The 69,794-nt window shown below is 46.6% G+C and overlaps 1 long non-coding RNA gene and 4 pseudogenes across 1 annotated transcript; 1 reads left to right on the forward strand and 4 right to left on the reverse strand.

Annotated features, from left to right (window-relative positions):
- Positions 1-1,503: 1,503 nt before the first annotated feature.
- Positions 1,504-3,412, forward strand: LOC114808798. The gene is made up of 2 exons (XR_003756568.1): positions 1,504-1,616; positions 2,686-3,412. It is a non-coding gene; the product is annotated as an uncharacterized LOC114808798 (long non-coding RNA).
- ORNANAV1R-PS3465 (vomeronasal 1 receptor ornAnaV1R-ps3465 pseudogene) lies at positions 26,639-27,529 on the reverse strand (annotated as a pseudogene).
- ORNANAV1R-PS3510 lies at positions 37,481-38,329 on the reverse strand (annotated as a pseudogene).
- ORNANAV1R-PS4117 (vomeronasal 1 receptor ornAnaV1R-ps4117 pseudogene) lies at positions 39,273-39,797 on the reverse strand (annotated as a pseudogene).
- Positions 48,707-49,304, reverse strand: ORNANAV1R-PS4119 (vomeronasal 1 receptor ornAnaV1R-ps4119 pseudogene; annotated as a pseudogene).

The raw sequence follows: 69,794 nt of genomic DNA on the forward strand, positions 1-69,794 counted from the left end.
ATTATTATTATGGGACTCACAGTCTAATTAACCTATCTGCCCCAATGCTTAGAATAGTGTTTAACATGGGAAATACTTAAGAAATACTGTAAAAAAGGATATGTGACTTGTCCAAGGTCACAGAGCAGGCAAGAGGCAAAGCCAGGATCAGAACCCAGATCTTCTGACTCCCAGTCCCATGCTTTTTCCACTAGGCCACTCTGCTTCTCAGTGAAGGATGATGTGTTGGTCCAGAACTCCCAGAAATCGTGACTCCCCAGGGGTGGGGCGTAAGGGGGATTCTGCTCCATGAATCTTTCACTGGTCCATACTGGGCCAGACAGAAGCTACCTTGGAGGCCCTGGGAGCTTCCCTACAGCTCCCATGGAGCTCAAACTGTCTCTGACCTCCTAAGGTCTTACCACCTGGGGCAGAATTACAAAGGCGAGATTAGATTGAGCGTAGAGGCATACATGAAGGGACAGGATGGAGACAGAGGAAGGAGGAGAGTCATCAAATGAAGTGGGGGGAAGGAAGCATGAATAGAAAGGAGAGGACAAATGATTTTAGGTGTGTGTGTGTGCTTATAATGTGTATAAATGTAATGAGCTGCTATATCTCAGGTAGCTCTCTTAACTGGTTTCAGGAAGTTAGAGGATTAAATCTACATCTCCTCCCCGGACCTCTCTCCCTCTCTCCAGGCTCACATCTCCTGCCTTCAAGACAGCTCTTCTTGGATGTCCGTCCATTGCCTCAAACTTAGCATGTCCAAAACAGAGCTCCTTGTCTTCCTACCCAAACCCTGTCCTCTCCCGGACTTTCCTGTCACTGTAGATGGCACCACCATCCTTCCGTTTCACAAATCCATAACCTCAGCTCCCCCCTCTCGTTCAACCCACATATTCAATCCGTCACCAAATCCTTTCGGTCTCACCTTCGCAAAGTCACTAAAATCTGCCCTTTCCTCTCCATCCAAACTGCTACCACATTAGTAAAATCACTCATCCTATCCTTCCTAGATTATTGGATCAGCTTCCTTGTTGAACACCCAACCTCCTGCCTCTCCCCACTCCAGTCCATACTTCACTCCGCTGCCCGAATTATCTCTGTACATATACGTTCAGGACATGTCACACCCCTCCTCAAAATCCTCCAGCAGTTGCCTAACCACCTCCATGTCAGACAAAAACTCCTCACCATTGGCTTTAAAGCTTTCCATCACCCTGCCCCCTCCTACCTCATCTCCCTTCTCACCTTCTACAACCCAGGCCACACACTTGGTTCCTCTGGTGCTAACCTTCTCATTGTGCCTCGATCTCCCCATTTCACCGTCGACCCCTGATCCATGTCCCACCTCTTGCTTGGAACACCTTTCCTCCTCAAATTCACCAATGACTCTCCCCCTGTTCAAAGCCTTACATCTCCTTCAAGAGGTCTTCTCAGTTAAAGCCCCACTTTTCCTCATCTCCCACTCCCTTCTGCCTCACCCTGGCTTGCTCCTTTTGCTCTTCCCCCAGCTCTCCACCCCACAACACTTATGTGTATGTCTGTAATTTTATTTATTTATATCGATGTTGGTTTATTTGTACTGATGGCTGACTTACCCCCAACACCCCCAGGCTGTAAACTCGTTATGGGTAGGTATTGTCACTCTTTACTGCTGTGTCGTATTTTCCCAAGTGGTTAGTACAGTGCTCTGCATACAGTAAGCACTTAATAAATAGGAATGAATGAATGAATGAATTATGAGAAAATGTATTTAAGTAGAGTTTTCCAAAGGATATGATATTTGCCAGATCCAAAATGATGACCCCCAAAATGCTGTTAAAAATGAGAGAGAGTTAACAAGAGCAGTGCAAATATGTATCAAAGGCTATAAATTAGATGTTTTTGTTCATTCATTCATCTTTTGTAAATATACATATTAAACTACTTAGTTTTCCAAGGGTTTCTTTCACACACTGTATTCAGCAAAAAGACTCCTTTCACTAGCTAAATTGGAAGTCTGCCATCATTTGTCCCTAATAAAGCTATCATTAAGGTTGGTATTCATTTCTGCATTTCGCCTTAGACATACTGCTGCAGAATATTTAACTGAAACGGCTCACTTCCTCTCCTCTCAAACTCTAATGTACTTTGACTGCCTTTAGAAAAGTGAATAAAGTTCATTTTAAATAGAGCTTTACCTAAAGCACAGTAATGTTATCACGGAAGAGGACTAAAATAATTAATCAGTGGTATTGATTGAACACAGAGCACTATACTGAACCCTTGAAAGACTAAATAAAATACAACAGAGTCGATATATATTATCCCTGTTCACAATGAGCTGATAGTCTAGTGTGTTACAAGTGAAATAGCTGCATATATGTGAATAGATGTGTTTGTATGCGTGTGGGCGTAGAAGAATGTGGGTGGATTGTGAATGTCTGCATATTTGACTGCTTCTATATGTGGCAGTGTGAATGTTGGCCTGGGAGAGGTGATGGATGGGGGAGGATTAAGTTTATGGGTATGTATAGGTCTTTGTGTGTTTATATACTTGTCTATATAGTAGGTTGTGTGTGTTTGTGTGTGTGTGTGTGTGTTCGATTTTCTCATTTCAGTGGCAGCTGGAGGTTGGAAAGCAAGCTAGAAATCTGTTTGGATTAATTTGAATTCATAAATATGGAATTTTGATGATTTTTTTCTGTGTGTTTTTTACAGCCAACCGATGAAATGCCACACATATAGAATTTGTAAAGGTGATCAGTTGAATTCAGATTGTGAAAGTGTAGCAGAAAAACAGATGGAGTCTAATGTCAGCTCAAGCATGGGAGACTTTCCCCTGAAAGACTCCACACCACCTGCTTCTCCTATACAACCTAGCATCACCTACGGAGAAGCCCAATATTCGACTTATGGCACCAGCTCTGGTGAAACCCCCATGACAAGTCCTCGACCCCAGTCGGTTTATGAGTCCTCACCCGGCAGCCACGTCAGTGTGCTAAAACCTGATGATATTGGAGACCGGCAGGGGGACAGTGGTGTAAATGAAGGCAGACGAGTGGAAGATGGAAATTCCCCATCTTGGAAAATGGGGCAGGGCAATTCTGAGTAGGAAAATTAAAGGAACATTTCTCACAGCTGCTCACCATCATCTGCCGAAGCAGCTGAGTCTGACAAGCAGCAATGGAGAGGAGCACAAACCACCTAGAAAATATGATCATGTACCATGTCTTTCACCTCTTCCTTCCTCTTCCCATCCAGGAGGACTGATGGGGCTGTTTGACCTAATTGTAGATATGAACCTCCTCCTAGTCATTTTATCCACCTGTCCCAGGATGTGTGGACATTTCTTGGATGTCTGCCCCTGCGACTGGCTGAGGAGAAAGGCTCTTCCCCAACCAGAAGGCCCCAGGCTTACATTCCTTGTCAAGAGTTTTGCATTTTCTGAAAGAGCTCATTTTAAAAATTAAAAAAAAGTCTTTCTATGATACTTGCTCCCCTTTGTTTCAAAATGTGTTTTGTGCTGACTCAGTGCAGATGGGAGGCTATTTCCATAATGCCAAAAATCCCTTTATTTCCAATCAGCCCCCATCACTCCTTACAACTACCTCCCCAACTCATCTTGGCAGCTTCTCTTTCAGTAGTTTTGAGGTGCTCCCAGAGACCCATCCTTCCAGAAGTGCGTCTCCTCCTCTTCAACTGAAGCAAAATATTTCTTACTATCTAAATATCCTTTCAGGGACTGTTCCCCATGACACAAGAGATGAATTTCCCATTACCCATGTGGAAATAACCCAGGTTTTCAAGGGTAATTTACCCACATTGGGTAAATCACCCAGGACATATCCTTAAATATCAACCCCCCTTAAACAAAAATGGCCCCTGGCCGGTCCATAAATTCATATTTTTTTTATTGTGACGCTGTCTATTCAGAAGGATCTCATTAGGAAATCCTACAATGGGATCCAGCACTAGAGAAAAAAGACCCAATCAATTAATCATATTTATTGAGCGCTTACTGTATGCAGAGCACTGTACTAAGCGCTTGGGAGAGTACAATATAACAGAGTTGGTAGACATGTCCCCTGCCCACGATGAGCTTACAGTCTAAGGCAGAAGACAGATGTTAATATAAATTCATTCCATCGTATTTATTGAGCACTCACCGTGTTCAGAGGGCTGTGTACATTTCAGGTATGTGCATGAGGGAGAGGTAAATAAAGGGTGCAAATTCAAATGCATGGGTGACACAGAAGGGAATGGGAGAAGAAGAAATGAGGGCTTAATCAGAGAAGGCCTCTTAGAGGAGTCACGCCATCCAAAATGTTTTGAAGGTGAAGAGAGCGATCATCTGTGGGATTGAAGAGGAAGGCCACTCCAGACCAGAGGCAGGACGTGAGAGAGAGGTAAGCAGAGAGAAGGACGAACAGGCTTTCAGCGGAGTGAACTGTGCAGGCTGAGCTCTAGTGGGAAAGCAGCAAGTAGGGTAAGAGCGGTCACGGTGATTGAATTCTTTAAAGCTGATGATAGGGAGTTTCTGGATGGGCAACCCTTGGTGGTTCTGGAGGAGGGGGGGAAACATGGACTAAACGTTTTGTAGAAAAATGATCTTGGCAGCAGAGTGAAGCGTGGCCTGGAGTGGGAAGAGACAGGAAGGCAGGGAGATCAGAAAGGAGGCTGAGTGGGGAATCAAGTGCTTGAGTCCTGCCCCATGTTCTTTGTCGCCCTTTTCTTGGCCCTCATCTTCCTGCCTCCCTGCTCTTTGAAGGGCGGAGGAAGCAGGGGCAGTTCAACTTTCTGAATACTCTCCACCCTGCTCTCTGCCTCCCAGCTTTCTGCCCATCTCGGTCTCTGCCTTCCTGCTTCTTATCCCCTTGCTTTCTCCCCACTACACTCTGCTCCCCTCCTCTATTCCCCACTGCTCTTTGCTCATCTGCTGTCTTGCCCTCCTCTCTCTGCCGCCATCGCTCTTCTCCCAGGTCGCTGTCTACCCTCCAGGTGTGGGCTCCAAAGCTTTCTGCCCCTCTGTTCCCCCCATCCCGTCCTCTGCCACCCTGTTCTCTCGGCCTGCCTACCCCCGCCCCTTAAATGCTACATCCCTTAGCCCGATACCCCTCATCGACTGTCCTACAGCTCTCTGCCCCCCAGCTCTCTGATGCCCAGAGTGGCTTAGTGGAAAGAGGACGGGCTTGGGAGTCAGAGGTCATGGGTTCTAAGGCCAGCGCTGCCACTTGTCAGCTGGATGACTTTGGGCAAGTCACTTAACAGGTTTGTGCCTCAGTTACCTCATCTGTAAAATGGGGATTAAGACTGTGAGTCCCACATGAGACAATCTGATTACCTTGTATCTATCTACCTCTGTGCTTAGAACAGAGCTTGGCATATAGTAAATTCTTAACAAATACCATAATTATTATCATTATTATTAATAATAATCCTTTTTTTCAGATGAGGTAACTGAAGCACAGGGAAGTTAAGTGACTTGTCCAAGGTCACCCAGCAGGCAAGTGTTCGAGCCAAAATTAGAACCCAGGTCCTTCTGACTCCCGGGCCCATGGGCTACCCATTAGGCCATCATGCTGCTTATCTAGTCCTTTTTTAATGCTCGGGAGTGTAACTGGCTACAAATCAATTATTCTGTTTTGAGAATGCTATTGCTGCCTCTCCCAAAATACAGTAGCATAGACAAGACAGGAACAATAGCTCTCTCCAAGTCAGTGGAAAGAGCACAGGCTTGGGAGTCAGAGGTCGTGGGTTCTAATCCTGACTCCGCCACTTAGCAGCTCGGTGATTTTGGACCAGTCACTTAACTTCTTTGTGCCTCAGTTACCTCATCTGTAAAATAAGGATTAAAACTGTGAGCCCCACGTGGGACAACCTGATTACCTTTTATCTACCCAGTGCTTAGAACAGTGCTTGGTACATAGTAAATGCTTAACAAATACCAAATCATTATTATTATTATTATTAAATCCACCCTTTTCCAGTAAGTCTCAAGATATGGTCACTGTTCCAGATACTGTTAGCCCCTTAGATGTGTAGGCTTTTACCGTACCCATCTATCTGCACTGGCCCACCCCAGGTTGATGCATTCCATTGCCCTTTGCCCATTCCTATAGAGGATCCCACTGGTCCAAACCATAGTTATCCCCATGATGACAGTTGGATTCTGTGGGTTCTCATTGGTGGTTGAGCAGGATGTCAGCAAAGCCTCATTCTCCAAATGGCATCCTTGGTCCCTCCTCCAATGTTTCTGCTGGCATACAAACTCCACAAGACCATCTTGGTGACCTCAAAGCAGGCTTCTCCACCTAATGGCCAGATCCACCAGATTGTGACCACGTAGTCCAAAGACGGGGCACATTGATACTTCCAATACAAAGGTCCTGGGGAAATGCAGGGTGTTAGAAAAATGGCGTGGCCTAGTTTAAAGAGCACTGGCTTGGGAGTCAGAAGACCTGGGGTCTAATTCTGGTCTGCCTCATACCTGCTGTGTGACCTTGGGGAAGAAGACACTTAACTTCTCCCCGCCTCAGTTCCCTCATCTGCAAAATGGAGATTTAATACCTGTTCTCCTAACTAGACTATGAGGACTGAAAAGACCTGTACCTTCCACAGGTCTTAGTATAGTGCTTGGCACAAAGTAAGGGCATAACAAATACCACAGTGAGTCGATCTCATGCTCCAATTTATCCCAAAGAATAAATTCGATATTTGGATGGAAAATGATGTGATTAGTGTAATTTGGTTTCTTGGCTTCCTTTAGTGGTTCTCTTTCCATTTTCCTCCAACGCTTTTATGGGGTCTTTTACCAGCTTTCAGTACTCGAGAGATTTTTTTTTTTCTAAAATTGAGAATTGGGACTGTAAGACCCCTCATGAAAGAACTTAGGGAGATTATGCCAAGCAGCTCTTTATTGGTGGTTGATAAGAGCAGCAGCAAACTTTGATGTCTTTGAGTGAACTGGGCTAGCCTCCTCAAGTGCCATATATGTCTCATGGCTTCCTGTGATGCCAAAACGACTTGAAGCTACAGAGCTAAGGATCTTTGAGGGGGATAACATCTATAAAATGGAAAGGAGACGGAAAAAATTAAGAACGGCTTCCATATGAAGAGCCTAGTTGAAGAATTGATAGCAGAAGAACTTGTAAAAGCAGTCTGAGTCTTGAGCCTAAAAGGAGAAAGTTTGGCGATATTTCAAGGCTCGAATGCATTCCGGAGCACTTTCTCATTTTGACCCCTTATTTTAACTTTTTTGGAGTCTAGAAGTGAGGTTTCCAGTGCAGTTCTTCATTCCATTTTCTCTCCCGCAGCAAAACAGGTTGCCGACTCAAGCAGAAACCAAAGAAGGTGAACCCTATAAAAAAGTAATTCCTTTTAATAAATATTTGGATTGAACTGCATTCTAGATATTAACAAGAAATTGAATGTCTTTCCTCTTAATTAGAGGTAGACAATGGCCACAAGAAGCAGCGTGGCCTAGTGAAAAGAGTATGGACCTGGGAGTCAGAGGACCGTTGTTACGATCTTGGGTCTGCCCTTGTACCTCCTGTGTGAGCTCAGGCAGGTCACGTAACACTGAGTCTTTCTCCCCATTTCACAGATGAGGTAACTGAGGCACAGAGAAGTTATGTGGGAAAAGGGACTAAGTTCAACCTCATTGCCTTGTATCTATCCTAGTGCTTAATAACGTGCCTGGCACATAATAATAATAATAGTATTTGTTAAGCGCTTACTACGGGCAATTTATCAGGTTGTCCCACTTGGGGCTCACAGTCTTAATTCCCATTTTACAGATGAGGTACCTGAGGCACAGGGAAGCTAAGTGACTTGCCCAAAATCACAGAGCTGACGAGTGGCGGCACCAGGATTAGAAACACCACCTCTGGCTCCCAAGCCCCTGCTCTTTCCATGAAGTCACGCTGCTTTCTCCCAGCTTAAGAAAAGCTCTTAAAAATAATAAACAAAGATTAGTGGCATGTGTCTTCCTCAAAATTCCTCACATTGCATCTTTACAATGAAATTACAGCCCTTGGCTCCAATAAGAAATTATTTAGTCACATTTCACATTTCTTCGTGCCTGATGGATTTCCCCCCTAGATTTCAAGGTAGCAACTCTAGTTCAATATGTCTAAAAGTGAATTCTTCCTTTTCCTAAAATTCTCTCCTCCATCTAACCTTCCCATTATGGGGGACAACTCCAACATTCCTTCTTTGTCTAGGAAGCCCACAATCAGAGCAAAATCATTGGTTTCCCACTTTATCGCAACTCTCATATCCAGTCTATCACTAAGTCTTGTGAATTTTTCCTAAAGAGCTATTCCAGATGTGTTCCTTTCTCACAGTTTAAATGGTTATCACTCTCTCCCCACTCCTAGAAAAATCGTCAATGATTACAAATTCCTCTCTGCATCAGACATTGGTGACCATTGGTTCTAGGGCTCTCTATCAGCTTTCTCTCTCTGTCTTATCCACTACCTTCAGTTACTCTGCCCCAGCTCAAACTTTCTAATCTAACCAAGATCACCAGGCCTCATTCTTCATTCTTCTTCTATCTGTGAACCCTATCAATCAGTGGCATTTACTGAGCACTTACCTCATGCAGAGCACTGTACTACACTCCTGGAATATTTCAAAACAATGGAGCTGGTAGACACATTCCCTGCCCCCAAGGAGTTTACAGTCTTGTAGGGGAGACAGGCATTAAAATGAATTACTGTAATAAGTGCTGTGGGACTGATGGTCGGAAGAATATCAATAATAATAGTAAAAATTATAATTGTATTTGTCAAGAGCTTACTATGCGCCAAGCACTATTCTAAGCACTGGGTAATCAGGGTGTCCTACATGGGGCTTATAGTATTAATCCCCATTTTACAGATGACGTAACTGAGGCCCAGAGAAGTGAAGTGACTTGCCCAGAGTCACATGGCTGATAAGTGGCAGAGCCAGGATTAGAACCCTCGATGATGTTTGACTCCCAAATCCATCCTCTTTAGACTAAGCCATGGGACTCGTAGACTAAGTAAGAGAGACAACAGTTTCTGAATCCCCATTTTGCAGATTAGAACTGAGGCACAAAAGAGTTGAGTGATTTGCCCAAGCTCACCCAGCAGCTAAGTGGCAGAGGGCCTCTGACTCGGGCCTGGGCTCTTTCCGCTAGGCCATCCTGCTTCCCAAGAGACATGATGAGGATGGGCTATGAACCCATAGTTGCAGAGCTCAGTGGATTAAGAGTCCATTATGTACAATGTGGTTCTCATATTACATTTCTGTTTCAGAGAGCAAAACATCAAAGTAAACAAAAATGATAGGTAAGAACCACTTGATTATTTTCAAAGATTTTAATATAGTTATTATAAAATAATTTAGTTCCAATAATATAGTAGAATTCCTTTGATCACAAGGCAAAAAAATTGATAAGTTAAGAAGAGGTCATATTTTTATATACAACTAAAGAGTGATGGTCAGACTAGAAATCTATATATTTTCAAAAGAATTCTATTCCTGCAAGAAATAATTTGACTTAAATCCCATGCCATTTAAACTGCAGGTATACAAAAGCCTGCAGGCTTCATTTAACATCACTTTAAGACCAATACAAAGGACACGTATTTTTCAATTCCTCTAGCATATTCTGCTGTCCAGGTTCTATCATGGCCAACTTGTTTTTGAAGTTTCAGCTCAAAGTAAATTCAAAGGAAAGCTAATACTCAGTTCCACCAGCTTCAACAAGATAACATTAATCAGTCTTATGCCAGTTTCACAGAAAATCACACATCTCTTCACACCATCCACACAGATATAATATGGATTAGCTAAGAAAATGGGTGCATGCTTTATGAATCTCTGTACATAAATCAAGTGGAGAAAATGAATAAATTACATTTATAAAAGCAGTAAACACAAGCATAGACTGTTCTGAGTCACTCCTCTGTTGCCTGCAGAGCTCTTTTTAGTGCCATCAAAGAGTTAGATTGGTCAGCTGCTCACCCAGATGAAGCAAGTCTTTTCTTCCAGAAGCTGACTCCTCCCTTATCCTTGACTCTTCAACCCACATATTTAATCCATCGCTAAATCCTGTCGGTCTCACCTTCACAACATTTCTAAAATCTGTTCTTTCCTTTCCATCCAAAATGCTACCACTCTAAAACAATCACTAACCCCATCCCACCTTAATTACTGCATCAGCCTCCTTGCTGACTTCCCACCCTCCCTCCTCTCCCCACTCCAGTCCATATTTCACTCTGCTGCCAGGATCATTTTTCTACAGAAACATTCAGGATGTGTCATCCCACTCCTCAAAAAACTCCATAGGTTGCCCGTTCACCGCCATGTCAAACAAAAACTCCACCCCATTGGCTTTAAAGCACTTGATCACCTTGTCCCCTCCTACCTCACCTTGCTTCTCTCCTACTACAACCTAGCCCACACACTTCACTCCTCTAATGCTAACCTTCTCCCTGTGCCACTATCTTGCCTATCTCAAAGCCGACCCCTTGCCCACGTCCTGCCTCTGGCCTCGTATGCCCTTCCTCCTCAAGTTGGAGGAGAATTACTCTCCCATACTTCAAAGCCTTATTGAAGGCACATCTCCTCCAGGAGGCCTTCCCTGGCTAAGCCTCTCCTTTCTTCTCCCATTCCCTTCCTTGCCCTGATTTGCTCCCTTTATTCTTCCCCTCTCTCAGCCCCACAGCGCTTATGTACATATCTGAAATTTACTTCTTAAATTATTATTCGTATTATTGCCTGTCTCCCCCTGCCCCAACCTCCAACGAATTGTAATCTCATTGTGGGAAGGGAACGTGTCCATTTACTGTGGCATTGTACTCTCCCAAGTGCTTAGTACAGTGCTCTGCACACAGTAAACTCAAAAAATATAATTGAATGATTGAATGAATATGACGGGGAAGGGCTTTACGCAGCCTTTTCCTGCTGGACCAGGTTTCTGCCCCCAGAGGACAGATTAGTGAAGCCCTTCGGATTCCCACTCGACCTCATTCTTTCTCCATATTCCAGGACCGTTTTCCCTGCCTTCTGTTGATGTGGATGGGTATAATGGTAGGAGGGAAGTTAAATTTTCAGTCACTCCTCCTAGGCTGCCTCCAGCAAACGCTCTTACACTGGATGCCAGAGCACTTCCTGCCTGTAAGCAAAGCAAATCCCACCTCTCTAGACTGTGTCTGTCTCCCCCTCTAGACTGTGAGCTTGCTGTGGCTAGGAATGTGTCTGTTGTTATATCGTACCCTTCCAGGAGGGGAGGATGCTTCTGGGTAATTTGGCCTTGGCCCCTGCCCACGGGGAGTTGTGGGGACTGATGGTCGCAGCCTGGAAGATGCTCAGGAGGCAAGTGGTGCAAATGACAATGACCCAGCCCCCTTGGTAGAGGTAGAAGAGGATTTTACATCCAGTGGCATCCAGGAAGTTTCTCAGCCCCCAAGCTGACATGGTCTCGGGGATACCAAACGAGAGAAGGACGATGGTGTTGGCTAAGGCCAGCTGTGCGAGGATCAAGTCTAAAGGGTAAGTCTTGTGGCTGGTGTAGACCACGTGAACATAAACCAGGAGGAGGAAGATATTTCTCCAGATGCCAATAATGATCTGTAACAGAAGCAGGACTCCATAAGATAACTCACTGGCATCCATTCTCTGGGATTCACAGAGGGGAATGTCCGGAGACTTCATCCAGAGGAACCTGGTCTGGGGGATGGGGAGGGTTAGAAGGTGGAGTGGCAAGATACACAAACATGCCCGCATACACACCGAGACGCACAGAGACACACATACGTACGAGACAAAGAAAGACAAGTAGCTCAGGGTAATATCAATCATAATTATAACTGTGGTATTTGTTGAGCACTTACTATGTGCCCAGCACGATACTAAACTCTGGGGTGGAGACAAGCAAATTGGGCAATGCCTATGTTTGTAGTTATTGGAACTGATATCAAATTGTAAACCCACACAGATCCCACATTTGTTCCAGTTGTATTCACATAACTCATCTCTTGTCAAGCTCCTGACAGTAGGGATCCTACTTTGGATCCACAAAATATTTACCGAATATGATGGCTGATTGACAACCACTGGTAATAGGACAAGGTGACGTGTTGTTTGCCTAAGGGGAAGAACCCAGCTTAGAGAATCGGGAGGTCTGAATCCTAGACCTAGACTTGCCTGCCGGTGCCAGGGGTGTAGGATTCTGACTGAAGAACTACCCAAGACATTCCAAGAGTTGGACATGCCCTGGAGATTATGAGATCAAAAGCGAGCAGAGGAGGGTGATGAAGAGATGGAGTGGCTCCAAAGCTTTCTGGGTCACAGAACTACAGCCCGGCATTGGAACTGTGCTGCAGAAAACAGATCCTGTATATCAATCACCCTTATATGCCCTCCAATGAATCATAAGGTGAGGTACATGAATTGATAGCATTGTGTTTTCTAAAACCCAGCCTCAGCATGTATGGGCATTGATTTATTCAGCTATATAATAAATAATTCCATTTATCTATTGTCTCTGTAAATTAACCCTATCTTTTCATAGGAGAATTTTGCCCTGAGTGATATAGTCTTCCTCTCCTATGAATCAACGCCTTGGCAGGGCAGGAGAGTTTGTGTACGCCAGTGAAGCCTAGAACTAGGCCACTGAGAGATACCCTCAGAGGGTTACCCATAATGGAGAGGTCTAAGCTGAAGCATCAGACAAAGTTGATTCACCTGTGCTGGGCAGCAGTGGTTTGGGAAAGAGTCAAAGACGGTTGATCAAATGATCAAAATGTTCATCAAAGATGATGGCATAGACTCGATTTCTCTCTGAGTGGAAGGAGAAAATGGTAAAACACTACCGTATTTTTACCAAGAAAACTCTATAGATACACATGCCAGAACGACTACAGTTATCACACTGGAGCATAAGCCCCTCAGGTGAGAAGACACACAACAAACTACCAGAGATGAGCAGACTATGTCTCAGTGTATTGTGGGTATTTATGATATGGCCAGAATAAAGCCTTCAAGACCTCTGGTCGCTGATGTTGCCAGATAAGAAACAAGTATCCGAAGCTGTAAAGATGCCCTTATCATTGGAATGTGGAACGTGCAGTATGTGAACAAGGGAAAGCTGGAAATAGTCAAGAATGAAATGGACCGATTGAAGAGCGACATCCTAGGAATAAGCAAACTGAAATGGACCGGTATTGGACTTGTCCAATTGAATGAGCACATCATCTATTACTCTGCTCATGCTGAAAAAAGAAGAAATGGTATAACAGTAATTGTCATGAAGAAAATTGCCAAGATAGTTATCGGATAGAATGCTGTTTATGACCTACTGGTATCTGTTAGGTTCAGAGGAAAACCATTCAATATGACAATACTTCAGGTGCATGCCTCAACAACAGATGCAGAACGAGAAAAAATAGGTTTTACAATGAAGTGTGGAAAGAGATTGATAAAAGCCACAAGCAGATTGTGTTGATTAGCGCTGGGGATTGGAAGGCAGAAGTTGGTAATGGAATGGACATGGAGGTTGTTGGAAAATAGGGCCTTGGAAGTCGGGTAGCAAGCCGGGATCCAGCTTATTGTTTCTGTGAATCAAGTGACTTTTTAAATTGCCAACACCCTCTTTATCCAACCAAAATGACGGCTGTAGACACGGACTTCACCAGGGGGACCATGCAGAAATCAAATAGACTATATTGTTTGTAGAAATAGATTTGTAGAAAGAGAAGTTCGATTTTGGAAGCTAAAACATGGCCTGAAGCTGCTTGTGGAACAGATCATGAGCTGTTAATGTGTAAAATCAGGCTGAGACTTAAAAAGATCAATTATACTTTATAGCTGCCCAAATGTCACCCGACAAATATCCCCCCTGAGTTTAAGGATCATGTAAAATATAGATTTGAGGCACTGAATCTCACAGAGAAGGAACCAGAGAAAATGTGGACAGAGATGAAAAATGTCATCAAGGAAGAAAGCGACGCCATATTGCTAAAAGTCAGGAAGCAGAAAAAGCCCAAACAGATGTTGAATGTAAACTCTGCAAGTAGCCAGGAAAAGGAAGGAAGCAAAACTCAGAGGACAAAAGATCCTGGTTAAAGAATTGAGCCGAGAATTCCAGCACTCTGCCAGGAAGGACAGACAGGAATGTTATTAACAGCATATGTAAAGAAATGGAAGTCAATAACTAAAAGTGGGTGGACAAGTTCAGTATTTCAGAAGATGAAGGAAATTAAGGGAACCTATCATGCTCAGATTGGCTTTGTCAAAGGAAAGATGGACTGACAATAAATGATGCTAGTGGAATAAAACAGAGATGGAAGGAATACACACAGGAACTATAACAGAAAGATAGCAATATGCAAAAAGTATCTGAGGAAGTTCCTTTTGAATTAGCACACTCATCATGGAAAGTGAGGTTAGGTCAGCTTTACACTGCCTTGCCAAAACTAGGGCACCCTGCTGTGATACACTTCCTACTGAGGTGTTTCAGGCAACTGGAGAGGAATCTTTCCAAGTCCTTACCAAATTTTGTCAACAGGTATGACTAGCCACTCAATACCCATCCGATTGGATGGTTATACCCTTCTAGACTGTAAGCCCAGTCTGGGGAGGGATCGTCTCTCTTTGTTACTGAGTTGTACTTTCCAAGTATTTAGTACAGTGCTCTGCACACAGTAAGTGCTCAATAAATATGACTGAATGAAGGAACGCATGAATGAGAAGGTCAAAAGGAAGTCAGCATGTGCTTTATTGATTTTAGTAAGGCCTTTATTGTGTGGATCATGAGAAACTCTGGAGCACATTAAGGAAAATCGGCATAGCAGACCATTTAATTGCATTAGAACAGAACCTGTGTGCTGAATGGGAGGCTACAATAAGAACAGAATATGGAGAAGCAGATTGGTTTCCCATTAGTGAGGGTGTGAGACAAGGATGTATCATCACTTTATCTGTTCATCCTTTATACCAAATTCATAATGAGAGAAACCGAATTGGATGAAGACAGATGGGGAGTAGAGATTGGAGGAAGGAATATAAACAAACTTCATTATGCCGATGATACTACCCTACTAGCAGAAGGTGAAGCAGATTTGAAGGGTTTATTACTAAAAGTTAAGGAACAAAGCATAAAGATGGGCCTACCTTTGAATGCCAAGAAAACCAAGATCATGACAAGTGGAAGTTTTTAATACATTTGTAGGATAAGAAAAGAAGATTGAAATAGCTGACAATCCTGGGATCAGTAATGAATGATAAAGGAACTAGTAGCCAAGAAATACGCCAAATATTAAGACTTGCTAGTAAGAGCCTGTAAAAATCTTGAAATGTGCTGATGTAATAAATGCCACAAAATTACAAGTTGTCAATTCTATGGTGTTTGCAGTGACAGTGTGTGGATCTGAATGCTGGACAGTGAAAAAGCAGGATAGAAAGAGTGTCTCTTATTTGGAAATGTGGTGTTGGAGAAGGCTTTTGCATCTCTCACCGCTGCACTATCTCCACCCTCACCAACTCTGAAATCTCTCTCGGACCATAACCTTCTCACCTTCCGCCTCTCTCACACTCCCTCTCCCTGAAAATCTGTATTACTCCATCACAGAGACCTCCACTCTCTTGACCCCATCCATATCTCCCAAAGCATCTCACCCCACCTGGCCTCCCTATCCTCTCTTCCCACTCTTGAAGATCAGGTTACCGCTCTCAACTCCACCTTCTCTACTCTTCTCAATTCGCTCTCCCCACTTTTCCCCTGCCGCTCTAGCTCCACTAACTCACAGCCCTGGCTCTCTGCCTCTGTCTGCCTCCTTTGCTCTAGCTGCTGAGCTGCTGAGCGCTGCTGGGGAAGGTCTAAGCACCAAGCCATATTATTCACTTCAACTTTATTCTTTCCTGCCTTAACTCTGCCCTCTCCTCTGCCAGGAAAACTACTTTTCTTCCCTCATTGACGCCCATGCCCGTCACCCATGCCAATTGTTCTGGACATTTAACTCTCTTCGCAGGCCCCTTGTTCCTCCCCCTCCCGCATCTGTAACCCCCAACGATCTGATGATAATGATGGCATTTGTTAAGCCCCTACAATGTGCAAAGCACTGTTCTAAGCGCTGGGGGAATACAAGGTGATCAGGTTGTCCCACATGGGGCTCACAGTTTTAATTTCCATTTGACAGGTGAGGTAACTGAGCCCTGGAGAAGTTAAGTAACTTGCCCAAAGTCACACAGCTGACAAGTGGCGGAGCCAGGATTAGACCTGTAATTCTCTCCTCAGGCCCCCTGTTTCTCCCTCTCCCCTATCCCTCACCCCCAGCGATTTGGCCACCTACTTCATCACGAAAATTAACACAATCAGGTCTGAGTTCCTCAAAGTCACCCCTCCCCCTTCTGCCTCCCCAGCCCTCCCTTCAGTCCCTTCAGACTTCCCTGCAGTATCCTCAGAGGAGATCTCCTCCCTCCTCGCAAGTGCCACCCCCTCCACCTGTGCCTCGGACCCCATTCCCACTCACTTTATAAAAACCATCGCCCCTTCCCTCCTCCCCTCCTTAACTTCTATCTTTAACTGCTCACTCTCCAATGGCTTCTTCCCCTCTGCCTTCAAACATGCCCATGTCTCCCCCATCCTAAAAAACCCCTCTCTCGACCCCACCTCCCCTTCCAGTTATCGCCCTATCTCCCTACTACCCTTCCTTTCCAAGCTCCTAGAACGAGTCGTCTACACTTGCTGCCTAGAATTATTTAACTCACATTCTCTCCTGGACCCCCTTCAATCTGGCTTCCATCCCTCCACTCTACAGAGACTGCTCTCTCAAAGGTCACCCATGACCTCCTTCTTGCCAAATCAAATGGCTCCTACTCTATCCTAATCCTCCTTGACCTCTCAGCTGCCTTTGACACTGTCGACCATCCCCTTCTCCTCCACACCTTACCTCACCTTGGGTTCACACACTCCGTCCTTTCCTGGTTCTCCTCTTATCTTTCTGGCCGTACATTCTCGGTCTCCTTCGCGGGCTCCTCCTCCCCCACCCATCCTCTAACTGTTGGAGTTCCTCAAGGGTCAGTTCCTGGCCCTCTTCTGTTCTCCATCTACACTCACTCCCTTGGTGAACTCATTCGCTCCCATGGCTTCAACAATCATCTCTATGCAGATGACACACAGATCTACACCTCTGCCCCTGTATTCTCCCCTCCCTTCAGGGTCGTATCTCCTCCTGCCTCCAGAACGTCTCTCCCTGGATGTCTGCCCGCCACCCAAAACTCAACATGTCCAAAACTGAGCTCCTCATCTTCCCTCCCAAGCCCTGTCCTCTTCCTGACTTCCCTATCGCTGTGGATGGTACGACCATCCTTCCCGTCTCTCAAGCCCGCAACCTCGGTGTCATCTTTGACTAGGCTGTCTCATTCACCCCACACATCCAATCTGTCACCAAAACCTGCAGGTCTCACCTATATAATATCACCAAGATCCGCCCTTTTCTCTCCACCCAAACGGCTATCCTACTGGTACAGGCTCTCATAATATCCTGGCTGGGTTATTGTGTCAGCCTTCTCTCTGATCTCCCTTCCTCCTGTCTCTCCCCGCTCCAGTCTATTCTTCATTCTGCTGCCCGGCTCATCTTCCTGCAGAAAAGTTCTGGGCATGTCACTCCCCTTCTTAAAAACCTCCAGTGGTTGGTTATCAACCTCCGCATGAAACAAAAACTTCTCACTCTAGGCTACAAGGCTCTCCATCACCTTGCCCCCTCCTACCTCTCTTCCCTTCTCTCTTCCTACTGCCCACCCCACATGCTCCGCTCCTCTGCCGCCCACCTCCTCACTGTCCCCTGTTCTCGCCTATCCCGCCGTCGACCCCGGGCCACGTCCTCCCACTGTCCTGGAATGCTCTTCCTCCTCACCTCCGCAAACTAATTCTCTGCCCCTCTTCAAATCTCTATTTAGAGCTCACCTCCTCCAAGAGGCTTTCCCAGACTGAGCTTCCCCTTGTCCGTCTGCTCCTTCTGCTGCCCCTCTACCCCTCTCTTCACCTCTCTTCAGCTAAGCCTCCTTTTCCCCCCCTTTCCCTCTGTTCCTCCCCTCTACTTTCCCCCCCTCAGGACTGTGCTCGTCCACTCATTTGTATATATATTTTTATTACCCTATTCATTTTGTTAATGAGATGTACATCATCTTGATTCTATTCATTGCTATTGTTTTAGTGAGATGTGCATCCCCTTGATTCTATTCATTGCTATTGTTTTAGGTCTGTCTTTCTCCCCCTTTTAGACTGTAAGCCCGTCAATGGGCAGGGACTGTCTCTATCTGTTGCCGATTTGTACATTCCAAGAGCTTAGTACAGTGCCCTGCACATAGTAAGCTCTCAATGAATACTATTGAATGAATGAATGAATGAATGAATGAATGAACCCACGACCTCTGACTCCCAAACCCGTGCTCTTTCCACTGAGATCTGGCCACCTACTTCCTCACGAAAATTAACACAATCAGTTCTGAGCTCCCCAAAGTCACCCCTCCCTCTTTTCCATTCCCCCCGCTCCCAACACTCTCCCTTACTTTCCCATCCTTCCCTGCAGTATCCTCATAGGAGATCTCCTCCCTCCTTGCAAGTGCCAAGCCTTGCACCTGTGCTTCGGACCCCATTCCCGCTCACCTTATACAAACTATCGCCCTTTCCTTGTTTCCCTCCTTAACTTCATTCTTTAACCTCTCACTCTCCAATGGCTTCTTCCCCTCTGCCTTCAAACATACCCATGTCTCCCCCATCCTAAAAAAACCCTCTCTCAATCCACTTCCCCTTCCAGTTATCATCCTATCTTGCTCCTGCCCTTCCTTTCCAAACTCCTAGAACGAGTCATCTACACTCGCTGCCTTGAATTCCTCAACTCCAACTCTCTCCTAGACCCCCTCCAATCCGGCTTCCATCCCCTCCATTCCACCCTGAGACTGCTCTCTCTGTCACCAATGATCTCCTTCTTACCAAATTCAATGGCTTCTATTCTGTCCTAATTTTCCTCGACTTCTCAGCTGCCTTTGACACTGTCGACCATCCCCTTCTCCTCCGCACCTTATCTCACCTTGGCTTCACGGACTCTGTCCTCTTCTGGTTCTCCTCTTATCTTTCTGGCTGTTCATTCTCGGTCTCCTTTGCCGGATCCTCCTCCCGCTCCTATCCATTAACTGTAGGGGCTTCTCAGGGGTCAGTTCTTGGCCATCTTCTGTTCTCCATCTACACTCACTCCCTTGGTGAACTCATTCACTCCCACGGCTTCAACTACCATCTCTATGCAGATGACACCCAAATCTACATCTCCTCTCCTCTTCTCTCCTCCTCCCTCCAGGCTCGTATCTTCTCCAGCCTCCAGGACTCCAGTCTCCACCTGGATGTCTGCCCGCCACCTATAACTGAACATGTCTAAAGCTGAACTCCTTATCTTCCCTCCCAAACCCTGTCTTCTTTCTGGCTTCCTTGTAACTGTGGACGGCACGACCATCCTTCCTGTCTCACAGGCCCGCAATCTTGGTGTCGTCCTTGACTCAGCTCTCCCATTCACCTCACACGTCCAATCCATCACCAACACCTGCCGATCTTACTTTACAATATTGCCAAGATCTGCCCATTCCTCTCCATCCAAACGGCTATTGTGCTAGTATAAGCTCTCATAATATCCTGACTGGACTACTGTGTCAGCCTTCTCTCTGTTCTCCCTTCCTCCTCTCTCTCCCCACTCCAGTCTCTTCGTCATTCCGCTGCCCGGATCATCTTCCTACAGAAACACTCTGGCCATGTCACTCCCCTCCTCAAACACCTCCAATGGTTGCCTATTAACCTTCGCATGAAATAACAGCTCCTAACTCTTGGCTTCAAAGCTCTCCATCACCTTGGCCCCTCCTACCTCACCTCTCTTCTCTCTTTCTACTGCCCACCCCGTACACTCTGCTCCTCTGCTCCTCACATCCTCACTGTGTCCCGTCCATGCCTATCCCACTGTCGACCCCTGGCCCACGTCCTTCCCCTGCCCTGGAATGCCCTCCCTTCTCACCCCTACTAAACTAACTCTCTTCCCCTCTTCAAAGCCCTACTGAGAGCTCACCTCCTCCAAGAGGCCTTCTCAGACTGCCCCTTTTCCCTCTGCTCCTCCCCCTTCGCCCTTCACCTCCCCTCAACTGAGCCCCCTTTCCCTCTGCTCCCTCTCTCCTCCACTCCCCCAAACCCTATGCTCTTCCCCCTTCCCCTCCCCTCAGCACTGTGCTCATTTGTATATATTATTTATAACCCTATTTATTTTTTTAATGAGGTGTACATCCCCTTGATTCTATGTATCTTGGTAATGCTGTCTTTTTGTTTTGTTATGTTTTGCTCTGCTGTCTGGCTCCCCCATTTAGACTGTGAGCCTGTCACTGGGCAGGGATTGTCTCTATCTGTTGCTGAATAGTCCATTCCAAGTGCTTAGTACAGTACTCTGCACATAGTAAGCGCTCAATAAATGCTATTGAATGAATGAATGAATACTATGGCCTCATATAACTTGGAGAATGCTGGTGGCCAGGGGAGTCATTTGCTACAAGTTTGCATATTTCTTTGAATCTGAATCACGAGGAGCCTGATATTCAAGCTTTTCTAGGCATAGCCCCTATTGACTTGGTTTTCATTTGGGGCATTTGTCCTTGTCCCTTAGGATGTTTCAATATTTCATTGCTCCCGAGGTATCTGCCTCCAGTTTTCTCCCCGACTAATAACTTAGCACTTAACCTATCCCGCCTCGATCACTGTATCAGCTGGCCTGCGGACCTCCCTGTCTCCTGTCTCTCCTGACTCGAGTCCATACTTTGCCCTGCTGCCCAGCTTTTCCTACAGAACTTTTCAGTCCATTTTTCCCCACTCCTCAAGTAATTCAAGTGGTTGCCCATCCACCTCTGCATTAAACACAAACCTTGGGATTTAAAGGACACAACCATCTTGCCCCTTCCTAACTTCACCCCGCTACTTTCCTACTCCAATCCAGGCCACACACTTAGCTTCTCTATTGCCAACCTACTTACTGTACCTCCATATCATTTATCTCGCTGCCAACCTCCAGCCTACATCTCGCTTGTGGCCTGAAGCACCCTCCCTCTTCATAACCGACCCGCAATTCCTCTCCCCCAATTTAAAACCTTATTGAAGGCACATCTCCTTCAAGGGGCCTTCACTGATGAAGCCTTCATTTCCTCTTCTCCCATTCCCTTCTGCTATGCCTTCATTTGGTCTCCCCCTCTAGATTGTAAGAGAGTTGTGGGCGGATATGTCAATTACATTGTTATCTTGTACTCTGACATATGTTTAGTTCAGTGCTCTGCACACAGTAAGTGCTCAATCCATTTAATCAATTAACTGATTATGCGATTAACTAATATTCATAGGTGGTGAGCTCCTTGAGGGTTGGGTTCCGTCTCTAATTCCCAACTGTGTACTGTTTCCCAGCATTTAGTATGGTGGTGTGCACACAGTAACCATTAAATAAATATTATGACCATAACTTACCATTAATGACTTAACATCATGGTTAACTACCGCCTAATTTGTGAGATTCAGTGGGCAGTCACCACCATTCCTGTAGTAATGACCTGAACACAGTGAACATAGTTGGTGATCAAGTGACAGTGGTCACCTGAGAATTGCGATGGGTAAGATCAGGCTGAATTGGGATGTGGGATGGAGGGGGCAGATGTTACTAAAAAGGGCGTGTTTGAAAGCAAACTTCTTGTTCCCTGATTTTTTGAATCCTAGGGAGCACGCAAAAGACACTCAAATCAATATTCTAGATTGCTTGCTTGCTTGCTTGCTTAGAGCCTTCGAAGATCGCTTCCAACCCTCCCTCCCCCCCACACACAACACACAACAGTGATTTAGTAGGTTAGCAACTCAGCCCTCCCGGTTACGTCTACATTCTCCATCCCATCCGAGACCTGAGATCCAATCCCCTGTTTAACCATCATTGTCTCCCAGCCCAGTCATTTCAAAAGGGTCCCAATCGCAGCACACACATCCTGCTCTATTATAAATCAGGTGTTCACTGGTCCCTGGTGCTGAAAGAAAAGAGACGTAAGAGAGAAGTACCTCTGTCCTACTCACCTGTTTCCCCACTCTCCTCTTGGCTGGGCGGGCAGCTTGATGAAGGCAGGATGAAGCTGAAGCAACATTTATCAGCTGCTTTCCTCATTTCTCGCCCACCCTCAGGGAATGAATTCTGTGCCTACTTGAATGAGTCACTGTCTGAGGAGTAATCACATCTAACACTATGCTCTCAGCCTGGGACTGACCAACCCAGAGGTCTTCACACTAATTAGTTGACGTTAATTGCATTAATTCACAAGGTAGAGTCACTGAGTGTCATCAGAAGATAAAGAAACAGGAAGAAAACTGGGGATTCAAATACAATTGCGTAGGGATGGTTTCTATCCGTTGCCCGAATTGTACTTGCCCACAGTCACACAGCTGACAAGTGGCAGAGCCGGGATTCGAATTCGTGACCTCTGACTCCTAAGCCCACACTCTTTCCACTAAGCCACGCTGCTTCTTCTATGGGGCTCTGCACACAGTAAGCGCTCAATAAATATAATTGAATGAATGAGCCTAGCTCTCTCCCTGCAATTACCAGCTGCTAATTGACCATCAGAGTTGCCCTTGGAGAAACATGGTAACATCTGCATCATATCCGGCAGCCCCATGTACAACCCAGCTCCCACCCTCAGTCCAGCTCTGCCAGGATCCAAGCCAGGGTCTGTAGTGTGTGTCTGACACTCTGACCCCCAGGGTCACTCATGGCCACCCGTGCACCGGTCCTGAAGTCAGCACCCTCAGGCCACAAACCACAGTATGTTATAACTTCCAATAGAAGTGAAATCAGGGCCTGTAATATGCATGTGGGAGTCTTCTGCATAGAGGTGGTAGGAGAGATCACATGAACAGAGGACCCCCAAGATCATCTGATCATCAAAGTAGGAGTGACCAACCAATCAATCAACCAAGCATTGATATTTATTGTGCAATTACTGTGTGAGAAGTCCTGTAATAAGCACTTAAGAAAGAGTAATATAGCAAATTTGGTAAACATTATCCGTGTCTACAAGGAGTAAACAGTCTGGAGGGTGAGAGGGATACCAAAATAAATTATGGATATGTACGTATCTCTTGTGGCACTGAGGGTGGGGTGAATATCCAGTGCTCAAAAGATATAGATCCAGTTGCAAGGGTGACATAGAAGGGAGAGTCTGAGTAAGCCAGATGAGGGTGTAGTCAGGGAAGTCTTCCGTGATTTTTTAAAAGGCTTTGAATGTGGGGAGAGGGGTGACCTCTCATATATGAAAGATGAGAAAGTTCCAGGCCAGAGGGAAGACGTTGGCAAGAGGTTGATGACATGATTGAAGTATAGTGAGTTGATTGATAGTAGAGCAGCAAAATGTGTGGCCTGCATTGAAACAAGAAATGAGTGAGGTAAGGTAGGAGAGGGAAAGCTGATTGAGAACTTTAAATCCAATAACAAAAAGTTTCTGTTGGGTGAAGAGATAAAATGGACAGTCCCTGAAGGTTCCTGAGGAGTGGGAAGATGCGGACTGAATTTATTTTTAGAAAATTGAACTGGGCAGCAAAGTATGGACCACAGTGGGGAAAGTCATGAGCCAAGGAGGTCAGCAGAGGCTGATGCAGTAGTCAAGCCCTGATAATAACGATAATAATTATAATACAAGACAAGACAATTGGTTGGATGTCAAGTAGCACGTTGGATGGAGAAGAACGTGCAGATTTAGCCTCAGTGTTGAATCCTATAGCTCCAGGTACATACCAACTTCCACCCACAGCCCAGGTCTGCCAGAAGCCAAGCCTGGTCTCTAGTGAAAATCCGACCCTCTAACCCTCATATACGCCTGAGTCCCAACCACTATCAGGCCCTTCCATGTCTGTGAGTCTCATCCTAATCACTCTTCTCAGTGAGAGGGAGGGAAAGCTGGGAGAAAATTGGTGTGGCATAATGATTAAACAATGGGCTGAGAGTCAGAAGGTCATGCGGTCTTATCTCGACTCCGCCTCTTGTGTACTGCGATATCTTGGACAAGTCACTTACCTCTTCTGTAAAATGGACGTTTAGACTGTGAGCCCCTTATGGGACAGGGACTGTGTTCAACCCAATTTACTTATGTGCATCCCAGTGCTTAGAACAGTGACTGGTACATAGTAAGCGCTTAGCAAAAATCACAATTCTTCTTCTTATTGTTAATCTTATTATTATTATTAACAATAATAATGATCAATCGATCAATCGTTGCTATTTACTGAGTGCTTCGTCTGTGCAGAGCACCACTTATCGGATTGAGTTACCAATCCTGTTGCCTCACCAGACAAAAACCTGAAATGTACAGTAGATATTTAATCACTATGACTGATTGTTGATGGCGGGAACTAATAATCTCCTAGGACTAGTTAAGTAATGTTACCTAAAGTGTGGTTGAAAAACAAAGAATCAGGGTGTCCTAGCCGATGTATACATAAGCTAGCCTTGGCTCTGGTGAGAGTTTTGGAAGGTCGTAACCTCCAACCCTAGGGGAATGACACTGAACTCGACTTTTTGGAAGCTCAGCGGCCTCGTTCAACATTCTTTCTGCTCCTTCTTTGAGTAACACTCCTATAGAGCGCTCCTCTTCCTTTTATAACCTGAGGCAATATAGGGGACTACCTGGAATATTTAGGTTGGCCCATTCCAGCCTGCTGGAACCCATCAACAAGGCTCCAAAAGCAGTCAAGGTCGTCCCTGGCTGAAACCATCAGAACCACGGAAACCACATGATTAATGGTTAGAGCACAGGCCTGGGAGTCGGAGGGACCTAAATTCTAATCCCAGCTCTGTGACGTGTCTCATATGTGACCCTGGGCAGGTTCCTTCACTTCTCTGTGCCTCAGCTACCTCATCTGTAAAATGAGGGTTAAGACTGTGAGCCCCATTTGGGACATGGACTATGTCCAAACTGATTTGTTGTTTCTATCCCTGAACTTGCCATAGATTGATCAGTCTCAACTGTCATCCTCTCTTCTACTCTTCCTTCTTCCACTGTTTCATGTCTCTTTCCCCTTCTTCAAGTCCAGAGAGAGCACTCCAGAGACAGGTCTCACTAAGACTACAAGTGGAAAAACCAAGGAAATTGAACTGAGTATTTTCTCCTCTCCCTGCCTATTTCCTGCCAACCTTTAGTATATTTTCGAGGCAACTTTGGATCATTAAAGACAAAAATTTTCCGACCTCTGCCCTTGCTCACGCCCTACCCCCTACCCAAGTTCCCTAGTCCTTCAATTCATCCAGAACACAGTTCCCCCCTTCTTCAGCGGGGAAGCAGCATGGCCTAGTGGCTAGAGCCCAGGCTTGGCAGTCAGAAGGACTGTGTTCTAATCCTGCCTCTTCCACTCATCTGCTCTGTGACCTTCGATAAGTTGCTTCACTTCTCTGGGTCTCAGTTCTCTCAGCTTTAAAATGGGGATTGAGACTGTAATTCTCACATGGGACGGGACTGCGTCCATTCCAATTTGCTTCACCCCAAATCTGAGTGCAGTACTTGGCATTCATGTATTCATTCTTTTAATCATATTTATTGTTTGCTTACTGTGCGCAGAGCACTGAATTAAGCACTTGGGAAGTACAGTTCAGCAACAGAGACAGTCCCTGTCCGCAACAGGCTCACAGTCTAGAAGGGGGGAGACAGACATCAAAACAAGTAAACAGGCATCAGTAGCATCATTACAGATAAATCGAATTATAGATATAAACACATCCTTAATAAAAATAAATAGAATTATAATTACAACTATGTACTTAAATACACAAGTGCTGTGGGGCAGAGATGGAGGGAGAGCAAAGGGAGCAAGTCGGGGAGGGGGAGTGAGAGAAAGGGGGGATTAGTCTGGGAATCTTCTTGGAGGAGGTGAGCTTGCAGCAGGGCTTTGAAGGGGGGAAGTAGTGTAGTTTGGCGGATTTGAGGAGGGAGGGCATTCCAGGTCAGAGGTAGGACATGGGTCAGCGATCAAAGGCAGGCAGGCAAGAACGAGTCACCATGGAGAGGGTAGTGGCAAAGGAGCAGAATGTATGGGGGGAGGTGTAGTAGCAGAGAAGGGAGGTGAGGGAGGAGGGGGCAAGGTGAAGGAGAACTTTGAAGCCAAGAGTGAGGAGGAGGTTTTGATTCAGATGAAGGTTGATAGGCAACCACTGGAGGTTTTTGAGGAGGGGAGTGACCTGCCCAGAGCATTTCTGTAGAAAGATAATCTGGACAGTGGAGTGAAGTATAGACTGAAGCGGGGAGAGACAGGAGGATGGGAAATTGGAGAGGAGCCTGATGCAATAATCCTTTCAGGATATTATGAGAGCTTGTACCAACAAGGTAGAGGTTTGGATGGGGGGGAAAGGGCAGATCTTGGCGATGTTGTGAAGGTGAGACTGGCAGGTTTTGGTGACGGATTGGATGTGTGGGGTGAATGAACGAGCAGAGTCAAGGATGACACCAAGGTTGTGGGCTTGTGAGATGGGAAGATTGGTAGTGTCATCCACAGTGACGGGAAAGTCTCAGGCCTCATTAAACGGATTCAGTGGGGAGGTCCTGACTACTCTCACTCTGAGCCTTTTTAGGTCGGAGTGGGAGAGCAGGAAGATTCCTTGGGACTCTAAGAAGAATCCACGATGGAAACAGTTGATTCTTTTTTCCAAAATGTTCTCATCCTCCTGTCACTGTGAATCACCAAGAAGGGACTGATGACAGGAAAGCCAAATACCATGGCAGTGTTGATATTCACCAGTAGAGGAGACTTTTCTTTCCTGCTGAGTAAAATGCTGAACATGATGGAATGGCGCCCATAGAGGAGGACGTAGAGTGTGACCAGAGCGATGATTCAATTGGCCGCTCGGACCTCGGGCATTGCCCTGGTGGAACTGCCAGGATTGTGGAGGTGGCGGACCCGCCGGTGGTGCCTGTGCAGGCTCAATACCATATAGCCGCTGGCTGTGCTCATGAGTCCCACAAAGAGCAGATCACGGCCAGAGAGCATAATGGCATTTATCAGGGTGGCTTCCGCACTGAGAATATTTATTCAACAATATTTCAGATATTTTGTAATTTGAATGGTGGTGCTTTTCTGGGAGGCTGAAGCATACACCAGTGCATTGATGTCGATCAGTAGATTGAGGACCCAGAAAAAGACAAAGGAAGGAAGGATACATTTGGGTAATTAGACTTTGACCTCCGCCCACCTGGAGGTGCTGGGACTGATGGTGATGGCCTGGAACATGCTTAGGAGGCAGGTGGTGCAGAAGGCGAGGTCCTGGGCCACTCGGTAAACATATAAGACAATCTTGCATCCAATAGTGTCCAGGAAATTTCTCCATCCCCAAGCAGAAAAGGTCTCTGGGATTCCATAGATGAGAAGGAGGATGGCATTGGTCAAAGCTAGGTGGGTGAGGATCAAGTCTGAGGAGCTTAGCTTGTGGCTGGAGAAGACCATGTGGGTATAAAACAGGAGGAGGAAGACATTCGCTGACCCCCCCAGTGCCTATCTGTAGCAGCATCACAAGATGTCACGGATGTCCATTCATATGGGCTCTTGGTCAGAAGTAAAGGGCATGAGGGAATGGAAGGGAGAGGAAAACAGAAAAGTAGATTAAGTGTGTGAGAGGGAGGGAGAGAGAGGTGAAAGAATAGAAATGAAGAGGGGAGAGATTGGAGTGGGAAAGAAAGAGAAGCAGAGTAAAAGGATGGGGAATGGGAGAGGGAATGAGAAAAGTAGCAAGAGTAATAGAGTGAGAAGGAAAGAAGGAGGAGAGAGAAGAGAGAGAGAAAAGAGTGAAAGGTGGGGAAAGAGGGTGAGGATAAAGAGAGAAAGAAAGGGGAAATGAAGGAGAGAAAATGTGAGGCAGAGAGAAAGAAGGAGGAGAGTGAAAGAAGGAAAGCAACAATGGAAAGAAACAGATGAAAGAAAAACAAGTCAGAAGTAAAATGAGAGAAAGAGGAAAGAGGATAAAATAGAGAGGGATGGAGAATGAGAGATAAAAATCAGTCATTCAATCTATCAAAAGTATTTACTGAGGGCTTATTTTCTGTAGAACGCTCTGTTAAGCCCTTGGAAATGCACACTACTACTGAGCTGGTAGCTGCGTTACCTGCCCAGAAGGAGCTTTCAGTCTTGTGGCGGGGAAAGACATTGAAACAAATTTCAGTTCTGGTTATGGCAGGGAATAAGTAATTGTACATACTCACAGTACAGATTAGATGAATATCATGTGTTTAGGGAAGCAGCATGGCATAATGGAGAAAGCATGGGTTTGAGAGACAGAAGGTTATGGGTTCTAATCCCGCCTCCGATCTGTGTCTGCTATGTGGCCTTGGGCAAGTCACTTAACTTCTCCGTGTCTCAGTTACCTCATCTGTAAAATGGGGATTAAGACTGTGAGTTCCATGTGGGACAAGGACTGTGCCCAACCCAATTTGCTTGTATCCATCCCAGTGCTTAGTACAGTGTTCAGCACATAGTAAGTGTTTAACAAATACCACAATAATTACTATCATTACTATTATTAGGGGGTTCAGGTGTAAATGCAGAGGGGACACGGGAGACAGAGTGATTACAGAAAACGAGGTTTTACTTGGGAAAGGCCTCTCAAGGGAGATGCGACTCTCAGATGCCTTTGAGGACAGGAAAAGTAGTGGTCTGCTGGATGAAAAGGAGAAGGGCATTCCAGGCCAGAGGGGAGATAGGAGCAAAGAGTCAGACCTGCGAAAGATGAGACTGAGTTCAGAAAGTTGGTTAATGTTAGAGGAATGAAGTTGGGATGGGTTATTCATTCATTCATTCGTTCAATAGTATTTACTGAGTGCTTACTATGTGCAGAGCACTGTACTTAGCACTTGGAATGTACAAATCGGTAACAGATAGAGACAGTCCCTGCCCTTTGATGGGCTTACAGTCTAATCGGGGGAGACAGACAGACAAGAACAATGGCAATGAATAGAATCAAGGGGAAGAACATCTCATTAAAACAATAGCAAATAAATAGAATCAAGGTGATGTACATCTCATTAACAAAATGAATAGGGTAATGAAGATATATACAGTTGAGCGGAGGAGTACAGTGCTGAGGGGATGGGACAGGAGAGGGGGAGGAGCAGAGGGAGAGGGGGGAGAAGAGGGTATAGCTGTGGAGAGGTGAAGGGGTGGGTAGAGGGAGCAGAGGGAAAAGGGGAGCTCAGTCTGGGAAGGCCTCTTGGAGGAAGTGAGCTTTAAGTAGGGTTTTGAAGAGGGGAAGAAAATTAGTTTGGCGGAGATGAGGAGGGAGGGCATTCCAGGACTGCGGGAGTTACATGCCCAGAGAGTTTCTGCAGGAAGATGAGCCGGGCAGCAGAGTGAAGAATAGACTGTAGTGGGGAGAGAGAGGAGGAAGGGAGATCAGGGAGCAGGCTGACACAGTAATCTAGCCGGGATATTACGAGAGCCTGTAGCAGCAAGATAGCCGTTTGGGTGGAGAGGAAAGGGTGGATCTTGGCGATATTATAAAGGTGAGACCCGCAGGTTTTGGTGACGGATTGGATGTGCGGGGTGAAGGACAGAGCAGAGTCCAAGATGACACCGAGGTTGCGGGCCTGAGAGACGGGAAGGATGGTTGTACCATCCACGGTGATAGGGAAGTCAGGGAGAGGACCGGGCTTGGCAGGGAAGATGAGGAGCTCAGTTTTGGTCATGTTGAGGTTTAGGTGGCGGGCAGACATCTAGGTAGAGACGTCTTGGAGGCAGGAGGAGATACGAGCCTGAAGGGAGGGGGAGAGGACAAGGGGCAGAGATGTAGATCTGTGTGTCATCTGCATAGAGATGATAGTTGAAGCTGTGAGAGTGGATGAATTCACCGAGGGAGTGAGTGTATATGGAGAACAGAAGAGGGACGAGAATTGACCCTTGAAGAACTCCAACAGTTAGAGGATGGGAGGGGGAGGATGAGCCTGCGAAGGAGACCGAGAATGACCAGCCAGAGAGATGAGGAGATCCAGGAGAGGATGGAGTCCGTGAAGCCAAGGTGAGATAAGGTGTGGAGGAGAAGGGGATGGTCGATAGTGTCAAAGACAGCTGAAAGGTCAAGGAGGATTAGAATAGAGTAGGAGCCATTGGATTTGGCAAGAAGGAGGTCATGGGTGACCTTAGAGAGAGCAGTCTCGGTAGAGTGGAGGGGACGGAAGCCAGATTGGAGGGGGTCCAGGAGAGAATGGGAGTTAAGGAATTCTAAGCAGCGAGTGTAGACGACTCGTTCTAGGAGCTTGGAAAGGAAGGGTATTAGGGAGATAGGGCGATAACTGGAAGGGAGAGTGGGGTCGAGAGAGGGGTTTTTTTTAGGATGGGGGAGACATGGGCATGTTTCAAGGCAGAGGGGAAGAAGCCATTGGAGAGTGAGGATTATAGATAGAAGTTAAGGAGGGGAGGAGGGCAGGAGCGATGGCTTTTATAAGGTGAGCGGGAATGGGGTCCGAGGCACAGGTGGAGGGGGTGGCACTTGCGAGGAGGGAGGAGATCTCCTCTGAGGATACTGCAGGGCAGGATGGGAAAGTAGGGGAGAGGGTTGGGGGGGAGGCAAGAGGGGGAGAGGTGACTTTGGGGAGCTCAGACCTGATTGTGTTAATTTTCGTGATGAAGTAGGTGGCCAGATCATTGGGGGGTGAGGGACGGGGGAGGGGGAGGAACAGGGGGCTTAAGGAGAGAGTTAAAGGTCCGGAACAATTGGTGGGGGTGACGGGCATGGGTGTCGATGATGGAGGAAAAGAAGTATTGCCTGGTGGAGGAGAGGGCAGAGTTAAGGCAGAAAAAGATAAATTTAAAATGTATGAGGTCGGCTTGGTGCTTGGACTTTCACCAGCAGCGCTCGGCAGTTCGAGCATAGGAGCGTAAGAGGCAGACAGAGGCAGTGACTTAGGGCTGTAGGTTAGTGAAGCGAGAGCGGCAGAGGGAAAGGGGGGCGAGAGAGTTGAGATGAGTAGAGAGAGTGGAGTTGAGAGCAGTGACCTGATCATCGAGAGTGGGAAGAGAGGACAGGGGGCAAGGAGGGGAGAGATGCTTTTGGAAAGATGGATGGGATCAAGAGAGTGGAGGTCTCTGTGGGGGAGTAGCAAAGATTTGCAGGGGGAAGGAGTGTGAGAGATGAGGCAGGTGAGAAGGTTATGGTCTGAGAAAGGGATTTCAGAGTTGGTGAGGAAGGAGGTACATAGACTGTGAGCCCCATGTGGGACACACATTACATCCAATCTGATTAATTTGTACCTACTCTAGAGCTTAGAGCAGTTCTTAAAACACAGTAAAGTGCTTATTAAGTACCAAAATAACAGCAATAATAATTACAATAATAATAGAATATCAGCAGGGTAAGGTAGTAGGGGGTGAGCTGATTGAAAGCCCTGGAGCCGATGGTAATAAATTTCTGTTTGATACAGAGGTGGCTCGGCAACCATATAAGGCTTTTGAGGAATGGAAAGACACAGCCTGAATGTTTTAGTTTTAGAAAAATGATCCGAGCAGCAGAGTGATATAGGGACTAGAGAGGGGAGAGACGGGAGACGGGGAGGTCAGTGAAGAAGCTGATGCGGAAGTCATAGAAGGATATAATAAGTTCTTGGATCAATGTGGCAGCAGTTTGGGTGTAGGGAAACTGGTAGATTCTAGAGATGCTATAAAGGTAGAAGTGACATTGAATGAGAGAGATGTCATAGATAATACTTTAGATTGCTGGGCTATGAGATTGAGAGGAAGGTGGTGTTTTATACAGTGATGACAAAGTCTGCAGAAGGACAGGCTTCAGATAGAAAGACCTGTGGGAAAGAAAGCAGGGAGGAGAGGAGGCATTTAGAGAGGAAAAAGAGAGACTGATGGAGGAGACAAAAAGAGACAGAGAGAGAATGAAAGAGGGAGGAGAGTAAGAGAGAGGGAAATAACAGTGAAGAAGTGAGAGAAAGGAAGAGAATTAGAAAGAGAGAACGACAGGAAAGGGAAAGAGAGGCAGAGCGAGAGGGGAAAAAAAGAAACTTTTTGGGGGACAAATGTTCGGAGCTAAGTAGATCAAAATACAGAGTAAAAAAATTACAGTCTTACTGTTTCTTCGGTATTCTGCCTGCAGGTCAGGAGACATGGATTCTAGTCTTGATTCTGCCACTTGCCGTCCATCTTATGTGGGGCTAGCCAATCAACTTCTCTGGGCTTCAGTTTCTTCATTTGCAAAATAAGGATTAAACACCAGTTTTTCCTCCTTCTTAAGACTGTGAGTTTCATGTTGGACAGAGACTATGTCTGAAATGATTATCCTATTTATATCCTAGCACTTCATACAACGCTTGATTTATAGTAAGCAGTTAACAAATATGACAGTGAATATTTGAGACATCACTGAGCAGGCATTACATCCTCCTGCGAGCCTCTCAATGGGTTCGTATCTCAGGTGCTGCAACGTGCAGGGTTCTGGGCCTAGGATTACAGGGACTTCCCTGATTCTAATGTGAGAGACCTCTCAGGTGGCTGCCTTGTGAAGACCAGACATGGCTGCCATTGCAAAGTACAAGGAAGGAAGGAATGATTATTGATAACTAGAGTGAGGTAGATCGTGAGCTGGGGTTTAATGGACCCACTCTGTTTTGTCAGCCGAGTTTCTATTAGCTCGAGAAGAGTACATCACAACCACTGTTGCAGTCAGCTGATTAGTGGAGCAACCCTCGACTGGTATTGCTCATAGTGAGTGGAAGGACACAGAAGCAGGAGAAGTGGCGTATTACTGAAAGTTACCATGTTAGTGCAATAACTCATCCTGTCCCAACTGGATTACTGCATCAGCCTCCTTTCTGACCTCCCAGCCCCTTCTCTCTCCCCACTTCAGTCCAATACCTCACTCTGCTGCCTGGAAGCAGCTTGGCTTAGTGGAAAGAACACGGGCTTGGGAGTCAGGGGTCGTGGGTTCTGATCCCGGCTCTGCCACTTAATAGCGATGTAACTTTGGGCAAGTCACTTAACTTCTCTGTGCCTCAGTTACCTCATCTGTAAAGTGGGGATTAAGACTGTGAGCCCCAGTGGGACAATCTGATTACCTGTTATCTCCCCCAGGGCTTAGAACAGTGCTTGGGACAGAGTAAGCACTTAACAAATACCATTATTATTATTGTTATTATTATTATTATTATCTTTCTACAGAAACATTCAGGGCATGTAACCTCCCTCCTCTAAAATCTCCAGTAATTTCCTATCAACCTCCGTAATAAACAAAATCTCCTCACTACTGGCTTCAAAGCTCTTCATCACTTTGTCCCTCCTTTCCTCACCTCCCTTCTCTCCTTCTACATCCCAGTCCGCACACTCCACTCCTCTGCCACTAACTTTCTCACTGTGCCTCGATCTCGCCTGTCCCATCATCGACCCTATGCCCACGTCCTACCTTAGGCTTGGAACACCCTCCCCCCCTCAAATCCACCAATCACTCTTCACTCCTTCAAAACCCTAATGAAGGCTCACCTCCTCCAAGAGGCCTTCCCAGACTAAGCCTCCCTTTTCCTCAGCTCCCTCTCCCTTCTGCATCGCCTCGACTCACACATAACTGACCTATAGGTGTGTCCCCTAATAATAATTATTATTATTGTTTAGTGTGTACTATATCCCAAGAACAGCTCTAAGCACTGGGGTATCTATAAATTAATTTGTTTGGACAAAGTCCCTTCCCACATAGTGCTCACAGCCTTAATTCTCATTTTGCAGGTGAGGCAAATGAAACCCAGAGAAATTAAGTCCTTTTATTCCCACTTGGGAGTTACTTACCCAAGGTTCCATAACTGACAAATGGCAGAACTGGGACATGTGTCAGTCCAGTCAGAAGGACATGGGTAGTAATCCCAGTATACAAATGTATACAACTGAGCGGTCAAGCACAGTGCTGAGGGGAGGGGAAGGGAGAGGGGGAAGAGCAGAGGGAAAGGGGGGGAAAGAGGGCTTAGCTGAGAGCTAAGTGAAGGGGGGGTAGAGGGGGAGTAGAGGGAAAAGGGGAAGCTCAGTATGGGAAGGCCTCTTGGAGGAGGTGAGCTCTAAGTAGGGAGGATGTGGGCCAGGGGTCGATGGCGGGATAGGCAAGAACGGGGGACGGTGAGGAGGGGGGCGGCAGAGGAGCAGAGCCTACGGGGTGAGCAGTAGAAAGAGAGAAGGGAGGAGAGGTAGGAGGGGGCAAGGTGCTGGAAAGCCTTAAAGTCTAGAGTGAGAAGTTTTTGTTTCATGCGGAGGTTGATGGGCAACCACTGGAGGTTTTTAAGAAGGGGAGTGACATGCCCAGAGCGTTTCTGCAGGAAGATGAGCCAGACAGCAGAATGAAGAATAGACTGGAGCGGGGAGAGGCAGGAGGAAGGGAGATCAGAGAGAAGGCTAACACAATAATCCAGCTGGGATATTATGAGAGCCAGTATGAGTAAGATAGCCATTTCGGTGGAGAGGAAAGGGCAGATCTTGGCAATATTATAAAGGTGAGACCGGCCCGTAGTGGTGATGGACTGGATGTGTGGGGTGAATGAGAGAGCTGAGTCAAGGAGGGCACCAAGGTTGCGGGCTTGAAAGACGGAGAGAATGGTGGTACCATCCACAGTGATAGGGAAGTCAGGAAGAGGACAGGGCTTGGGAGGGAAGATGAGATAAGATGGGGTTTATGGCAGTCTGTCATCAGTGGTGCTGAGGGAGCTGAGCCCAGGACTGGAGCATCTGTGTCCATGTATAAAAATGGATGTGAGATCGTCAGACACACACTAGAGACCCACTAGAGACATGGCTTTTATTGCAGGAGACGTGGAGGTGGAAACTGGGTGTTTGCATTTCTCTGAGCAACCGGGTGAGTAAAGCGTATTACCCCCATTTCTTGAAACAGTTCCTGTTATCCAGGAATTGTTACAATCTCTTAGTTATTTCCATATGGGTAGTGAAGGAATTGTAGTTAGAGGCCAAATCTTGCAGAAATGGCCGAAGGTTGCACCTAACAGAGACTGAACATCTCACTGAAATTCCCCCAAATCTTCCCTGCCTCGCATTTCCATGGAAAATGCTGGTATGTTGATTAGGGTCCATGAGGAAGAAGCTCGGTGTTATTCGTTACAGACAGGCAATCTGTTTCAAGATGGGGCAACAACTGGATGGAGCCATGGGCTGAGTGCTGATTTTTTTTCAGGAAAGGGGGTACATGATCATGTTTGAAAGCAGTGAGGAAGGAGCCATTAGGAGATGAAACGTTCAAGATGATGATGAAGGAAGTGAAAATTGGCAAGTGATTTGATAGGGTGCTGAGGAATGAGGTTGGAGGTGCAGGTAGAGGAGGTAGATTTTGAGAGGAGACAGGCAATCTCTTCTAGAAATTCTAATAGAGATGGGAGAGTTGGAGAAGAGGCAAGGGGATGGAGGGACTGGAGAGGAGCAGGGAAGAGTTTACAGAGACTGTGTCTGATATTTGCAATTTTATCTGTTAAAGAGGTGGCTAGGTGATGAGGGGCATAAGATGGGGGGTTGAGGAGATAGGGAGTTGGGTGAGGAAGTTTCCTGGGAACTGGAGTCAGTGAGGATGGAGAGATATTGTTTTCACGTCAGGGAGAGGGCAGAGTTAGAACAGAGTGGATAAAGCTGTGATGGATGAGGTCAGCCTCATGTCTGGATTTCTGCAAAGCAGCAATCTGATTTTTGTTGACAGGAGTTGAGGAAGGGTGTTGTGGTAATGACCGAGGGCTGTGGGTTGGTGGAACGTATTAACCTCTGGAGATATTATCCCCAGAGGGCCAATGTTATACATCCACACTGAGAAGGTGTTCAGAAGTGACAAGCAGGACACCACAAGGCTACAATGAGGAGATGCTCAGAATGAGTGATTCCAGTTTATTGCCAACATATGAGGGAGGAATATCACATCATTCGTGATCCAATGGGTGATCTCTATCGGATACAGCGTCAACTGAAGAGAGTCATATTGACCGATACAATCTACTCACTTAGGTACACTTACCCTCAGGTCCAGTATTCTTTCCGCTGAGGGGTCTCTTCTTCTTCTGTGTACTTCTGTGATTGTTTTCTTGGGTGGCCTCGAGTCTATTGCTCTCCGGAGGGGTCCCCCATTTCCTGGTCTCAACCGGTTTTAGTCAGAGTGTGTAATGGGTTCTTGCTCAATATTTCACAAGCCTAGCTTTTCATCTTACTCCTGGTCTTCTGCCTTACATATTTATCTGCACTCCAGGAATTCTGCCTTACATTCTTAAGTAAACCTGGCTTTCTCGAGTTCTGTTAACGGAGTGACGTACATCACCTTTCAAAGCATATTCTTACAGTACAAGATCAGTGGAGGAAAAATGGAGCAAGGGAGTTTAGTTCAGTGCAGAAAACAGTCAGTCAATCGTATTTGTTGAGCACTTACTGTGTGTAGATCACCGTACTAAGAACTTGGGAAAGTACAGTATCACAATATAATGGACACATTCCCTATCCACAATGAGCTTAAAGTCTAGAGGGGAAGATGAACATGAACATAAATAAATAAAATTACAGATATGTGCATAAGTGCTATGAGACTGGGAGAAGGTATGAATAAAGAGAACAGGTCAGGACACTGTAGAAGTCTAGTGGAAGAAAAGTGAAAGAGGGCTTAGTTTGGGAAAGCCTCTTGGACGAGATGTGCCTTCAATAAGGCTTTGAAAGGGGAGAGGGTAATGGAGGACATCAACTTGTGCATTGAAACAAGGCAGGTTAACAGATCAAAGGTCTCTGAGAGGGAACAGGACAGATTCCCCTTCCTCTTCTTCCACACCCTTCTGCGTTGCCCTGATATGTTCCCTTTGATCTAACTCCCTTCCAGCCCCATAGCACCTAAGTACATATCTGCCATTTATTTATTTATATTGATGTCTGACACGCCCCTCTAGACTGTGAGCTCAATGTGGGCAGGGAATGTGTCTGTTTATTGTTGTATTGTACTCTCCCAAGTGCTTAGTACAGTGCTCTGCACACACTAAGCGATCAATAAATACAGTTGAATGACTGAATGAGTGAATTTGCCGGGAGTGGATGTGTGGGACTGAGAGCAGGTGAGAAGAGTGAAGTTGGACAGAAGAATTTAAGAATTAGTGAGGGAAGATTATCTAACAGTGATTAGATGGATCTCATGGACAGGACCTAATTGGGACAACCAGATTGGGCATTAAGAGGCAGACAAGTGAACCCAGGGAAGTCTGACAGATAGCATCAGAGCAGTGGCAGCCATTCCCACTTTTGCATGACTTCTCCAGAATTTACCCTTCCAGTCTAGTGATCAAAGGGAGGTGGGGAGGGCAGAGTTCAACTTTTACGTGAAAGTTACAACTCCCTCCATAGCTGCTGTCTCTGCCAGTCCTTGAAATGACTCCTGGCAGTTCCCCCCATCTTTATGAGTCGGCTGGAATCAGGAAATCTGGTCACTTCCAGCCAAGGGGATCACAGAGGGAGGACAGGTAGCTTCTAAGGGATTCTACAAAGATCCACTTTGTGCATGGGAGATTTCCTTTTCCAGTATATTCTCACCCTCCTGTCGCTGTAAATCACCAGGAATGGACAGACAGATGAGAAGGTGAATGCCAAAAGCTAGTGGGCTTTCACCAGAAGAGGAGACCTTTCTTTCATGTGGAGTAAAACCCTGAACATGATGGACTGGTGGCAGTAAAGGAGGACATAGATGGTGATCAGGATGATGACCTTCTTGGCTCCTCAGACCTCGGACATCTGTCTCGGGGAGTAGCCGGGCCCGTGGAGATGTTGGACCTGCTGGTGGTGCCTGTGCAGAACAATGACCATGTAGCCGCTGGCCATGCTCATGATCGCTACAAATATAAGATCATAGCCAGAAAGGAAAATAGCATATACATACATCAGTGTATTAATGTCGATCAGCAAATTGAGGACCGAGAAAAAGACCAAGGAGAAGACAACACACTTGGGTAATTTAGCTTTGACCCATGACTACTGGGAGGTGCTGGGGCTGATGGTGATGGCCTGGAAGACGCTCAGAAAGTATGTGGTGCAGACGACAAGACCCCGGGACACCCGGTAAATACATAAGATGATTTTACATCCAATCCCATCCAAGAAATTTCTCTCTCCCTATGCAGAAATGGTCTCTGAGATTCCATAGTTGAAAAAAATGATGGTGTTGGACAGGGCCAAGTGAGTGTAGATCAAGTCTGAGGAGCTGATCTTGTGACTGAAGGAGATCATGTGAGTATAAAACAGGAGGAGGAAGACATTTACTGACACCCCATTGCTGGTCTGTAACAGCAGCACAGTCCCAAAGGAAATGTCATGAACGTCCATTCGTATGGGTTCCCAGGCTGAAGCAGAGGAGGAAGAAAGTGGAAAAGAAACAATAGATGAAGTGTGTGAGAGAGAGGGAGGGAAAGAGAGAATGATAGAGATAGGGAGAGGGAAAGAAAGGGAGAGGGAAAGAGAATAGGGGTTAGAGCAAGATGAATAGAGTGAGAAAGAAAAAGGGAGGAGAGAGTAGGAAGGAAGACAGAAAAAGTGATACGTAGACAAAGAGGTCTAAAAGTAAGATAGAGGGACAGAAACTATGAAATGAAACCAAGGAAGGGAAAACGAGTAGGAAAAGAATAAGAAAGGAAAGAGAAAAAGGAAGACAAGGATGGAGAATGAGAGTGGGAAATTGATCTCTCAGTCAGTGGTATTTATTGAGGGCTTCTTGTGCATAAGAAACTGTACCATGCCGTTGGGAGAGTACAATCCATATGAGTTGGACTCTTGCCCACAAGAAGCTGTCAGTTTAGTGGGCAAGAAAGACACTGAAATAAAGTATAGCTAGGGCAAATGACAAGGTATAAATATATGTAGATAAGTGCAGTTAGGATGAGGGTAGTGTGAATCTCAAGTGTCTAGGGAGTCTAGGGTTAAAGGCATAGAGGATGTAGAAGGCAGAGTGAAGTGAAAGTGCAGCAATCCCAGTATACTGGCTTTGTGGGTCACCCGTGGTTATGAAGTGGGAGAAAGAACGAGAGTCGGTGGCTGACAATGAGAATTAGTGGGGAGAGAAATATAAGAAAGAGAAGAGAACTGATAGGGAAACCAAGGGTACCAGTGTTTCCAAAAGAGAGGAGTGACCAAGCACTAAATCAGCCAATCTAATTACCAGTGGTATTTATTAAGCACCTACTGTGTGATGAACACTGGATTATGTGGTTGGGAGAGTATTATACAACAGACTGGTAGAAACCACCCTTGCCTACAAGGAACATACAATTTCATGTATCCCACAAAGAACAGATCGTGGAGGGAGAGGACCACCGCATTAACTAGGGTTGTGACTGTGCTGACACTTATGGAGGATGACTCTGTTTACGCTGGTGCTGTTCTGGGGGCCTGTAATGACTATCGGTACAGACATGCCAATCAGCAGACTGAAGGTCCAGGAGAAGAGGCAGGAGGGGAGGATGTACTTGGGTAATCGAGTTTTGATTCCTGCCCACCGGGAGGTGCCGGGACTGTTGGTGATGGCCTGGAAGAGGCTCAGGAGGTAGGTGGTGTAGATGGCGAGACCCTGGACCACAAGGTAGAGGTATAAGAGAATTTTGCACCCAATGTCATCCAGGAAATTCCTCACCCCTCAAGCTGACAGGATGTCAGGGTTCCCCCTGCTGAGAAGGGTCATGGTGCTGGCCAGGGCCAGGGGGGCCAGGATCAGATCTGGGGTGTTCAGCTGGTGTCTGGTGGAGACCAACCGAGTATAAACCAGGAGGAGGAACACGTTCCCCAAGACCTCAAATACAAGCTGTGTGACTTTGGGCAAGTCACTTAACTTCTCTGTGCCTCGGTTACCTCATCTGTAAAATGGGGATTAAGACTGTGAGCCCCACGTGGGACAACCTGATTCCCCTGTGTCTACCCCAGCGCTTAGAACAGTGCTCGGCACATAGTAAGCGCTTAACAAATACCAACATTATTATTATTATTATCTGTAATAGAAAGACAGTTCCATAGACAAGCTCACTGGCATCCATTCTCTTTACTCCACACTATCAGAAGAGACCTCTAGTAGCAAAACCTAGGAAACAAGAGAACCAGAGAGAGACAGATATACACACTGAGACGGAGAGAGAGACAGAGAGAGAGTCAGAGAGAGACAGAGGTAAAGGAAGCGACAGAGAGACAGAGAGTCAGAAAGAGAGAGAAGAGCAGAGAACGGAGAGAAGAGGGAGAGGCAGAAATCAAACAACGCTTAGGAGAGTACCATTTATAGCCTATGAGCCCCTTGTTGGGTAGGGATTGTCTCTATCTGTTGCCCAATTGTACTTTCCAAGTGCTTAGTAAGGTGCTCTGCACACAGTAAGCACTCAGTAAATACAATCGAATATATGAACCAATCCAACATAATTAGGGAGACACGTTTTCTGCCCATAATGATATTGGTCTGTATGGGGGGAAATGGATCCACGTGAAGAATCTGGGCAGCAATCCTGCTACCTCTCCTAGGCCAAGTGAGTGCTCTACCATGTGATCAGCTAATTCACCTCAGTGAACCAGAGAGGCAGATTGGTGAAACAGGAGGTGGAGAGGGAGTGAAACCAAGTCAGAACTAGACAAAGTAAGTCAAAGAGAGACAGAAAGAGTTATAGAGACATAAGAGACACAGGTCAGGGAGGGAGGGAGGGACAGATGGAGAGGGAGAGGTAAAGAGGAGCAGAAATCAATCCATCATTGGTATTCATTGAGTACATATTTGTAGCACATGGTAATAAGCACTTGGGAGAATATGATACAGTTGATAGCTTCCCTGCTTACACCAAGCTTACAGTCCAGTGGGGGGAAGTGTTTCAGTGTAAATAAATACATTTTTGGTATTTACAAAATGAAACAGAAGCAGAGACAGAAACAGAGTACAACAGAGGGATATAGAGAGAAACAGAGAGGGTGTCCGACAGAGATACAGGGAGAGAGACAGAGAGAGATGGAAAGACAGAAGCAGGAAGAGAGTCAGAGGGACCTAATAGAGAGAGACAGATACAGAGAGAGAGAGAAAGAGAGAGAGACAAATGGAGAGACATTCAGAGAATGACTGAGAGAAACAAGGAAGTGGAGAGACTGAGAGAGAGGTAGAGAGAGATGGGGAATGACAGAGAGAGGAAGAGAGAAACAGAAACTCTGATTAATTAATTAGAATGCTTAGTTAATTTCAGGACTACTATCTTCATGGGCCCCAGACAAACATATTTCCACACGGGAAGATTACACAAACCACTCAGAAGGTTCCCAGATCTCACTTTGTACCAATTCAGTCTTCTCCCAGACAATGCTGGAAATGTGCCCACAGTTCAGCAAGGAAGGCCTGGAACTCTCCAGATTGGAATCAGGCAGAAAGATCCTTGGGAATATGTAAAGGATACATGGGAGGAGGCCTGGGGGACTCTCAGTCTCTCCTCTTTAGACAGTGGATTCTGTGAGACCCAAAGAGACCACTACGTATTGGAGTTGAGGCTGACCTCTTTTCTGCTCCACCTCCTGGGTTAAATGGTGGATAGGAGGGAGGACGAATGATGAATAGTGACCCTTGGACACAAGAGAGAGAGAGAGAGCTCACAAAGCATGCTCAGTCACTGAGACCAGCCCAGTTGTGAGTAGAAAAGAGACATGGTCTACCTTCTGCTTGGCCTCAGGGTGGGCTCACAGCAGGGTTGATTTTGGGGGAACAAGAAAAGCTCTGTTGTCTTCCTGCCTTTCCCAGTAAGTGTCTAGGGGATGAGGCCAGAAAGAATGAAGGGAGCTGTGTCGAGAAGGAATGGGAAAGATAGAGGAGAAAAAAGAAAAGGAAAATGGAAAGGGAAAGGGAAAGGGGAAAAAGAGAGAAATGACTGGGGGTGAATGGAAGACAGGCCCCAGGGAGTAAGAGAGAAGGGGCAGGAGATGAAAAGGAGAAGAGAAAGGAGGAGAAAGAAATAAGAGACAAGGGGTAAAAGAGAAAAAGGAGAGGAGGAGATAGGGAGAAGGGTCCTGGGAAGAAAGAGAGAGAGGAAAGGGAGAGACATTAAAAAGGGAGAGCAGGAAATGAGAGGATCAAAGAGAGAGCAAAGGGAGAGGAATTAATGGAAAATATGGAGTGGATAAAAGATAAAAAGGGAAGGGAGAGAAAGGCATGGAGACAGGATAAGAAGAGCCAGGTGAAGGGAATGGGTTTTTACCTGGATTTTAATCCCAGTTCCACCAGTTGTTTGCTGTGGGACCTTGGGAAAGTTGCTTAACTTATCTGGGCCTCAATTTCCTCATCTGCAAAATGGGAATTAAATATATGTTCTCTTCTCATGTGGTACATGAACTGTGTCCAACCTGATTATCTTGTGTCTACCCCTGAGATTATAACAGTGCTTAGCTTAGAGTGAGCACTTAACAAATACTTGTTTGATTCATTGATTCATTCAATTATATTTATTAAGCGCTTACTGTGTGCAGAGATCTGAACTAAGTGCTTGGGAAGGTACTTTACAGCAATGGAGACAATCCCTGCCTACAACCAGCTCACAGTCTAGAGCAGGAGAAACAAACATCAATACAAATGAACAGACATCAATATAAATAAATAAAATTACAGGGATATACATAAGTGCTATGGAGAGTGGGGGGGGAGGGGAGGGGAGAGAAAAGGGAGCAAATCAGGGTGATGCAGAAGGGTGTGTGAGAAGAGGAAAAGTGAGACGTAGTCCTGGAAAACCTCTTAGAGAAGCTGTGCCTTCAGTAAGGCTTTGAAGGTTGGGAGAGTAATTGTCTGGCGGATTTGAGGAGTGAGGGGGTTCTGGGCCAGAGGTAGGACTTGGCTCAGGGATCAGTGTTGAGACAGGCAAGATCGAGGCACAGTGAGAAGGTCAGAGCTAGAGGAACGAATTGTGCGGGCTGGGAAGGAAAGAAGTGAGGTGAGGTAGGAGGGGATTATCATCATCATGATTACTCTTGTTATTAGTGCTATTATTATCATTATTATTACTACATTAATACTGCCTTCACATTATTCACTGATGCCAGTGATGTCCTATGAGATGGTTCACCACCTTTGACCCCCCATCTCCACCACAGCTGACTGTCTGGTGCCAGATGGCCTTATCCCCAGCTTTTTCTTTGGGTCTGAGGCCCCGGGGGAGCCGCAGGTGCGGATGGGTGAAGATCGGGCCGCTGGGGGAATGGTGGACACCTGGACAGCACCAGGACTTTCTCCTCCGGGGGTAGTTGGAAATTTCCTGCGTGGACCAGAGATGGGACTAGGAGTCAGGAGACCCAGCTTCTGCTAATTATCTGCTGGGAGATCTCGGACAAGTCACTGAATCTCTCTGTGTCTCAGTTACCTCTCCTATAGAATGGGGATAAGATCTCTTATCGCTGTCCGTTAACAGTAGGGTTGAACAAATCGGGGACTTTACTCTATCATTCTTAAAATTATCATCATGCTGTAAATAGAGGGGTCTCCCTGGCCTTGCTGGCCTGACATGGGGCTCAAGTAGACCCCGCCTTTAGTGCCACCATAGAATTCCAAGTAGCCCAACCCTCCCATCTAATGAGGTTTGCCTCGGCTCTATGGATCCCAGACCTGTGCACATCTTTCTGCTCTGTCTGACTGTTCCATCCAACAAAAAAATAGTCAGAAATCTAGTGGGGAAGCAGCATGACAAAGAGGAAAGAGCCTGACCCTTGGAATTAGAGGACATGGGTTCCAGTTCAGCGAGGCCAATTATCTGCTGTGTCATCTTGGGGAAATCAATTTAACTTTTCTGCACCTTAGGGAGCCCAGCACAGTGTACTGCCACTGGGAGGAGAGTATGGAAGCAGTAACTCTGTTAGGATCAGGAAAGTAAGAGGGAAAGGAGAAACAGCTCAGATGCTGTTGTGACTATTCATTTCTATTGTTCTTTCCCAAACAGTTCTATCTAGACTCAAGTGCTCAACTCTAATGTATTGTACTCTCTAAGCTGCTTAGTAAAGTCCTCTGCACACAGTAATCGCTCCGTGAATACCACTGATGGACTGATGCATGGATAATACATACCACTGATGCATGGATAATGCAGTCAGGACTGTGGTTGTTCCCTTAGATTTTTCACTCTCACACACAAATGGGTGAATAACTCCTTCAGTGACATCTTCTTCGAATACTAAGGACAAGATTGCTTCTGTGTGTTTGTGTGATCAAGTTGCATATGCTGGTAGGGAGATCAGCGAGGAGATTGATAGAGTATCCCCCTCCTCACTGGTCTTCCTTCTTTCACATTCTTCCCACTCTAGTCCATATTTCATTCTGTGGCCTGGATCACCTCTCTAAAATGCTATTTGTCATTTTTTGTCTTACCCGCACCACTTGTGAATCCAGCTTGGGAGGACAGCTCCTAGACAGTGAGACTCTGTCAGGAGAAGGCTGAGGCAGCATTTATCAGCAGCTTTCCTCATCTCTCCATTCCCTCAGAGAGTGATTAATGTGTTTGTGGATGGACAGAGGGGAAGGAACATGACAGTGTGTGACTCGCTGAGCTCTAATCCACTCTGACACTCAGACTGGGACATCTCTGGAAATTCTCAAACTCCCCTTCCTCTTGTCCACCAGGCTGGGACAAGATGAGCTCAGCTCACTTCCTGCAATTACCTGATGTCAATTAGCACATCAGAGGTGCCCATGGAGGGACATGGCATCATCAGTGCTGTACCTGTTCGTTCTTTTCTTTCCCTACTTCCCATCCCTCTCCCTTGATGCTCCCTTTCCCTCTGCTACCCTTTCTCTCTTCCCCTTCTTTCCCCTCCCCTCCATCCTGCCCTCTCCCTGATTTAGCCGCAGTCCTCAGCTCTTGGAGCTGAAGACAAGAGGATTGTGTGTCTTTAAAAACATGAGTAAGGACTAAATGGTTTTTAGAAGTTCTCAACCTAGATCCAGTTGAGATAAGGAACTAGGGTAAATAAGACCTGATGACATCTGGTGTCAGGATTTTGTTGCCTTTCCTTTTGACCACATACAAAGTATTTTATGTCTTCAATTGTCTTGCTGAGCTGTGTGGAAAGCAATGTAATGAAGCTGCCACTTGTGAGCCAAGATGCTGCAGCTTCAGGGGTAGAAACAAAGCCCTTGCCTGAAGTAACACCTTTTGGACAAACACTTGTTAATCTGAGATCCCTCTTGTTGAGTGGAATTATTAGTATGAAATTCCTCTGGTTTAGTAAATTTTGAATTGTTAATATGAAATTCCTCTAGTTTAGTAAATCCCTCTCCTAGTTGAATTGTTAATAGGAAATCCCTATGGTTTAATGAGTCCTTTTTAAGTGGCTGAATTTTATTGCTGACCATTGAGTCCTGACACCTAAGATATCTGAGAATCAAGTTGTCTATGGTAGTGACTGAAAAAAGCATGTAGGGAAAAGGATGATATTTTGGGGGTGTTACCTAAACAGGTGTTACCTAAACAGGGTCTTCGGGGTCTTCTACTGACCACCTCCTGAGGTGTGGTGTTGACCATTCTGCAGAATAGAATTTGGAGACCATCTCAATCATGTATGCATCTTGTTGACCATGCAGAGCCAAAGAACAGGAATAATTTTACAGGCAACAGCTGTTTTTATTTTTTTCAATCTGTTATCTTAAGTGCGCTAAAGCTCTACCCAGGAAACTCTAATACTTGTTTCAGCATTTCAGTGAGGCTTTAAAGGAAGGGAGAACTGAGGTCAGCCAGATGAGAAGGGGGAGGTAATTCTAAGAGGGAGAGAGGGCATGAGCAAGAGGTCAATGGCAGAAAAGATGAGAATGAGGTATGTTTACTAGGTTAGCTTGAGAGGAATGAAAAATGCAAGCTGGAGTGTAGTGGGAGAAAATTGTGGATAGAGAAGCAGTGTGGCCTAGTAGATGGAGTATAAGCCTATGAGTCAGAAGGACCTCGGTTCAAATCTAGACTCTCAACTTGCCCGCTGTGTGACTTTGGACAAGTGACTTCACTTCTCTTTGCTTCAATTAGCTCATCTAGAAAATGAAGATTAAGAGTGTGAAACTCATATGGGACAGGGACTGTGTCTGACCTGATTACCTGGTATCTATCTTAGCATTTAGGACAGTAATTGGCAAACTTAACAAATATTCTTATGATTATGATGGGTAGGGGGAAGAATTAAACTGTTGGATTGCCTTTAAGCCTCTGGTGAGAGGAATAAGTAGAATGAGTAACCAGTAGGAGTTTTTGTCTTCTCAAGATGGAGGGACCTCATCAGAATTTAGGAGGGAATCCTGTTAACTGGCCAGCACCCCAAAGTCCTTGTCCCCTGGAGCAATGAGCTTCCTTAAGATTGGCTTTCTGCAGCTGCCATTGCCCATATCAGCTTCCCAAGTGCAGGAACCCATAGAGCATTTAGAGAACTTGAGTCTTCTAGAATTCCAGATACTTGACTTTCATCTCTTCTTACCCAACTCTCCAATCTTAACCCTGTTATACTGATTTATTGGCACTGACTCTTATCGTTATTCATAATCCATTATTCTGTTTCTCCTCTGTCTCTCCTCTGCCTTTGTCTCTGAAGCCCGGAGGAACGAGCATGGAATTGAAAATCTGGAAAACTGTAATGTAGTCCCAACTCTGCCTCTGACCTGTTGTGTGGCCTTGAGCAGGTCACTTTGCATCTCTGGACTTTGATGTCCTAACGAGTAAAATGGAGATGAGATACCTGCCATCCACCCTCTTAGACTGTACACATTTGTCCCTATCTTATATACCTATTTCTCAAGCATTAGCTCTTGTACGTGGTAACTTTCTTTCTTGTTTCTATCTGTAATGTACATTATTATCTGCCTCCTCACTTTCCCGGCCCATTCTATCTATTTGTATTGATGCCTGTTCAGTTATTTTGATGAGTATATACTTATAATTCAATTTACGTATACTGATGCTTCTTTACTTGTTTTGATATCTGTCTCCTCCCTTGGAACTAAAAGCCTGTTGTGGGCAGGGATCATTTCTCTTTATTGCTGAACTGCACTTTCCAAGCATTTACTGCAGTTCTCTGCACACAGTAAGTGCTCAATAAATATAATTGAATGTACGAATGACTCGGTTTGAGTTTGGAAAGACTCGAGTACAAGATCTCTACTGCGAATCATTTTAATCATCAATCTCCATCTTCATCATCATCATCAAGGTCAACATCACTATTTACATAATCATCTCCCTTCCAAGAGCCCCTTCCAACCCTATTCTCCCTCTCGCTTTGCATCACCAAGGCTATGAGGTCCATAGCCTTTAACCACATTGGAGCCCCATGACCAGCCCCACAGTGGTCTGCACGTGTCCTTCAGCTCTGCCATTTCCCTTATTTGTAAGTTTTTTTAATGCCTGCCTCCCCTCTAGACTGTAGTTCTTGTTGGATAGGGATCACATCTACCAACACTATTGTACCGGACTCTGACATAGAATAGAGTTAAAATGGGAGATCTCGGATCTCGTGGTGATTATAAGCTGCTATTTTTAGTTTTGTACTCATCTCTCTGGTTAGATCGTTGGTCTGATACGTATCCCTTGGCTTTTCTATACTTTCCAAGTTTCTAGTATAGTACAGTGCACCAAGAAAGTGCTCATTAAGTGCTCCTCTCACTTCTATTACTACTTCACCTCTAAACTATTATAATGATTACTACTACTGATAGTAAATAATAAAGGTGATGATGACAAGAATAAGAATAATAAGGAGAAAGATTGTCTGTGGTTCATAGACTTTCTCTATGGTATTTGTTAAGTATTCACTATGGGGAAGGCACTGTACTAAGCATTGGGGTTCACACCAGTTAATCAGTTTGGACACAGTCTCGGCCCCACACGGAGCGCATAGTCTTGAATCCCGTTTTGTAGCTGAGGTAACTGAGGCTCAGAGAAGTTAAGTGAATTGTCCAAGGTCACCCAGGATGTTTCTGTTTATTGTCATTTTGTTCTCTCCCACGTGTTTAGTATTGTGATCTACACAGAGTAAGCACTCCATATATACGACTGAAGGAATGGATGAAAGTGCCTTCTGAATCCAAGGTTTGTGTGCTCTCCACTCGGCCATCCTCCTTCTCATTTCCACTTCTGGTGCTGAGATTGTAACAAGGATTGTGTTGTTGAGAGAGAATTTCTTCCATACTTGCCCACTTTGCCCATAAAAACTGTCATGCACATTTATGGCTCTTTGCCATTTTGATGACCACTGGTCAGACACCAGTCTTGGGGAGGCATGCCCTGCATCCAGCAAGACATGGGCATGAATTTGCATTCGCACTAGTGGGGATGGTTTGCACTGAGGTATTCACACTCCCTCGCTTAGTCCTTGTATGAAAGGCTGGCAGACCCTGACAGACCTGAATTTACACCCAGTGTTACTGAATGCTTTCACTGTTCTGGGGTAGTCTCCTGCCCCCAACAGATGATTCTCAGGATTATCCGGGATTGGTTGGTGTCACTGACCATGGGGAAACTTGGAACAGAGTACTAGTACACCAGGCAGCTCTGCGTCCATGTCACAAACACATACAGACATGGAAGCCATCTGAGTGGAGATAAAGGTACCAAGGCTCTGGATATACAGGAGAATGAGACTTGCAGGACAGTGTGCCTCTTACCCCTGCAGCCCAGGTCCAGTACTCGCCTGTTCCCCAGATCCCTCGATCCTCTGCTCCCCATCAGGCACACACCTTTTCCCAAAACCCTAAAAGGGATCCCAGTTGGGAATACGAGAATCCCTTTTCCAGAACATTCTCACCCTTTTGTCACCGAGAATCATGAGAAATGGACTGACAGCTGAAAAAGTGAAGGACATAATGTTGTGGCTATTAAGAATGAGAGGGGAATGTTTCTGCATATTTAATAAAAAACTCAGCGTGATTGCCTTCCGTCCATAGAGGAGGACGTAGAGGGTGACCAGAGCAATTATGTGCTTTGCTGCTCTGAGCTCGGGTATCGCCTTGGGGGAGCATCCGGGCCCATGGAGGTGTCTGATCTGCCGGTGGTGTCTGTACAGGACAAACACCATGTACCCACGGGCCACGCTCATTAGCCCCACAAAGAACATGTTGAGGAGGGAGAGCACCACTGCATTGACCAGGGTTATGACTGCACTGATACTGATGGAAGAGCAGTATTTCAGGAGAATGACTCTATTTTATGCCGGTGCTGTTTCTGGATCCCGTGACAAACATCGGGGTAGTCATGTCAAACAGCAGATTGAGGACCCAGGAGAGGAAGCAAGAGGGGAGGATGCACTTGGAGAATTGGGTTTTGACTTTGCAGTGAAGTGGAGCTCTGGGGAGGGTGTTTCAGGGAAGCGGTAAGGCTCAGTGCAAAGAGCCCGGTATTACGAATGTTTCGGGCCGCCCCAAGACAGCGACAGTGAGGCCAACCTCAAGATGTCGACGGTTAGGCCAAACTCAAGCCGCTGTCACGTGAACTGCAAGCTGGCGCCTTCGTGTCACGTGACCCATTCAAACTCTGCGCGCACGCGCTACTTTTGCTCAGGCCGGTCGGGTGTGACCGGAACAGTTACGGGAACCGTTCGGGTGTCACTTGATCACGGAACTGCTTACTGGCTGGCTACCGTTCCTACGTGTGCCTAGCCGTGATTGGGCGCCCTGAGCTAGCGTCGGGTTCCGCTGTACCAATAAAGCTGGCAGGGCAGCCTCGGATGGGGGCTCTGCAGTCACTCGTACCCCCCCCCCCGGGGTCAACGGGCAGCTCGCCACATTCCTGTTGCTCTGTTCTTTGACTCGTTCTCTTGGAGTCTTTCGTCTCTTCATCGACTAAACGAACCCTCCCTATTTTTGTCGGTAACATTACTGAGAAACCATTGTACTAGGAGCTTTCCCGTCCCCCGTACAGCACCCTCAGGTGACAGGGTTTCTGGGGGGAGTCAGTCTGAGGGGAGGGGGTGAGGCCCAACCGAGAGGATGGCGAGGGGAGAGTCAGACAGGGAGTGATCAGGTCGGGGAGGCTCAGATAGACAAGCAGCGTGGCTCAGTGGAAAGAGCACGGGTTTAGGAATCAGAGGTCATGGATTCTAAACCCGACTCCACCACCTGTTAGATGTGTGGCTTTGGGCAATTCACTTAACTTCTCAGTGCCTCAGTTATCTCATCTGTAAAATGGGGACCAAGACTGTGAGCCTCACGAGGGACAACCTGATTACGCTGTAACTACCCCAGCGCTTAGAACAGTGCTCGGCACATAGTAAGCCCTTAAAAAATACCTACATTATTATTATGGGGGAGAGTCAGACAGGGAAGAGTCAGACAAGGGGAGAATCAATCAAGGGGAGAATCAAAAGGGGGAAGATCAGGTAGCCCAGTCCCTGCTCCATTTCCCCTCTCGTTCCTGTGCCGCCTCCCACCAGGAAGAAGGACACGAGCTAGTCCTGGGCAGAACCGATCGGGCCTGAGGGGATGAGAACAGAAGCACCGTGTCTCTCTGAAGGCGCCGCCTGACAGGTCTCCCTGCTCGGGCGGGAAGGTTGATGGGGAAGCTGGGTGCCTGCCCCACCGCGGGGGTCTCTCCGGCTGGGTTTGGGAGGGAAGCGAGGACGGAGACCCTATGCATCCGTCCAACCTGCCCAGCCTCCTCATCGGGCCGCCCTCCCATCGGGGACATCACCCAGGGTCACGTGAAGGGGCCCGAATCCATGTCCTCCCTCCTACTCCCTCCTCCACATGGTGCAGTCCGCTCACGGACCCCGCGTCTCCTCAGACACCCTGCCCAGCGGACATGGGCCGGGGACCCGGTGAGCTGCAGAGGCAGCAGACCCAAACCCGTCTCCTGGGGACCACAGGGTCCCTGCCTTCTCCCCACAGAGCGGTAATAATAATAGTAATAATGATAGTAATAATAAGGATGATAATGCTAGTGATCATGGTGGTAAGCAAGAATTACTCCATCTTGTAACGCAAAAGCCATTTCATAAGACCCCATGATCAACAATATCAAGGGGGAATTTGAGGAGATGCTGAATTGCCTTGCCGACTGCTTTGAGAGAGTGAAGTGCCTTGCTGTAAGGCAGGAGAATGATGCTTCTTGCAAAGAGAGCAGGCAGGGAAGGATTGGGGGAGGAGTAGCCGTCCCCCCTGGCTTTACTCCGTAGCAAGCTTGACACAGCAGGCCATCGGAGCAGCGAATCAGGGCCCCTTCGAAACAGCTGCTATGAGTGGGTAAAAAGGGGAAAGAGCTGGGCTCTGGGCCGCAGCAAAAGCCATCTAAGAAATGAACGAGAGGCTTATTGTGGCCGCTGGAAAACACCTAAGACTCGAGCCAGGATGACTTGTTGCAGACAGCCCGGATTCCATGAACTCCTCCGACGTGGGACCACCTGCATGAGCCTGGGGAAAAGAATCAGATGGTATATGTAAACACATATGTATATATATACACACTAGAGAAGCAGTATGCCTCAGTGGAAAGAGAACGGTTTGGGAGTCAGAGGTCAGTGGTTCTAATCCCGACCCCACCACCTGTCAGATATGTGACTTTGGGCAAGTCACTTAACTTTTCTGTGCCTTAGTTACCTTATCTGTAAAGTGGGGATTAAGACTGTGAGCCGCACATGGGACAACCTCATTACCATTGTGTCCCCCCCGCTCCCAGTGCTTAGAACAGTGCTTGGCACATAGTAAGCGCTTAACAAATACCATCTTCATCATCATATGTGTGTTTGTGTGTGCATGTGCGTGTGCACTAGGGTATATGTACGCATCAACTCCTCTTGATTAGACTAAGCCTGGAATAAAAACTTTCCTCTGTATACAGCGGTGGTTTGGTTTCACTTCCAACTTGTTAGCAAGTGCTCAACTCAGTGGGAGCTCCCAGTTATTTAGGGCTGCCCAGCGCGGGAAGGTGAATTCACAGAGCTCGCCCCAGGGGATCAGAATCTGGGGGAGTTGTATCCAAGGATCTCGTCCAAGGCGAGCAGAAATCTGGGTGAAGTGAATCTTCAGCCGCCTGGGTTAGGCCAGATAGGACAAAGGTCTCAGTCTATGCTCATGACAACAAAAATAGTAATGATAATGGTATGTGTTATACACTATGTGACAGGCCCTGTACTAGGCACTGGTAGATGGAAGCTAATCAGTTTGGACACAGTCCCTGTCCCACATGGGGCTCACAGTCTTAATGTCCATTTTAAAGATGAGTTGATTAAGGCACAGAGAAGTTCAGTGATTGTTCAAGGTCACACAGCAGACATGTGGTGGAGGCAGGATTAGGAAGCACATTGAAAGCGCTATTGAGAGCTCATTTCCTCCAGGAGACCTTCCCAGACTGATCCCCCCTTTTCCTCTCCTGCTCCCCTCCCCATCTCCCCTACTCCCTCCCTCTGCTCTATCCCCTTCCCTGCCCCACGGCACTTGTGTATATTTGTACATATTTATTTTATTTATTTTATTAATGATGTGTATAATATCTATAATTCTGTTCATCTATTTTGACGCTCTTGATGCCTGTCTACTTGTTTTGTTTTGTTGTCTGTCTCCCCCTCCTAGACTGTGACCCCGTTGTTGAGGAGGGATTGTCTCTATCTGTTGCTGAATTGTACTTCCCAAGTGCTTAGTATAGTGCTCTGCACACAGTAAGCGTTCAATAAATATGATAGAATGAAATAAATGAGTGAATGTACCCACATCCTCTGATTCCCAAGTCTGTAGGGAATTTTTAATTTTTAAGTAGGCCAAGGTACTTCTCTCTATCACATTCAACCTCAGTATTTTTGGGCGATTCATTCATTCAGTCAGTCATATTCATTGAGTGCTTACTGTGTACAGAGCACTGTATTAATTACTGAACCTGGGGACCATACACTATAATGAGATCACTGTCTAGAGGGAGAGACAGACAATATAAATAAATAACTTACAGATATGCCCATAAGTGTTGTGGAAGAGGGAGGGGGCATGAATAAAGGGAACACGTCAGGACAAAGCAGAAGGAAATGGGGAAGAGGAAAGGGGGCTTGGGGGCTTAGTCAGAGACAGAGGAATTTAGTCTTAAAAGCCATGTTAAAGCCTGATCACAATATAAAACAATTGAAGATAGCTCCCACGTATCCATCTAGCTCCTCAGCGCACTGCAGCTCCAAATGATGAACTGTATGTCTAAGGAATATGTGCCAGGCATATGGCACTTTTTAAGCTCTTACTGTGTGCCAGGCCTAGTGAAATAAGCACGAGTCTGGGAGTCAGAAGGTCATGAATTCTAATCCTGGCTCTGCCACTTGCCTGCTTTCTGGCCTAGGGCAAGTCACTTAGCTTCTCTGTGCCTCAGTTACCACATCTGTAAAAATGGGGATTAATATTTTGAGCCCCAAGTGGGACAGGAACTGTGTCCAATCTGATTTGCTTGTATCCACCCAACGCTTAGTACAGTCCTCAGCACACAGTAAGAGATTTACAAATAAATACAAGAAAACCCAGATCCTACTTTCACAACACAAGATCATTCGCAGGGATCCAACAGGTTTCAACATTTATAATAATAATAATTTTGGTATTTGTTGAGTGCTTACTATGTACTAAGCACTGTTCTAAGCACTGGGTAGATACAAGTTAATTAGGTTATCCCACGTGGGGCTCACAGTCTTAATCCCCATTTTACAGATGAGGTAACTGAGGCACAGAGAAATTGTGACTTGCCCAAAGTCACACAGCTGATAGGTGGCAGAGCCGGGATTAGAATCCAGACCTCTGACTCCTAGGCCCATACTCTTTCCACTGATCCATGCTGCTTCTCATAGATTATATTTACAATGCCTCAGACCGCAACCCAGAAGAAATCAGAAATGTGCCATCGATATTTTGGGAGAAAGACTTTTATCGGGTGTCTGGATAATCCAGCCTATGATGCCTTTACATTTAATTTTGTCAAGATACAGAACAGATATGTGATCCTCCCCTTGATTTAAAGGAACTCAGTTTTTGCTCAAGTGAAACCTCTCACAATTCTCAGAATATGGAAGATAATGAAGCCTATTACTAATACTAATCAATCAATCCCATTTATTTCTTGCTTATTGTGTGACGAGAACTGTACTAAACACGTGGGAATGTACAGCATAACAGAACTGGAAGATGTGATGTGATAAGGAGTTAGTGGTCTACTGTGTGGAGAGCACTGCACTGAGTGCTTGGGAAAGGATGACAGTGTCAGTAGATAAGACCCTGGCCATGAAGGAGCTTAAAGTCTAGGGTGTGAAGACCACACATGTCATTGTCACGAGCTCCAACTGAGATCTTTGCTCTCCCTGACCTCCCCCATGCTGCTAAAGATTCATCAAAACCAGATGTTCCTGGGACTAGATCCCTGGATGCTCCTCACCCAGATTTCTGATCACCGGGGGCTAGAATCATAGATTCACCTCCCACTCTGGGCAGTCCCAATGAGCTGGGAGGTCTTACTGTGTCGGGCACTCGCTGACAAGTTCCAAGTGAAACTAAACCACCACTGTGGACGGCCGGTCAACTTTATTCCATACTTATTCCATACTTACGACAAATTTAGCTACCCATCTGACTGGTTTCTCCAAATTCGTGCAGATGTTCCCATGTTGGGGGACTTCAAGGAGTCTGGCTGCCCGCAGCACGTTGTTGTGGTTCAAGTCGTAGCTGCTTTGACCAGTTCTTTCCCCCTTTTGTCGGTTGTTTGGAGGAGCGGGGTTGGAGCGGGGGGTCCTGATTCGCTGCTCTGATTGCCTGCTGTCTCAAGATGATTACCAGATGAAGCCAGGGAGGATGGCTAACTCTCCCTGTTGCACTTACCCTGAAGCCTCATTGGACAGTCTCCAGCCCGACAGCAGGGCAATTCAGATCCTCCTCAAACTCGTCTGCAAGATAATACCATTTCTCCTCAAATTCCTCCCTCTCAAACTTCTCAGAAAGACAATTCAGTTTCTCCTCAAATTCCCAGTTCGGCACTGTTGCTCACGGTGTCAAGAAACAGTGTATTATGAAATGGCTACTGCGTTGCAAGATGGATTCACACTTGCTCACCAGAGTCATGTTCCCTGTCACCTCCGAAAACCCTCCCATGACCCCATGACTCCCTCCAGTGATCACCCCATCTCTAGCCCCCCATTTCTGTCTCCACTCCTTGAGTGAGGTGGCTACAGACCCTGTCTCCACTTCCACTCCTCCAGTTCTCTCTTTGACCGCCTCCAATCGGTCTTCAGCCCTCTTCTTTCCAATGAAAACATCCTCTCTAAGGTCACAAGTCATCTTGTTCTTGCCATATCAAACAGCCTCTACTCCATCCTAATCCTGCTCGACCTCTCAGCTGCCTTTGACATTGTCCACTACTCCCATCTCCTGGAAACAATATCTAACCTCTGCATCACTGACTCTCCTGGCCCTCCTCCTATCTCTCTGGCTGCTCTTTCTCAGTCTCTTTCTCAGGCTCCTCCTCTGCCTCTCACCCTCAACAGTGGGAGTTCCTCAAGGCTGAATTCTGAATCCCCTTCCACTTTCCATCCACACCCACTCCATCGCAGAACTCATTTACTCCCACGGCTTCAACTCCCAGATCTCTGTGATAGGTTCCTAAATCTCCCTCTCCAGCCCTGATCTCTTTCCTTCTCTTCAGTCTCGCATTTCCACCTGTCTTTAAGGCTTTTCTCCTTGGATGTCCCGCCATCACTTGAAAATTATCATATCCAAAATGGAACTCCTTATCTTCTCACCCAAATCTGGTCCTCCCCCTGTCTTTCCCATCACCGTAGACAGCACCACCATTTTCCCAGGCTCACAAGCCCATAAACCTGGCATTATCCGTGACTCATCTCTCTCATTCAGCCTATGCTCAATTCTTAATTGAACTCTCATTCAACCTGTCACCAAATCCTAGCAGTTCAACCTTCATAACATCGCTAAAATCAGACTTTTCCTCTCCATCCAAACTGCTCCTTTGCTGATTCAAACACTTATTCTATCCTACCTTAACTACTGCATCAGCCTGCTCACTGACCTTCATGACTCCTGTGTCTCCCCACTCCAGTCCACACGTCACTCTATTGACCAGATCATTTCTCTTCCAAATCATTCACTCTACATCTCCCCACTCCACAAGACCCTCCATTGGTTTCCCGTCCTCCTACGCATCAGACAGAAACTCTTCACCATTGGGTTTAAAAGTCTTCCATGAGCTCACCCCCTCCTACCTCATCTGTATGCTCTCCTCCTACAGCCCAGCCTGCTCACTCTGCTCCTCTAATGCCAACCTACTCACTGACACTTGATCTCACCTATCTTGCCAATGATTTCCCTTCCAAGTCCCACGTCTGCCCTGGTTTGCCCTCCCTCTTCATATCTGACAGATGATCACTGCCCCCGCCTTCAAAGGCTTATTGAAGGCACATCTCCTGCAAGCGTCCTTTCCCTGGCTAAGCCTTCATTCGCCCTTCTCCCACACCCTTCTGTGTCACCCTGATTTGCTCTTTTTACTTTGCCCTCACTCAGCCCCACAGCACTTATATCCATATCCATAATGCATTTCTTTACATTAATGTCTGCCCTCCCCTCTGGACTGTAAGCTCTTTCTGGACAGGGACTGTCTATTAACTCTGTTACATTGTTATATGTATTGTATATATATCGCCCAAGCATTCGGTAAAGTGCTCTGCACACAGGAGGTGCTCAATAAATAGGACTGATGTACTGATTGATTGAGTGAATTGAGTGTCACACATTAGCAATTGAAAGGAATCTACTGGTTTGAGGGTCCACAGATCCCATTTGACATTGGGTTCGTCCTTAAATCCCTCTGGGATAGTGTGAACCTCCATCTCTGCAGTGACGAAACAGGAATCATCACCAGTGGCAAAATAAAGCCACCCAAAATGCCCATCTCCGTCTTCATTTCTGAGGGTAGGACATCGGTCAACATGGTGAGGTTTGACCCCTCAATATTTCATTAGATCAGTTTCTGGCATAGAAGATCGATCCCGGGTCTGGAAGTCGAGGTCCCTGGCTTCTAATCCTGACTCTGCCACTTCTCTGCTGTAAGATTTTGGGCATGTCACTTTACTTCTCTGGAACTCAGTTCCTGCATCTGCAGAATGCTTATTCAATCTCTGTTCTCCCGTCTACCTAAGAGTGTGAACCTCATGAGGGACCTGATGATCTACCCCATAGCTTAATACAGTGATTGACTCGTCATAAGGGCTTAGCAACTATTAAAATAATCCTCATCATTATTATGATTAGGAAAGTATTTTTACTCACACTACTTTTTTCTTAACTTGAAAATCTTTATTTTTTAGAATGTGTACATTACGAAGTTATTTTCACATTCTTGATTCATTCCTTCCCTCATGATGGGTGTTTTCAAGGGACCAGAGCTTTTTTGAGAAACTCCTCATTCCCAGGGCTGGGCTTTTATTTCTCCCAACAATGAGAAGTTTAGAGCAGAGTATAATGGAAATAGAGCCTGAGCCTGAGAATCAGAAGTTGGTGGGACTGGGCACTCCCGGGGAAGGCAGCAAGTGGACTCCGAGTGTGTGGGTTCTGTTCAGACAGCTGGATCTGGAGAGCTGTCCAGGAGCCCAGGACTTTTCCCGATCATCCCTGGGGCAGATGTGCAGGCAAAACATGTACAGTACTCTGCACAAAGTAAGCGCTCAATACTATTAAATGAATGAATGAAAAAGCTGCCTCACGCAGCTGCATTTGGGGGCTCAGGGGCTCAGAACTACAAGGACCATTTAGTGTTCTTGGCTGAAGGGAGCATGTAAAATTTGCAACTGAGGGGAGCATTTAGGGTTTGCAGCTGTGGGTGCACATTTAGGGTTCGAGTATGCAGGTAACATTTAGTTTGCAGCTGCAAGGAACATTTTGGGTTCACAGCTGCGGAGAACACTTAGAGGTTCTAGGGCTTTGAGGCAGGCAGCTGGTCGGGCCCAGTGAAACAGTGTGGGGGAGGGGGACACTTGGAGCCAGGTTTATGAAGACAGCAGACTCGGGGGCGGGGGCGAGGGGCTGGTGACATGTCTCCAAGGTGGGTTCATCCTGGGACCATCATTTGGAGTGCCATTAGGGTAGCGTGGTGAGGACTGAAGAGATACAGACATGGCTGGCAAATGTGGAAGGACTGGAATGATGCAGACATGGCCAGGGGTCATTAAAGGAGTGGGTGAAGCAGATGTGGCTGGCAGATATTGAAGATGGGGGTGATGGGGACGTGGCTGGCAGAGGCCAAATATTGGGGATGATGCGGAAATGGCCAGCTGAGCTTCCTGGGCAATGGCAATGGCAATTTGGACGTGGCCGGCAGACATTACAGGAGTGGGCCAGTCCATTCGTGGCCACAGATGATAAAGGAATGGGTCGATGTAGTCATGGCCCATAGACATTAAAGGAAAGGGGCAATGGAGACGTGGCTGGCAGACATTAAAGGAGGGAAGCGCTGCAGACATGGCCATCAGATATTAAAGGATGGGGTCATGCGAACGTGGCCGGCAAACTTTGTCAGATAAGAGCAATGTGAACTTGGCTGGCCGCTGTTAAAGGGCGGGAATGATCCATTCATGATCAGGGAAACTTAGAGATCAGGGACAATCCAGTCGTGGCCACGGCCATTTAAGGAACTAAGTGATGCAGACGTGGTTAGCAGATGCTAAAGGATTGGGTCAAATCAAGTGTTGCCAGTAGACATTAAAGGATCAGGGCGAACCAGTCATGACCGGTGGATGTTGCAGAACGGGAGCTAGCCAGACATAATCAGCAGACATTGAAGGATGCGAGCAATGAGGACAAGGCTGGCAGATATTAAAGGACTGTGGTGATGTGGAGGTTTCTGGCTGATGTTAAAAGCCGGGGGCCATTTGGACATGGTTGTCTGATGTTCAAAAAGTGGGGCGATGTGGACTTTTCCGACTGGTGTTAATGGCCGGGAGAAGTGTGGACTTTGCTGGCTTTACGTTTAAGGTTGAGAGTGACGTGGATGTGGTCAGAGAATGTTCAAGGACAGGGGTGATGCAGAAGTGACCAACTGACATTAAGGGATGGAGGCGGATGGAGACGTGGCCAGATGACATTAAATGACTGGGGAGGTCTGGACGTGACCAGCTGATATTGAAGGTCTGCAGCAATGCAGGCATGATATGGGGGGAGCGTTCCTGCTAGGGCTAGGAAAGGCCAGATCCCCAGGGGGAGGGCAGGGCCAGGCTTCCTGTGGTAGTCGGGAGTGGGAGAGGACAGCAATGCGAGGTTTCGGGTGGTCATCACCAGAGCAATGGGAGACGCCAGTGTCATGTTCACTCTCCGCCCTGGGGATGCACCTGGGTCTTCCACCCCAAGGAATTCTGGAGCCACTCCTGGACATGGGCGACCCAGTCGAGCACCCCGTCTTCTACTTCTCTGGCACCTTCTCCAGCCTCTGGCCAGCAGCGCTCCCAAGCCAGGGAACATCACCACCTGTGGTGGGCTCTGGGAACAGAGCATGTTTGGTCTCTCTTGTTTCTCCTCCTTCTCTTCCTCCTCTTCCTCTTCCTCTACTGGGACTATGAATTGGAGTTCTCTGACCATAGCGATGGTGGTCAGATCGCCTTCCCAGACTAAGCCCCACTTTTCCTCATCTCCCACTCCCTTCGGTGTCACCCTGACCTGCTCCCTTTACTCTTCCCACTCCCCAACCCTAAAGCACTAATGCACATATCTGTAATTATATTTATTTGTATTAATGTCTGTCTCCCCCCGAACCTTCCTCCGCCCGCCCCCAGCTAGACCGTAAGCTCATTTGAGGCAGGGCTTACAACTGTCACTGTTAATTGTTGCATTTTACTTTCCCAAGACCTTAGTACAGTGCTCTGCACACAGTCTGCGCTTAATAAACACTATTGCATAAAATGAATGCATAGACCTCCAGGACGAGGGGAGAATTGGACGATCTCAGTGAAGCATGAAAGGATCCTATGAAAAGAAATGGGTGGACTATTGTTAGGTGGGTCATTGAGTTGCTAAATGGATCATGGGGAAACCAGGAAATCCTAAATGGAGAAATAGAAATCTAGCCGAAGGCTTAGGCAGAGGTTTAAGCTTGAAAAGGAAGGGAAATCGTCATCAGTCTCCTGTTTGTTGAGCTTATCCACGTAGAGGAGAAATTGAAAGTTTGCAAGCCTGCATCAATAGGGCAGAGAAAAGAGGAACGAAGCTGCCTCGTGAGTAAACTCTCGGGTCTGAAAGAGGCAGATGACCAAATTGGAAAAGACCCTAGAGCCTTTAGTGAAGGGATCATTTGAATTAGCCGGACAGAAGCCGGTCACCCCTGTGGATGTATCTCTAGTATTGGATGGAGATGGTCCAGATTTCTCCACTGGACCTGGGATCTCTTCGAGGGTCCCTGGCCCTGAAAATTGTGAGGCCATGCCTTTTCCAGGAGAGGGAAGCCACACTGAGAGTCCCCTTCCCACCGCCTCATTTTACCCGATGATCAAGGAGGGGGAACCTGAGGGGCAGGCAGGAATTTCCACGTGGGCTAGGCGAAAAGGTAATGTTCAGGGCAGAATGATAACTCGATTTACTGGAGAAGAACTCAGCGAGTTACAAGAGCAATATTCTAAACAGTCCAAGGAGTGTTAGCCTCTTTTGAAGAAGGGAAGTCCCTTATGATTCCGTAAAAACATCTCCGTTCTGTTTTTAGTACAGCAAAGATTGCGTTAGCATGTTGGGATTAAGGCCCCCCTCGTGTTATGGTGCTAGAATTCTTATATAGGATGTTCTGGGGATGTCAGAGTTGAGATTTGAGATGATGACTGTAGTGAGATTGTGTATAACGATGTGGGTGTAGCCGGAATGAGGAAAGGTTGTAAATATGGACAAGAGTGAGAGGCTTGAAGGAAAATCCCTAAAGGTTGTCTATAAAGAGGTAATAGGGGAATGAATATAGATGAGAGGGAATGCCAATGCCTCAGGAATATAAGGATCTAGACACTTTTTCTAGGGGAGTGGAAATGAACAACTCATTTAACAGGAGGGATTGGTTGTGGTGGCCTTTCTGTGTAAAATATGCATAAAATTAGTTATGATGAATCAACTGGCCAGTGTTGTGAAGTGTTGTAAAAATGTGTCCTGTGATTAGAAATACCTTTTTAAACGTGGGTAATTCAAAGGTTGAGAGTTATATTGCCGGTTTAGACTTTTTAAGCTGTTTCTCTTGTCTTAGTTCATTACAGAGCATTTACAACTGAAGCATGGGTGCGGATAAGAATACCCTAAGGGGCTGGGTCTATCAGTGTAAAATATCAAAGAGAAAATGTGTTTAAAGGGAAGACACCTCCCTCAAACAAATGGGTAAAAGAGGTAATTGGGAAAGGAGAATTTTTCAATTGCTTTTTCCAGGTCAGGGAATTCTGTAGGAGTGGTGATATGGGTATTGGAACTGAGGTTCCACTGACACTTCACTGTGTTTGTTAATTTGGTATAAAAAGGTTATATAAAGGCTATATGTATAAACTCTCTCTCTCTCTCTATATATATATATAGCTAATAATATGTATGATGAGATGAGGTATCATGTCCTGGTTGGACAACACAGTCTTGCAAGTCTGAGGGCTGAGATCCTGTTCTAAGTGCATCTTACCGGACTGGATGAGTAGAGATGACATGGCGATGCTTCCGGAAACGATATTGTCATCAGCGGGGTTGGAAATGCATCCACATCCTTCCCGCTCCAGACTAGGTATTCCAGGGCTGAAGGGAAGGGCGTTGCTCCTGTAAACAAAGAGGGAAAAGAGTTACCGAGTGCTGGCGTGGAAAACACAGGTGTGCACAGAGCTGTTGGTTCAAGCGGGAATGTGAGGGCTTTTTTCAGAGGGAGAGGAGCATCCCGAGAAACCTTCACCTTCCACATCCTGAAAATCCAAGGAGCCCACATGATTGTATGAGGCTCTGCTGCTATTGCATGTACATACACGCACTGTGGCATACTCTACACTTCCCCCGAGAGATACGTACGGGTGTCTGAAGTCTCGGGGCAATCCACAGCTTGTATTGCTTCCTGTGATTCCGGAGCCAGTTTCTAACCTATAGGATGAGGCAGAAAATAGGTCAGAGAGGTGATAGACAGCCCTCCCACTCACCCTGTCCCTGGCACACAGACAACCCCCAACACACATACAAAAACACACACACATGAATCCAGACAGACATGGGGAGGAACCAACTTCTCAGAGAAGCCATCAAGGGAAAGGAGTCTTACTGCGGAGTCAAATATGGAGTCTTGCCGAGAAAAAGCAGAAGGAAGAAGCCATGAAATGGAAAAATCATCACAGATTTCTACCTCAGTACCTAGGATAAACCCCCACTTCCTCAGGTCGGGCTGACGGGGTTGGGGAAGTGAATGTGCAGGGATCCTACTAGATGTGAGACCGAGAAAAGATTGGACGAAGCATACCTGCAGCGTTGTCAGACCCAGCTGAGAAGACAGGCATTGCACTTGTTCCGTCGTCAGGTATGGCGTGACTTCAAACCATGCCCACAGCTCTCTGAGTTGATTTTCACTGAATCTGTAAGGCCGGCTCTTTTTCTCCTGCGAGATTTTAGTGACCGGAACGATGTGGTTGGTTCCCGGGATCGCCTCGCTGGGGTAGCTGTCCATTTCAGCATTGGGTGCTGAAGAAATTGGTATGAGAGCTTCGGGGCAGGACCTGACGGACAGCAGTCCTGAAAGGCAAAGAGTAAGATCTAACAAACCAATGTAGTCACCTTACCAACCCATCTGTCCTGGGATCAGCAGTCCAGGACTCCAGCCTGTGAGGTAGACCCAGAAAGCGATGTGAATGGAAATTCAGACCCATTCCGAGTGTCGAACCATGGTTTCTGGGAATAAGTGAGTCTTGGCGGCCCCAACCAGCCGCATTCCTGAGTCCCGAAGGTCACGCCCAAAAGTAACCTGCGGCGGTGGCAGCGGATTCCCCCGAAATTGGATTTACCTGTTTGGCACTGCCCAACGGCGTCAGAGAAATAATCCAATACATCAGTAGGGAGAGCCCAACTGGATTCATCTTTAGCGATGAGCTCTTCAATGATTTGCTCCAACTCTTATTTTGCCTCTGCCAGTGACGACGGTATCCGTTGCAGAGCTGAGATGGGAGGAGTCGGTCCAAATGAGCTGGATCGTCCTGTGAGTAGGAGAAACTATCAGTCAATTGGCATGGTGGGCAAGGCTGTCCCGAATCCTCAAAATCCCAGGACAGCGTTAAAGGAAGGAAACTGAAACCAGACGGGGAGGACGGTCAGACCAGGAAGTAGCAGCAGGTTCTGTAGGGAAAATTAAGTAACTGCATGAGTTGGAAAGGGTCCACCTCAGAAAACCCCAAGCCAGGCAATCACGGGCTGACTCATGAATGGCAGGGCTGAAAAGCAAAGAACGAGAGCTATCAGCCCATTGCAGCCTCTCTCCCCATTCTCGGAGAAGCATTTAAATAATTCAGCCCGCCAAGTGCACGGAGGATAATGTGTAAGGAAAAATCCAGCTGGACATGCCGAGTAAATTCATCATTTCTGGGAGAAGGTAAGGCTTGTTAGTCCCAAATCAGGATAAACTGGGGTCCTGAAGACCACCCCCAAAAGTACCTAGTGGCTCCTGAGCTTCATGCTTGTTCAGGTTCTCTCCAGCCAGAAGTGCCCTGACCCCGATCCAAGTCTGAGGAGGTGGTAGATTCTCCCGAAATCTTACCTGACATACATGAGTGGACCGGCTCCACCGCGATTGGCATGTAGGGTCCTCCAGAGAGATGATCCAGTACATTGGGAGGAAGGGCCTGGCATGATTCAGCTTTAGCATCGAGCTCTTAAATAATTTGCTCCAAGTCTTCTTGAGCCACTGATGGTCTCTGTTGAGAAGCTATGGCTCGAGAAGCTGGTCCAAGTGAGCTGGAACGTCCTGCGCATTGAAGAAACCATGAATCACTTGGCATGTGAGGGTAAGGCTATTCCAAATCCGCAAGGACCAAGGGCAGTGTGAAAGGACGGAAGCGGGAAAACCACTGCAGAAGAATCTCAAGGCAGCAGATATCATTAGGTTACATAGGGATAAACGGGTAGCTTTGCAAGAGATGGAAAGGGACTTCTGAGAAATACTCGGGTCAGGCTGACTTGTGAATGGGACAGCTGAAAGGCAAAGTCTCAGACCCATCAGTCTAGGGGAGTCTCTGAAACCAATCCGACCTACTTTCAGACTCATCGAGTTCAGCCCGCCAATTGCACCGAGGAAGATGTGAAGGGAAAAATCCACACCCATCCTAAGAGTAGGACTCTGCACTCTTGGACTTGGTGAGGCTTTGGGGCTCCCCACCAGAAACAGCCCGGGGTACCGATGTCTAACCCAAAAGTATCCAACGACTCCTGAGCTCCACGGTAGCCCAGGTGCTCTCCAGCCAGAGGCGCCCTGATCCCAGTCGAAGCCTGTGGAGGCGGCATATTTCTTCGGAATTATCCTTACCTGATGGAACCTGGCCTGACTCGTTTGTTGTGTCAAGGTTCCCAGAGACATATTCCAATGCATCGGAAGGGACGGCCTGTAAAGATTCATCTTTAGCTCTGAGCTCTTCAATGATTCGCTCCACCTCCTCCAGTGACTCTCTTGTAGATGGTGGTCTCCGTTGCAGATCGGGGGGCGGGGGGGAGAAGCCGGGTCAAGTGAGGTGGAAGGCCCTGCGAACTGAACCAAATGTGAATCAGATGGCATATACCGGCAAGGCTGTTTCAAATCCGCAATCTCAAAGGACACTGAGAAAGAAAGTGAGGGAACGGAGGGGACAGTCAGGGTAGCTGGTAGCAGCAGGCTTCATAAGGTAAACAAGGAACTCTGTAAGAGATGGAGAGGGGGTATCTCAGAAATACCCGATGGCCCTTTTCCTTGCAACATACCTGTAAAATCAAAGGCAATGCCCACATGGTCACCGTGGCAGTATGCATAGGAGAGTTTGGAATGGGACATACGCCGGCCCCTCTGAAAATGCCGAAGCACTTACCTGTGCTTGAACTGTCTTCCTCAGCAAGGGACTGTGCAAACCGGTTAACATACTCCAGCAGATCCTGAGTCTCCCCGAACGGTTCTGGGTATGGGGAAACTACTGATTCAATCTCGTCTCCGCCTAGCCGCCTTCGCTTTGCGTCTCTATGCAAGCCAGTCTCAGTTGTCTGCCTCTTGCTGCCGCTCGTCTCGAAGCAGGAAAACAAGCTTACCAAGGAGGACGGTTCTGTGAGGGAAAGAGAGAGAAAGCAGTGAATGATAGAGCTGCTTTCCAGAGCTGAGAAGTCCTAGGATATCCCGGAAATCAGAAGGAGCACCACCGTTCCGACGTCCTGCTTATAAAGGAAATTCCTGACCGAATCCAACTACTCTAGCCCCCTTTTTTTTCCAGGATCGTCTACACCGCCTTCCCTGGGACCCCGAGAAACCTATCCCCTGACCCCTGCTGCGCTCGCAGTTTCCCCAGCCCGCCTAACCCATGCTACTTCACTGCTTCCTCTCATACGGTAATCTTCCCCTCGGCCCAATGGGTCTGACTCCTTCGGACGTGAAAGTCCTACCTGGAAATGTTTGAAACATCGCTTCCTCTTCCTCCTCGCTCCTTTGCAATTCCTCCAGGTCCAAGAGGATGGACTTCAAGTCCTAAATTTCCTGGAATGGCTGTGAGCGCTTACGAATTGATCAGCATTCATAGCCATCCTGCAGCCAACATCCGCTAGGCTCTCTAGGCCTGTTCTTGACCTGCGCGGGGCGGGAGAGAATGGCCTTTTCCGAGCAGGAACCTACGGGAGGAAAACAAGGAGCAGTTAGTAGAGATACATTCGAAAATGAAGGGAAAGCCAGGCCACACATGCCTACCCTCGACAAATGCCCCGCGGTTGCCTTAGTTCAGAGGCTCAGCAGCCTTGGAAGATTCACTCCCCACCCTCCCGTTGGGGAATTACCCCTGCCAGATCCTGGACGAATTTCCTAGTCCCATATCCGGCCCTGTCATCCCCCGCAGTCCCTACTGCGTTACCTACCTGGTCTGGGTCCGTCACTGAAGCCCTCATCGACTGGACACGCTTCGGCAGCTGGTTGCTCCGTCGAAGGAATCCACCAAATGGGATGCTGAGGCCTCGCGGCCCTATTTATAGAGTTAGAGAGAACGCGAGAAAGCGGGGCGAGGGCCCGTGGGCAGTTCTCCCTTGCCCTTGTTAACACTCGAACGAGGTTTATTCACTCCCAGATGATCAATCAATTAGTCATCGTTTCCTTATGCATTAAAGGACTGCATTTTCAAAGGGGGCTTATTTTCTTATTTCCTTTCTTTCTTTAGCACTTTCCCTCGTTATCTCTTGCTTTCTTTTATTTTCCTCCCCTATTTGTATTACAGTTTGTTTTCGCTTCATAATGCGTGTCCCAGTTCAACGAAAATGACACCTGCTTTTTCTTCCCCTCCATCAAGTGATTATTTCTTAATTCTGACTTTGACCCTGGATTACAGTTGGCGTTCTTGGTTTGGTAGGTCTTTTCCTACTTAGGGAGACTGGACCGCTGTGAGGGAGAGGCTGGCCTCTGCCTCCTGGGCATGGCAGTCCGCGTTCCCCTCTCATTCAAATGCACCTAATGTTCCTAAGATCTACTCACGGCCTCCATCATCATCACCAATCGTATTTATTGAGCGCTTATTCTATGCGTAGGACTGTACTAGACATAAAGTAGTAGACATATCAACAAAGTTGATAGACACGTTCTTGCCGACAATGAAATCATAGTCAGGAGGGAAAATACATTTGATTTGGTTATTTTTTTCTGTTAAGAGCTTACAAAGGACTGGGTTCCGTTCTAAGCTTTGGGGTAGATAAAGCTGATTACGCTGGAGATAGTCCATTTGCCACGTGGGGCTCACAATCCTAATACCTATTTTACAGATGAGGTGACAGAGGCACAGAGAATTTAAACCACTTGTGCAAGGTCAAAAACCCGACTTGCGCTGGAAGAGGAATTAGATCCCACGTCCTCTGACTTACAGGCCCGTGTCCTTCTTTTCTCTGTTTTTTGTTTATTTAAATACTTGTTGCCGGCTTGGAATCCGTAGACCACCAATTTTCATTCTCTCCTTGCTTACACGGTTATGAAATCTTGATTCCTAAAACGGGACCCCAAAATGTAGAGTGATTTTCCATGGAAAATGATTTTATTGTATCTCCCACAGCAATTAATATTGTGGCTAGGAAGGAGAACTCAATGGACCGTATAAATGCAACACCTACTTCGTTGTTGTTAGTGTCAGAGCCCCGAGTCAACGCTTTCTCTGCGTTTTCAAGCAAAAGTCCCAGAGGGCTAGAGTGATTCTTCCTTTGAAAATCAATTTACTTAACTCCTCCAGCGATTAGTACTGTGTCTGACATATAGTCATCTGTCGAGTGCTGATTACGAATGCTGAGGTATTGAGTGCTTACTCTGTCCCGAGCAGTTCTCAAGGTGCTTGGATTCAGTCCATTAGAGGGAATCGATAGGAACCTTGCCTTATTTTCACACCATCTCCTGCTTTCCAGATATGAGCTCTCTTGACCAGGCACCTTTAGACTGCATTGCCAGAGTGTGATTCCAGTTATGGAAGGAGTCGCTAGAGCCAGGATGTCCACCTTACTGGGGCTGGAGCTAGAGGGACCTTAGCTGGGCCTTTTGGAGAGTCATGAAAATCTCCTCTTACTGTTCCATAGCAGACACCTAACTCCAGAAAAATTACTGTGCTGGATATCCTTTTGGGGCAATCCAATCTTTCTGAATGGGTACGAGGTCCACAACCATCCTGTGACTACCTTCGGACAGGAGGAAGGTCAACGGGCAATCGACAGAAACCCAGAGCCAACTGTGTGCCAAGCATGGGACCAAGTGAATGTGAAAGTACAGCAGGGTAAGTAGTAAGTGTTGAACATGTGTCACGAGTGTTATTGTGTGCCTTCGGGATCTTTAAATTCATACAGTCCCCGACTTTCCGGATATGAGCTCTTCAGACAAGGCAACTTCTGTGAAAGTGTTGCCAGAATGTGATTCCTGCTGGATATGGAGTTGTAAGGGCCAGGATATATACAGCACTGAAGCCTGAAGCGAACTGGAATCAAGCTTGCTCTTCCAGGGCCCCATGAAACTGCCCTCATACTGGGACGATATTAGGAGGCTGATGTAGTAGTGGAGGCAGGAAGGAAGACATATTCTTGGAATAGCGTAGTGGTAGAGTTTCTGGAGAGGAAAGGGCAGATTTTAACAATATCATGAGGTTTGATTTCCAGACTCTGGTGAGAAAAATGAATATGTGGTCTGAATGAAGCAAGTAAGCTGAGGCCTTTGCCAAAGTTACGGGGTTGTGAGGCTGGGAGGATGGTGGGATGGTCTCCCGTGGGCGCTAAATGTGTGTGGAACCCTGTGCTCAAGCGAACACTGTATCTTCTCTCTACTCTCTGCATTGTTTTGTTTCCCATTTCCATATTTCCCAGAATTTCTGTGGACCCGTGTAGCCGGAGGAAGGTTGCCAACTAGTCATTTGGTAGGAAAACCTACAGAGATGCATTTGGGAGAGACAGAAACAGAGCGATATAGAGAGACTAATCGGTGACAGACAGAGATCAATAAATAGAGAGCACACAGGGAAAGAGAGCAAGAGGATAGAGATGGAGAGAGGAAAGAGGGAGGCAGAGAGAGAGAGAGTGAGAGTTATGTCAAAGAAAGTGCAAAGAGTGATCGATTCTAAACTACAGGAACGGTCTAAAGGATCCTTCCGGTGCTGTAGACCGAGAGTTACAGAACTTCACCTTCGTTGTCGGTAGGAGACACATGGGATTATAGAAGAAAAGGGTAATTACAAGAATGGTCGGAGTCTTCATAAAAACCTGAGGCAAGGAAGATTGTAGGAGATGGTAGGACGATCACCACAACAATGTGGCTAAGGTTTCCTTTGGTAGCAGGATTTCTGTGGTAGAACACTAAGAAATAGCCAAATGGCTTGAGCCAGAGAAACTGGTTACTGCGTACAGAGCCATTTTGGGAGAGATAATTTGTGGGTGGGGCTTGCGGAAGAAATGGAAGGCTTGAGCGTGCACGAGTCACGAAGAATTGGATGATAGTGGGGTTGGCGGGGGGGGGGGGCGTTGTGAAAATGGGGGTTTTCAGAGGAGGGAAAGAAGCCCGAAAGGCTGAGAGAGTGCAATCTGGAAGGAATGGGATATATTAGGAAAGGCCCAAGCGAATAATTTCGAAGAAGTCGTATACATGGAGTAACCAATTTGTTATTGTCTTTCCTTTCTTTTTTCCTTCTTCTTTCTTTCTTTCTTTCTTTCTTTCTTTCTTTCTTTCTTTCTTTCTTTCTTTCTTTCTTTCTTTCTTTCTTTCTTTCTTTCTTTCTTTCTTTCTTTCTTCTTTCTTTCTTTCTCTGTCTGTCTTTCTTCCTTCCTTTCTTTTTCTGTGTCTTTCTGTCTATCTTTCTGTCTGTCTTTCTGTCTGCCTTTCTCTTTCTTCCTGTCTTTCTTCCTTTCTCCTATACCTTCTATCTTATTCCTTTTCTTCCTTCCTTTCTTTCCAAGCCAGTTCTAACTCAAATCACACTTCGCAAGACAGTTCATCCTGAGAAGACTGGGAAATATTTCACCAAAACGACATGTGGGGCAGGTTCAGGATTTTGGCGTTCAGGGCCACTACAATGTGGTGCTCTTTCATGATTATGATAAGAGCTCTAGAAAAACCCGGTCGGGCCTACGCTTCCCCGCTCCCCCCGCCCCCGATGGATAGACAGTTCCATAGAGACCGCCGGGTGGGGCTGC

Source organism: Ornithorhynchus anatinus, unplaced genomic scaffold, assembly GCF_004115215.2.
Source record: "Ornithorhynchus anatinus isolate Pmale09 unplaced genomic scaffold, mOrnAna1.pri.v4 scaffold_225_arrow_ctg1, whole genome shotgun sequence".
Classification (NCBI taxonomy): Eukaryota; Metazoa; Chordata; class Mammalia; order Monotremata; family Ornithorhynchidae; genus Ornithorhynchus; species Ornithorhynchus anatinus.